This window comes from Ictidomys tridecemlineatus, chromosome 6 (assembly GCF_052094955.1).
Source record: "Ictidomys tridecemlineatus isolate mIctTri1 chromosome 6, mIctTri1.hap1, whole genome shotgun sequence".
In the NCBI taxonomy this organism is placed as follows: Eukaryota; Metazoa; Chordata; class Mammalia; order Rodentia; family Sciuridae; genus Ictidomys; species Ictidomys tridecemlineatus.
The window spans coordinates 16,234,571-16,295,518 of record NC_135482.1 but is presented as its reverse complement, the minus strand read 5'-3'; the positions used below and the strand labels follow the sequence as shown (position 1 = coordinate 16,295,518).

The window sequence follows — 60,948 nt, the reverse complement described above, 5'->3', positions numbered from 1 at the left end:
TTGTTTTCATATCCGTGCTACTGTGAAAAATGCTACAATGAACACAGGGGTGTAGGTATCTCTTTGAAGGCTGGAGATGTGACTCAGTGACAGAGTGTTTGCCTGACAAGCACAAGGCCCTGGGTTTGATCCCCAGCACCACAAACACAACAAAATGGGTATCTCTTTGAGATACTGATTTCATTTCCTTTGGATACACACTTAGAAGTAGGGTTGCTGGAGCATATGGTAGTTCTGATTTTAACAATTTGAAGAATCTTCATACTATTTTCCACAATAGTTATGTCAATTTTATTATTGTTATTGAATAACGAAGGCCCAAGATGTGAACTAAGGAAAATATTTGTTGTTATCATCAACTTTTAATTAAAAAGTCCAGGGGCTGGGGTTGTAGCTCAATGGCAGAGTGCTTGCCTCGCACATGTGAGGGACATGTTAAGTGGTGTAGAAACACTGCTGGTAGCCTACTTAATAATTTTTCTCTGTTTCTTCCCTTCTAATAGAAACTCTATTTGGGGCAGCAATATACATAGTTAAAAAGACCTCCTTAGTTGTCCGTCAGTTAGGGTGGCATGTCAGCAGAAGTATGCTGTCTGGGACTTCCTAAAAAAGAGCTGTTTGGCGTCTCTTGCCCTTTCTTCCTGTCTGGAAAGCAACCTGATGGTGGAGGTGAAATTACCACCTTGTTGCTTCGAAATCAAAGTCCACTTTGTGCTGCTGCACTGGCCACACCAGCTGTGGGCAGAGACTGCAGAGCTGAATCAGGCAGAGTCCTGGCAGGACACAGATGGCTCCCTCACCAGGGCCTGGTGGAGTCGTCTTAAAAAGACACAGTTTGAAATGGGTGCTTAGCATTACGAACACGTGGTTAAGAGATGTAGCAAACACCCTGAGGTTAGCAATAGCCAGGAGTCAATAACAACCACAGTTCTTTTTTTTTTTTTTTTATTTTTTAGTTGTAGGTGGACACAATACCTTTATTTCATTTATTTATATGAGGTTCTGAGGATCAAACCCAATGCCTCACACATGCCAGACAAGCACTCTACCTCTGAGCTACAATCTCAGCCTCAATAACCCCAGTTCTAAAGGCAGAGGAGAGAGTGCTTTCCAGGAATGAGGGCGAGACAGTAACAAGAGCAGCCCTCCTACGGGGATTCAGCCAACTTGTGATCTGTACAAAAGTGACCAGGAATAACTACCCTAACTTCACAGTCTCCTATAGGTGATGACTTCTCCTGGCCGAACACAGCAAAAGAAGGGCAAGGGAGCTGGAGTGATATAGTCAGCCTCTCAGGATATTGAACAGGTTGAAGAAGAATAGAGAGTAGATCTGTACAAGTAAACGGAGAATATCCTTGCACAATACCAAAAGGGTCCTGCATCCTATTGACATCCAGATTCAGCATCCTGTTAGAACAGAAAATTCCCTTAACCTAGTGATGTCGTAGTCATTGCAAGTTGTAGCATAATGCATTATTTGTGAGTTTATGGCGATGCTGGTATAAACAAACCTACTGTGCTGCCCGTCATATAAAAGTGCAGCACATATAATTTTGTACAGTACACAATATATGTAATAAATGACTATATGGTTAGTTTGTATGTTTACTATACTTTTTATTATTTGAAAGTTTAGTCCTTCCTTTTTACAAAAAAAAGAAAGAAAGAAAGGAAAGAAGGAAGGAAGGAAGAAAGAAAAGAAAAAAGGAAAAAGAAAGGAAAGGAAAAAGAAAAATGAACTCTAAAACAGCCCTAGGCCTTCAGGAACAATGCAGAAGATGGCACTGTCATCAAAAGAGAAGATAGCTCCAGGTGTGTCACTGCCCTGAAGACATTCCAACGAAGTGATAAGATATAGAGGTGGAAGCAAGCAATACTGATAATCCTGACCCTGTGCAAATTTAGGCTAATATGTGTGCTTGTGTCTTTGTTTTTATTCGCAAAAAAGTTAATAACTAAATAGACTATACCTTGCAGCCCAAGTGTGTAGCAGGCTGTACCCCTAGGTTTCTGCAAGTGTACTCCTTGATGTTTGCACCCTGACCAATTCACCTCACTGTGAACATTTCTTATTTCTTAGAACATAAGAACTCTTTGACACATGACTATGTGCACTTCACATGCATATCAAATCTGTGGCATCATTTGTCAACCAAATAGGCATCTGAGTCATTATTACATCATGTTTATTGTTTTTTAAATTTTTTCTTAGTTGTTGATAGATCTTTATTTATTTATACGTGATGCTGAGAATCTAACCAGTGCCACACACATGCCAGGCAAGTGTGATACCACTGAGCTACAGTCCCAGCCCTCATGTTTTTATCTTTTATTATCTGAAGATCAAACTTCACCATTTCTTCTTGCCAATTAGTCCTGCCTTGGCTGAGTGTATTACTTATCTTAGATAAAAATCTATTAAGGCCACTGAAGGTGGCTGGAAGGAAAGGAAGACACATTCTTTAGTGGTAGATGAATCACTACTCTGGGTCAGGCTGATAAGTCTTTCACTGCCTCTATCTCCCATGGCTGGGCTCCAAGATCACACACGATCACAAATACAAGGCACCCAGTGCAACAGCAGCCTTGAGTCCCTCTTTTGGTTGGTGGGGTTCAGCTGTGGGTCATCTTCTGGCTGGCTTTGTCTTCAGCACTCCGGGCTCTTCCCTGTTCCCTTCTGAGCTGCAGGCTCCTGCCCTGAGTCCTGGCACCTGGGTTCTCTCCCTCCCGCAAGCTACAACTGCTTTTCTTCCTTGGCTCTTGTGCCCAGGTCCTTGTTCTGGTGACTGGGATAGCTTCCGCCTGGCCTAGAGCCCTGTCTAGCTCTTTCCACTGCTCTCTCCATGCTCTGGCTCTCATTGTAGCCAAGACCTGTGGCTGAAGCCCTGCAATCTGTGAACAGGCCTCTCAGACACCATCTGCTTCCCTGGTCCCATGAACAGTACCTGCCCAGGCGCTCTCTCTTGAGTTCAGCCCACCTGCTAGCACTCCCTGAAACCTCTTCTCAGACCTCTGCCAAGAAGCTCTTGGCCTGAGTCCTCAACTGAGATTAAGGTATTCCTTGAATTTTTCAATTTTTACTTGGCTGAAAACAGCACTGTCTGCCACCTCTGGCCCCAGCCCTCTTTTGCTGATTCCTCAGTACCCTCCAACTCAGGAGGATTAGAAGCAGTTGTAATATAATGAAGATGATGATAAAGGTAAAACTAAATGCTGACTACATGAGTGCCAGGCGCTGCATGAGTACAGCAGCAGTCCTTGCTTTCATGAAAGCAGCACAAGAATATAGACCTTGCATGTTCTCAGCACTTCCTTACTTGTTACTCATTTTTGGACTCTCTGCCTTTTCCTCCTCCACCAAAACTGTTTTAATTTAGGTCAATAATAACCTCCTAATTTGCAAATCCAACAGACACTTCTTCCTCCTCTTATCTGAACTCTCTATGGCTTCTGGCTTTGAAAAGCCACTTCCGCCTCTATAAAACCCCCCTTCCCTGTGGTTCCTTTGACAGGCCAACCCTCACTCAGTTCCCTTTTGACCTCTCTGGCTACTCATTCCTTGTTCTCCATTTCTTTCACATGTACCTCCTCCAATCTTTACCTTTTACATGATGGCTTCTTCAGGACCCTATGTTCCCTCCCTCTTCTCTTCCCTATCTGTACTCTTCCTAGGTGATTATTTCCATTCCTGTAGTTTCAAAGATGGAAGGCGGCTTTCTGGATAATTGGGAACCCATTTAGGATCCTCACTTAAGGAAAGATGAATCAGTTGTTTTGGCAAAATATCTTTTCCTTTGGATTAAGTAGTTTGTCCCAGACTGAACTGTGTCACCCAAAAAGATATGCTATAGTCCGAGCCCCTAGTACCTGTGACTTTATTTGGATATGGTGTCTTTGCAGATATAATCAAATTAAGATGAAGTCACAGGGTAGGCGTTAATCCAATATAATTAGTGAATTTAGAAAAGAGATAAAGACACACGGGGAGAGTATCATGTGATGATGGACGAAGAGACTGGAGTGATGATTGGCAAGACAAGGATCACCAATGAATGATGGCCACCACCAGAGGCCAGAAAGAAGCAAGGAAGCATTCTCTCTTACAGGTTTTGGAGGCAATCATGGCCCATGCTGACATCTTGATCTTGGAGTCCTATTCTCTAGAACTCAGATAATACATTTCTACTGTTTTACTCCACTGGGTTTGTGGTCCTTTGATACAGTAGTCTCAGGACACCAACACACACACTCCATTGTCCTACAGCTCCTAATTTTTTAAATTGTAGATTAAGGACACAATACCTTTATTATATTTGTTTATTTTTATGTGGTACTGGGGATCCAACCCAGTGCCTCTCTCATGCTAGGCAAGAACTCTACCCCTGAGCCACAACCCAGACCCTACAGTTCCTGCTTTAAGCAACTAGCTATAATTTGCAATGTGTTTTGTGTTGAGAATATTTTGTCTTCATCTTTCCCCTAGTTCATTAGGTTCCCAGCTTTCAAATATCATACACTATTTTCTTAAAAATTTGAATATTAATATTAGGTATGCAATTTAAATTTTTTCTTAGTCTTCTGCTGTAGGGTTTTAGGAAAAAAATCAATTATTTAAGCACTGCAGTCCCAGAATAAAATATAGTTCTTTAAGGGAAATACTTTGGGTTTTATGAAACTCACTGCTTTATTCCAACTTTCCAGTTTTCAGACCCATAAAAACTTTACAACACAAACACTTTAGAATCTATATCATATATGCCACGAAGAAAAGATATTAATACATAAATATGGAAGACATCTTTTCTTTGTTCCTAGACATCTTCCCTTCCCTTCCAATTTTTTTTGGACATAATATGATATTGGACTAATAACTGGCAAGAGGGATAATTTAGGGATGGGGAGGTGTAGCTCAAGTGGTAGAGCATTTATTCACATATGCAAGGTACTGGTCCCTTAGCACCAGAGAGAGAGGGAGGGAGAGAGAAAGTGAGGGAAGGAGAGAAAAAAAATCTATTTATAAAGCAGCAGCTGGAAAGAACAGGAAAAAAGCTCTTGGGGGGCTACTGGAGATTTGACTCAGGGGACATTTTAGCACTGAGCCACATCTTCAGTCCTTTTTATTTATTTTTAAATATTTATTTTTTAGTTGTAGTTGGACGCAAAATGTTTATTATTTTTAGTGCTGAGGATGGAACCCAGGGCCTAGCATGCTATCCTGAGTCACAATCCCAGCCCCTAGCCCTTTTTATTTTTGAGACGGGGGCTCTGGAACTTGATCTTCCTGCCTCAGTCTCCGGAGGGCTGAGGTTATAGGGCACTGTGGGCATCAGGAAAAAAATGCCTATTTAAAGAGAGAATTCTCTCTCAAAGCAAATGAGAAGGTAGAGAGGCATGCTTAAGTTTGAGGGAACTGGGGGAGCCTGAGTTCAGCATAAGAAATTGAAAATAATGTGAGGAAAAATGAATTTCAGGAAATGTGCTGTATTGTGTGAATGGTCCCTTTAGTGTCTCTTAATTTGAGGTTTAATGAAGAGATTTAATGCCCCCCTCATCCCGGACTGGACTTTTATTGCTTTTCATATTTATTTATTTAGGTATCCGGGATTGAACCCAGGGGTGCTTTACCACTGAGCCACATCCTCAGCCCCTTTTTAAATAGTTTATTTAGAGACAGAATCTCACTGAAATTACTAAAACTGGCTTTGAACTGGGATCCTTCTGCCTCAGCCTTCCAATCTGCTGGGATTACAAGCGGGGCCACTGTGTTGGGCTTTATTGTGCGTGTTTAAGGTATCCAACGTGATGTTTTCGGATACATTTAGATAGTGAAAGGTTACCTTAGTGAAACAAATAAGTACAGCTATCATCTCACACTGTTACTCGCGCGTGTGTGTGTGTGTGTGTGTGTAGAATCCCATATACAATTTTTGAACTTAATGGACTTGTATTTCTCTGGGTTACGGTGTGGGATCAAATCATAAGGCAGCTGCACTGTTTAAGGGCTGCATGTGACGCCGTATGTATACGGTTCAGGCTGGGAGCTCTGAGACTGGAACCCCTGTAGTTGAATCCTAGCCCCTAGTCCTTTTCTGTCGGTACCTGAAAGAATTTCTTCCCTGTCCTGTGCCTCCTTTCTCCACCCACAAAAGGGAAATAGCAATACGCATCTCGCTGGACTGTTGGAAAGACAAATTAATAGAGAGAGGGCAACTAAGGACGCTGCCTGGCAGTGGACGTCCGTCGGTTGACTGGTGGCAAGAAGAAATAAATTTACACATAATTTGTCACCTGCTGAACCTAACAAACCCAAGTCACCTTCTGTGGTTCACCGTTTCTAAATTTCTGGCTTGGCGTCCCTCAAACCCGACCTCGATTCCCTGGGCAGGCTTTGCAGCGACCTTCCCTCGGGCGGGCAGAGATGCAACTCCCGGTTGTTGCAGGTCTCCCCGAGCCCGACTGCTCGGGCGTCCTCCTCTGCCCAGAGCTCCCAGCACTTCGGACCGCTACTCGAGCTTTTCCCGGGTTGTGAGCGGCGACCGTTCGCAGGGGCTGACCCGCCTGCATAGGGTAGATGTTCAGTTAAAGTGGACGCGAAGGACAACGTTGTACTTTCTCCCCCAAATACTCCAGTGGGGGCGCGGGGCGAGAGGGGTAGCCGCGGTCGGCGGGACAGTCCTAGCAACCCAGGACTCGTGGCCCGGGGCCGGACCAGCCACGTCGCGGCGGGCCGGGGCGGGGCTCCGCAGAGGACTGGCCTGGGGCGCCCGCCGTCACGTGACGCCCCTCCCGCGCGCACCGCTGGGGGCGGTCCCCGCCCTCCCCCGGAGCCGAGGCGCTGGAGCGGGCGCGGTGCACTGTGGGCAGAGGGGCGGGGGTTGGGAAGATGGCGGCTCCCAGCCTCCTCAACTGGAGGCGGGTTTCCTCTTTCACGGGGCCGGTACCCCGCGCCCGGCACGGACACCGAGCCGTGGCCATCCGGGAGCTGATGATCATCTTTGGCGGGGGCAATGAGGGCATCGCGGATGAGCTGCACGTCTACAACACCGGTAGGCGCGGCGGCGACTCTTCGGCCCCGCCTGCGGGAGCCGCGGAGGGGGAGGGGAGACGAGGCGGCGGCCGCGGCCCTGACAGCTGTCACCGCCCGGTCACCGCTTCCTCGGCTGGGCGGCCCGGGCCCGCAGCATCTTGGACCGCAGCTCCGCTTCCCCGGGGCCCCGCGGGGCGGGTCGGACCCGGAGCCGGGGCGCCGCTCCTCAGGTGGGCCGCCCCGACCCCCGCGCCCCCGCCCGGCCGGCAGACCTCGGAGAGACACGGCGTCCACCCGCCTGGGCCTTTGCTGCGGCCTCGCCCACTGCGGGGGCCGGGGTACCGCCGCTGTCAGGAAACAAAACCCCCTCCAAGCCAGAGCGCCTCCGGGCCGTGCCTTCTCGCCTTCCTTCCTCGGCTCCTCAGGAGGAAGGGCTTAGCGGGCGAGGAGGGAGAGGGTCCTTCTGGGACCCTGCGCTCAGTACGGCCCCAAATCCCGCAGAGCTTCGCGGTTTCCCCGGTCGGTCGCCCCTGACCCAGCGGGGAGGTGGCTGGGGGCGAGCCCGGCCTGGTCTCTGCGGCCCGGGTGCGTGCGGCGCCGTTCGCGACCGGTCTCCCGAGACGAGGGTGTCTCGACTTGACCCCCTGCAGATCGCAGGTGCCGCTGGTTAGCGAGGCCGCCCTGCCCTGGACTCTCCGTGGCATAGAAAGCTGGAATTTATTGTTTTCCCTCCACTTGCAAATACTCCAGTCATCTAAAGAAATCAGTGCCCTTGATGTAAGGCTAATTACTGAATTGGGGGTTGATTTCATGATCGACAACTTTTCTTTGACCAAACGACGTAACCCCAGTGGTCTCTTTAAAGTTTAACAGAACAGTAGAGTAGGGAACTTTTTCGTCCTCTCCTCGGAACAACCCAGAGTATAACGTTAAAAAGCTATGGATTTAGTATGGTGTGAAAACTCTGGCTTTCGAACAAACTTGACCTAACTTGAATCTTTTCTGCCAGTTATCCAGAATCAGCATTAAATTTACCAAGTCTTTCAAAATTTCAGATTTTTATTTGTAAAACGGCGAAGATACCCAGCAGAGGGTTTGTAAGAATTGGATGATATAGATCGGGTTTTTTCAACAATAGCACTGTTGACATTTAGGGCCAGATGATCCTTTGCTGTGGGGTATTATTGTGTACATTGTAAGATGTTTGACAGCATCCCTGGCCTCTGTCCATTACTTACCAGTAACATTTCCATTTCCAGTTGTGACAACTAAATTGTTTCCAAACGTTGCCAAAGGATGATTCCCTTGGGGCTGGGAATCATCCCCAGTTGAGAACCACTGACACAGATGATACCTATAAAATATATATTCATAGAGTGTGATAATCATTGTTATAATTGATTTTAATTTTATTTTGGCAATTAGTTACAAATCAGTGGTTCCTACCAGCTGTTAGAGGAGACATCCCTCCAGGCTGTGCTGCCCATGGATTTGTCTGTGATGGTACCAGAATATTAGTATTTGGGGGAATGGTTGAATATGGAAGATACAGCAATGAGTTATATGAGTTACAAGTAAGTGTATTTAAGATTTATTATTTCAGTCTAAAGTTTTAATACTGATACTGGTCATAATTCATCAAAAGATTGCAAAATATTTCATTAGCATATTTAAAATAGCATGAACTTCACACTTTATACCTTGAAAGAAAATGTTTCCACTTCATTTAAAAGCCAAAGTTTCTAGTCTAAGTTCTTTTCCATGCCCAGTGTGACATTTGTAACATTAAGTTAAATGTTTTACATTACTTGCATGTGTTATATGTTTAGGTTTTTGTATCTTAGTGTAATAGTTTTTCATTTTTAACCTGTAACAGAAGCACCTGAAGGATTTGTGAGAACAGATTGCTTGGCCCTGCCCGGAAGCTTTATTGTCTAGAGTGTGGCCTGAACATTTGCATTTCTGCCAAGTTCTCAACTGATGCTGCTGGTTCCAAGACTGTATACTTGGAAAACCACTGCTTTGATGTCATACAAATTGTTACCTCTCACACTAATCATTACTCCCTGTTTTTCCCTGATCCCCCACAATATGTGAAAAAGAGGGTTTCAGTACATATAATCATTTCTAAATTTGACTCCTTTATTAAACCAGATCCCTCCTTGACTTTTCTTGATTTATACATGTTTCCAGGGTCATTATTTTGAGGTTATCTGCCAATTGGCAGATGTAGATGAATTATGCTTATTTACCAGCAACCCATTTCAAAAAGTTTGAGACAAAGAAAGCTTTATAGCTAGAGTATAATTTTGGAGGTTTGGTTTGTGAAATGAGCTTTATGTTAATTTAAATGTTAAAATACTTAGCATATATGGGTTACCTAATATTTGAAAATAAGTAAATAAATAAAAAATTACATTTAATCTTAAAGGTATACATAATAAAAAATTTTTAAGTTGGAAAACATTAGTATTATTAATGTTATTATTATTTATAAGCTTAGTATACCATTGTGGAAATCCTTATATATCGAAAAATTAATTAGAATTTCTACATATATTTTAATTATAGAAATTATTTGTTATTTGTCGTTTGTTTCAAAAATTGCCTATTGAAGACTTCTGATGGCATTTGGTTGAAAATATATTGGTATGATGCACTGTTGACAGTGTAGGAATAGGAATGCTTTCCTTTTACCTCAGTGTGTTTGGTCTTTTTCAGGCAAGTCGATGGTTATGGAAAAAAGTGAAACCCCACCCCCCTTCTTCTGGTTTACCTCCTTGTCCTCGGCTTGGACATAGTTTTTCTTTATATGGTAACAAATGCTATTTGTTTGGTGGTCTGGCAAATGAAAGTGAAGATTCAAACAATAACGTTCCCAGGTATGCCGACTCTTGTTTTAGATCAAATGCTTATTTTATGATTTAGATGAGAATCATTTGATTTCCTCTATCTTTATTATAAGGGATAAAGCTTAACTTTTTTTTTTTAACTTTTAAACCTAACAATGAACAAATTTTTGTGTACTTGTATTTTCCTTAGTCTCTAGAGTGTATCTGTTTTCAATCAAATTATCTTACTAAATTTATATTAATATAACTTGTATTAATATATTTATGTGTCTTGATCTATAATAAATGTTTGCTAGTTCATTAATGATAACCAAAAGAAACAGATGGTTATTTAAAATTATATTTTTCTGGGAATTTAGTGATAAAAATATGACTTATAAAATCATTTCCACATTTCATAGGAGAAATTCTTAAAAGTGATTCACACTGGCAAACACTTTTCCTCCTTTTTCTAAACACAAGTAATCACTATCTCTTTTTTCTGTAGTTTTAGTGTAAAAGCTCTGGTTTTTCTTTTTTTTAGAGATTTTTTTTTTTTTAATATTTATTTTTTAGTATTCAGCGGACAGAGCATCTTTGTTTGTATGTGGTGCTGAGGATCGGACCCGGGCCGCATGCATGCCAGGCGCGTGCGCTACCGCTTGAGCCACATCCCCAGCCTCAAGCTCTGCTTTTTCTTATTTTGTTAAATTCCTAAATTAAGAAAATTTTTTTTGTTGATATTGTGAGTTTGATTTCTTAATTTTTTGTTTATTGCTAGTTTATGGAAATAAAATTGGCTTTGTATGTTGACTTTGTATCCTGTGACCTTGCTGAATTAATCTTTTCAATCATTTTCATGGATTTCAGTTTTTCTTTTTCTTATTGAGATTTAGGATACACACACACACACACACACACACACACACACACATATGAAAGTATTGGTTTGTTTCTTAATGTTCCAAATATTTTTCTAGGTTTCTCTTTGCCTATTTAAAACAAGCTTTTTCTTTTCTTTTTGTTTTTTTTTTTTTTGGTGGTGTTGGGGATTGAACCCAGAGCCTTGTGCATGCGAGGCAAGCACTCTACCAACTGAGCTATATCCCCAGCCCCTTTACAGCTTTCTTATTTTGTATCTTCTTTAAAAAGACTCTTCCTCTCCAAAATTATAAAAAAATAATTTTTCTCTGATTTCTTCTAATACATTCACAGTTTTGTTTTTTGTGTTTAGAACATTGACTGGTTATATAGCTCAGTGGTGGAACACTGGCTTAGCATATGTGAGGCCCTGGGTTCCATCCCCAGCACCACATTTAAAAAAAAAAAAATCAATACATTTGGAATATACTTTTGTTATTAGTGTAAGGCTTTTCCCTCTTTTTCCTAATTGATTTCTTTCCATTTCTTCCAATACTATTTACTACATAAGCCTTTTCTTTTTTTGGTACTGGAAATTGAATTCAGGGGCACTCAACCACTGAGCCACATCCCCACCCCTATTTTGTATTTTATTTAGAGACAGGGTCTCACTGAGTTGCTAAGCACCTTGCCATTGCTGAGGCTGGCTTTGAACTCGTGATTCTCCTGTCTCAGCCTTCTGAGCCACTAAGGTTACAGGCATGCATCGCGCCATCTTACATAAGCCATTTTAAAATGCCTTAATTTTTGTATAAATGGTTAATTTCTAGGCTTCCTACCAGGAGTTGCAGACTGTGCTTTGTGGGCAAAGTTTGCCTGCTGGCCTATTTTTATTTATGAAGTTTTATTGGATGGGCTGGGGTTGTGGCTCAGATGTAGAGCTCTTTCTTGCCTAGCACCTGTGAGGCCCTTGGTTCAATCCTCAGCACCACATAAAAATAAATAAAATAAAGGTATTGTGACCAACTCCAACTAAAAAGTAAACTTTTTTTTTTTTAAGTTTTATTGGAAGATAGCCATGTCCATTCATTTGCTTATTATGTTTGGTTGCTTTTGTGTTAAAATAGTAGAGTTGAGTAGTTGCAACAGACTTTGTGGTCCACCAAGTCTAAAATATTTATTATCTAGCCCTGTACAGAGGAAGATTGTTGACTCTTGCTTTAAACTTTATTCTGTGTCATTAATTTATTTACTTTTCTATCATTAATTGCATTGTTTTCTGGTATATGCCTTTAATGAGGATATTTTCTGCTTCTTTTGGTACTGTGGTTTGAACCTAGGGGTGCTTTACCACTGAGATACATCCCTAATCCTTTCTTAAATTTAAAAAAAATCTATTTTGGGGGAGTGGGGTACCAGAGATTGAACTCATGGGCACTCTACCACCGAGCTACATCCTCAGACCTTTTTTTTCATATTTTATTTAGAGACAGGATGCCACTGAGTTGCTTGGTGCCTGGCTGTTGCTGAGGCTGGCTTTGAACTCGCAGTCAGGAGCTCCTGCCTCAGCCTCCCAAACCACTGGCTGAGATTACATGTGTTCGCCAGCGGGCCTGGCTGAATTGTTATTAAATTCTGAAATATGAGCCACATTTTTATTCCTAGTTAAGACTCCTTTTATTATATTACAGAATTTGTTTCATACCTTGTCAAGTTCACATTGCTTATTTAAAAATATATATATACACACACACACACTCTCAATGATTTTGCCTATTTTATTTGGGGAGTGAGTGCTATATCTGTTATTGATTGGTCATTATCTTCATTTTTAGTATTTCTTTTTTTTAATATTTGTATATTTTTTTTTTAGGTCTAGATGGACACAATACAATGCCTTTTTTTTTATGTGGTGCTGAGGATTGAACCCGGGTCCTGCCCTTGCTAGGCAAGTGCTATACTGCTGAGCCACATTCCCAGCCCCAGTATTTCTTTATATTAAGAAAATTTGGTAGGGGCTGGGGTTGTAACTCAGCAGTGGAGCACTTGCCTAGCATGTGCGAGGTTTTGGGTTCCATCCTCAGCACTACGTAAAGATAAATAAATAAAATAAAGGTATTGTGTTCATCTGCAACTAAAAAAACTAAAAAAAGAAAATTTAGCCTTTTTCTGTGATGTCTAAAAAACAAAAAACAAAAAAACATTTTTCCAGTTTGATCTTTTTCTTTCTTTCGTTCTTTCTTTTTTTTTTTTTTTTTTGGTACTTGGTATTGAACCCAGGAATGCTTTACCACTGAGCTACATTCCTGATCTTTTTAGTTTTTTAAAATTTTGAGACAAGGTCTCACTAAATTGCTGACTGATTTCGAACTTGCAGCCCTCCTGCCTTAGCCTCCCCAGTCACTGAGATTACAGGCATGTACCACTATACCTGGCTTTGACCTTTTTCTTTTCATACAGTTTATGGTGGGTCTTTCTAAAAAAAAAAAAAAAAAAAAAAACTTATTAAATGTTTTCTGTGTGGTATGCTTTACTTGTTTACTTGTTTTACCATTTTTAATTTTTTTCTTAATTCTTTGCTTCCCTCAGTTGCTTAGAAATTAACACTCATTTTAAACTGAAAATATCTTATCACCTCTGGGAATAAATTGCTGTCTTACCATTAGCATTCTTTTGCCTATCATCTTTTGCTGTATGTTCAATATATTCTTGAATCTATTCTGGACTATAGTGATGTTAAGAAATTAGCTTTTTAGTAATTTTTTTTCCCAATACTTGGATTGAACCCAGGGGTACTTCATCACTGAGCTACATCCCCACCCCCCTACTTTTTTTTTTTTTTAAATCTCGAGACAGAGTCTTGCTAAGATGCTCAGATTGGCCTCAAATTTGAGATCCTCCTGCCTAGGTTGCTAGGATTACAGATTGTGCCACTATGCCATTTTTTAGTACATTTTTCTTAGTGACAATTAAGAATATCACTTTATCTGGGTGCAGTGGCATACGCCTGTAGTCCCAGCCAGAGACTGAGGCAGGAGGATCTTGAGTTTAAAGCCAGCTTCAGCAAAAGCGAGGCACTAAGCAACTCAGTGAGACCCTGTCTCCAAATAAAAAATAGAAAATAGGGCTGGGGATGTGGCTCAGTGGTCAAGTGTCCCAAAGTTCAATCCCTGGTACCACAAAAAAAAAAAAAAAAAAAAAGTAACGGGCTGGGGATGTGGCTCAGTGGTAGAGTGCTCACCTAGTACTTGTGAGGCCCTGGGTTTGATCTTCAGCACCACATATAAATAAATAAATAAATAGAATAAAGGTATTGTGTCCAACTATAACTAAAAATAAATATTAAAAAATATAACCATAATTTACTGGTGTTTTGCTCTACCATTTCTCTTATGCCTTTCTTGAATTTCTTTTTCCTAGTTAACATTTTGAATCTTTTTTTCCCAGAACAATTACATGGCTAAACTTTGAAGTTTTATATGTCCTAAAATGTTTTCTTTTGGTCTCTTTCTTTTTTTAAAAAATATTTTGAAAGTTATAGATGGACAGAATGTGTTTATTTATCTATCTACCTATGTATCTATTTATTTATTTATTTATTGTGCTAAGGATTGAACCCAGTGCCTCACATGTGCTAGGCAAGCACTCTGTCACTGAACTACAGCTCCAACCCTTGCCCTCATTCTTTTTTTTTTTTTTAATGTTTGTTTTCAGTCGTCGCTGAATACAGTACTTTGATGTTATTTATTTATTTTTATGTAGTGCTGAGGATTGATCCCAGGGCCTTGCTAGGCGAGTGCTCTATTGCTAAGCCATAATCCCAGCCCCTTGCCCTCATTTCTTGAGTAAAAATTTGGTAGGAAGTAGATTCCTACTAAAGTCATTTTGCTGAAAACTTTGAAAACATCCATAACACAAATAAGTTTAATGCCAGCGTCTAAAGTAAAGAAGCTACTTGGACATTGCTATGACATTGCAGTGGGGAGAAAAGTTGCAAAGCAGCATTTGTATATGCCTTGTTTATCATATGTTGACATCCAGAGAGAGATGTGTCTTATAGGTATTTGCCCAAATATTGTATGAAGTATATGTTGTGTGATAAACTGCCCAACATTTAGTGCTGCAGAATTACAACTATTTATTATGCTCATGAACTCTGTGGGTCAGAAATTCATACAGGACACAAAAGAGAAGGCTGGACTCTGAAGTGGGAAAGTTTGAATGGTTACTCCCATATCTGATACCTCAACTGAGATGGCTGAAGGACATACTGAAAGTACTGTCACCCCGTGTACCCATGGTGGCCTCTTCAGATGGTGGGGTTTTTTGGTAGCTAGACTTTTTTACATGTTCAAGAACAATGATTTTGTGAAGCTATATGGATCTGTGCAGAATCAAAGGGAGGAGTCATAGACCCCACCCCCTGATGGGAAGAGTGTCAGAAAATTTTGATTTGTGTTTTAAAGCTACCACCATTGTCACTGATACTTTCACTGTTGGCTAAATGATGGCAGGGATTTTTTTGCTCTCTTCTGTTCTCTGCTAAGCTCTGGAAGAGCACCTGGTACATAGTCGTATTTGGTAAATGTTGAATGAATGGTCTGGGGTTTCTTGTGGCTTTATGAATTTAACACTAATGCTAAAAACCATCATCTGAAGAGGTCACACAGAGTGGATAGTACCTTTGGCATGTCCTTCAGCAATCCCACTTAAGACATCAAACAGGGGAATAACCATTTAAATCTTCCTATTTGAGAGTCCAACCATTCTTTCTGTCCTCTCTCTTTATTATTATTATTATTTTTTTTTTATTTTTGGGTAGATAAAATACCTTTATTTTATTTGCTTATTTTTTTGAATTTTTTAATACTTATTTTTTTAGTTCTCGGCGGACATAACATCTTTGTTTGTTTGTGGTGCTGAGGATCGCACCCGGGCCGCACGCATGCCAGGCGAGCGTGCTACCACTTGAGCCACATCCCCAGCCCCTTACTCGCTTATTTTTATGTGGTGTTAAGGATCAAACCCAGTGCCTCACACATGCTAGGCAAGTGCTCCACTACTGAGCCACAACCTCAGCCCCTCTGTGCTTTGTTTCTAATATGAATTTTTTACATACTTTATGAATAGAAGCAAAAAACAGATAAAAGACATGTATTATCTGAATGTTTTCTTTTTTTTCATGATATGCAGATATTTAAATGATTTCTATGAGTTGGAGCTGCAGCATGGTTCTGGTGTTGTGGGATGGAGCATTCCAGTCACTAAAGGGATTGTGCCTTCTCCAAGAGAATCCCACACAGCTGTTATATATTGCAAAAAAGATTCTGGAAGTCCTAAAATGTATGTTTTTGGTGGAATGTGTGGTGCTCGCCTGGATGACCTGTGGCAGCTTGACTTAGGTAAACTTAACTTGACTCAGGCTAGATTGGTATGATTGTAAGGGCAAATTTCAAATACCTTGAAAATGTTTTTTTAAAATATTTATTTATTTTTTAGTTGGACACAATATCCTTATTTATTTATTTTTATGTGGTGCTGAGGATCGAACCCAGGGCCTCGCATGTGCTAGGCGAGTGCTCTACCGCTGAGCCACAACCCCAGCCCTTGAAAATATTTTTGATTGTAGTATTTATTGAGTTGCATTAATTATAGCCTGTACTTGTAGTCTCAGACACAGATGTGATGCAATCAGTTAGGCTAAACAAATGAATTTGATATATGATAGTAACTCTTCTGTGTTCCCTGTAAGTAGTTTCACCAGAGGTTCTGGTTTACCAGATATGGTCCTGCTTTACCTGGTATGGTCCAGCTTTATGCTTACTGTTCTGTGTAATTATCAGTAGTACTCCATTTCACACTGAAAAGTGTCCAGTTGAAAGTTATATAAGGCTACTTTATCAATAGGAAATGTAGCATTAGCAATTAGTCATTAAAAAACCCTTAGGTAGCTTTTTCTGAAGGGACTCTAGGAATGAGTGACTAAAGGGCAAATGTGTCTCTTCACCTTTAACTATAAAGTACACTATAGTAAATGTTTGTTGAATGAATGGTCTGGGATTTCTGTTTACTATATGAATTTAATACTAATGCTAAAATCCACTGTCTGGAGCTGAGGGTTGTGGCTCAGAGGTAGATGCTTGCCTAGCATGCATGAGGCTCTGGGTTTGATCCTCAGCACCACATAAAGTAAAATAAAGACATTGTGTCCATCTATAACTAAAAAAATAAATATTTAAAAAACCAAAAAACATGTCTGAAGAAGCCATACAGGTACGCAGGGTGACACTACCTTCAACATGTATAAAGTACACACAATGTACTTTTACTTGAAACATTAAAAACACTAATATTGTTCTTATTTCAGAATTGGGTGATACTCTAAGTACACCTTCTCCATAACAAATGCTAACATTCAAGTGTAAATAGATTTCTGTCAATTTATGTCAACTGAAAATGTTCATTTTAAGATGAAATTCATATAACTGCTGTGAAACATTTTTACTTCATTTTGACAAGTACTTACTTTGTTCTATTTTTTAAAAAATTACACAAGTTGAGGTAATTTGCTATATTAGATCAAGTTGCCAATATCCTTTTTTTTTTTTACTTTTAGAAACTATGTCATGGTCAAAACCAGAAACTAAAGGGACAGTTCCACTTCCACGAAGCCTTCACACGGCCAGTGTTATAGGAAATAAGTAAGGATTTTTTTGTGTTGTTTTGCTTTAAAAAAAAAATAGATGTATGTAAAAGTGATACTCCTAGTTTCTTGGAAATAGATTACTGAACTTAATGATGTTTGTGCTTTCTAAAGCTAAAAATATTTGCAGAAGCTAAAATACTTTATCATTTTCTTATCATACTGCTTCTTATATGTCTTTGTCATTTTCTTTCATATTGCCTCATACATCTTTATCTTTCTCACAACTCCTTGTCCAGAGTAGGCACTACCTGAGTGTAAGGCAGGATGTTGTCAACTGATAGATTTTTTGTGGATGGTTTGGTATACCTATCTCACTGTTTCTTTTGACATATTTTTAGCACTGCTTGATTTGTATTCAGGCACATACAATAGTTGTGTTTGGAAGGACATATGGAGTTATGGTTAGAATACAGGCTTTGTAACTATATTGCCTAAATTCAAGCCTCAGGTTTCATACTTGTCTTTGTGACCTGGGGCAAGGAAATTTAATTCATCTGTACCTCAGTTTCCTCAAGAATATAATGCAGATTAAAGTAAAACTTCACAAAGTTTTAGTGAGAATTAAATGTATTAATACATAAAAATGCTTAGAACAGTGCCCTATACATTCAGAGCACTTGAAAAATATTAACTGTACAAGTATCCCTATTTATGTAACACTGGCCATGGTTAGGAGTACTATTTAAGTAGAACTTAATGAAGTATTTACTAGTACAGGGTTTTAACCTTAAATGTAATGTTTTAGGACAGTACTAGTTGTAATTTAGAATCTCACTAATTCACAGAATTGACAACTCGGGACTTAATAGATTAATTGAAAAAAATGGTAAGAGCTGAGTAGTCTGAAGTTCAGTATATAACAAGTGTTTTTTTTTTTTTTTTAAAAGCCAGTATGCACATGCCTGCAATCCTAGAGACCCAGGAGGCTGAGGTAGGAGAATCGCAAGTTTGAGGCCAATATAGACAACTTAGTTAAACCCTGTCTCAAAATAAAAATAATGATTAAAAAAAAGATGGGGGATGTGACTCAGTAGTACAGCTCTCGGGCTCAATCCCCAATATCACAAAAATAAATAAATAAATAAAAGCTTCAGAGCCAAACAGAATCATTTTCACAGTTAAACATAATCTTGAACAATGCAGTTTTCCATTGGAATATTATATATTCCAGCATATAAAATTCAAAAAATGTGGAGTTTCCCTGATTGGCGTAAGGACTCATGATCCATAAACTCTACCTGATGAACTTATCTTCTTTAGCAGCCATGAGGCTTTTCTCAAGAACCTCTAGGACTCTGAGGACATAGTTTTAAATTTATTTTTTGTTTTTTTCTGGTATTAGGGATTGAACTCAGAGTCACTTTACCTCTGAGCCACACATCTGGTCCTTTTATTCTTTTTTATTTTTATTTTTTTAGTGTTGATGGACCTTTATTTTATTCATTTATTTATATGTGGTTCTGAGAATTGAACCCAGTGCCTCACGTGTCTGAGGCAGACGTTCTACCACTGAGCCACAACCCCAGCCCCTTATTCTTTTTTTCAATTTTTAGAGAGGGTCTTGCTAATTTGCTGAGGATCTATCAAGTTAGTGAGGCTGGCCTCAAACTTGTAATCTTTCTGCCTGAGCCTCTAAGTAGGTGAGATTATAGGCATGTACATATTGTGCCTAGCAGTCCTGAAACTGAGTCAACAAATAAATCTTATGTTCATTTTTAACATTCTAATCCAACAAGTGAAATTAAATCACCTACTTTCTGTTCTTGGTTTTCTGGTTTTTGTTTTTGTTTTTTTTTTGATTGTTGTTCAGAATGTACATTTTTGGTGGATGGGTTCCACATAAGGGGGAAAATATTGAGACTTCACCTCATGATTGTGAATGGAGATGTACCAGTTCATTTTCTTACCTAAATCTAGGTGAGTCTTTTAAGATTTACTCATTGAAATAAGATTTATTAATAAAAGAATTTGTGAAATTTTGATGTTTAAGAATAATAAATCAATCATGGATATTCCTATGGTTTTAGATACAGCAGAGTGGACCACTCTAGTATCAGATTCTCAGGAAGATAAAAAAAATTCAAGACCAAGACCAAGAGCTGGACACTGTGCCGTAGCAATTGGCACTCGATTATATTTTTGGAGTGGAAGAGATGGCTACAAAAAAGCACTGAATAGTCAAGTTTGCTGCAAGGATCTTTGGTATCTTGATACTGGTGGGTAAGAGTATTTATTTAGCAAATAAAATCTATCCTTTAGGTAAATACTCAAATAATTTTTGTCTTTTAAGACTTAATCTAAATGACACTGCCTCTTATAATTAAAAAAAATGAGAGAAATAATTTGTGTAGATATTTCCCACATCAGAGGAATATATATTAATTCCTCTTTTCTTGAGTGTAGCTTGAACTTAGAGATTTCTTTCCAAAGAATAGAGTATGGAAAGGGAAAAAACAGTAGTCTCATGGGGAAACCTGTAAGCACCACCTTACTGAAGTGATCAAGGTTAATGTCACTATTGATAAGTCATACTGATATATTTACCCTCCTGGAAATCATGATAAGAAAGTACTTCATCATTGTGGTACTCTTCCCAAAAATCTATTACTTGAATCTAACTTTGAAAAATGTCAGGTAAACTCAAATGGAGGAACGTTCTAGACTTTCTACAGAATATTTGTACAGTAATCTTCAAAAGATTCAAAACGATTAAAACATGACTAAGAAATAGTCTCAAATGGAGGAGTGTAAAATGATAAGATGACCAAAGGCAGCATGGTGTCCTGGATTGGATCCAAGAAGCCAAAAGACATTAAACCATTTTGTCCTATTGTCCCAGATTTGTGGAGTGTGTATAAAAGCTTAGACATAGTTTATAAGATGCAACATAATTATATAAAAGGATCTAATTATAATTAACATTAATATTAATAAAATAATATATATAAATTATAGATTATGATTTCCAACCTATTTCATAAGGCACCTATGTCAATTTTGTTGAAATAGTCACAGAATTGAAAACTTGGAACTTAATGGCTTAATTGAAAAACGAGGAAATCTGAGTAGTGTGAATTTTAGTAAATAGTATTAATTAGTGGCAATTTCTTAGTTTTAGCAAATGTTGGGGAGAAGGTAGATGGCAACACTGTACTATCTTCATATCTTTTCTGTAGATCTGAAATTACCACATATTAAAGTGGGTTTTTCTTAAAGTGTTAGTGCACCAAGAATTTTTTAAATGTGAAACTCACATCCATTTTCAATAAATATCTACTGACAGCTGTGATGCAAAAAGTGCTGAGAATACAACAGTGAACAAGACTGGTAATGTCCCTACTTGCACAGATTTACATTATGAAAGAGTGTGAGGGCGGGGGATAACAAATAGTACGACAAGCAAATGAACAAAATAAGTACCATTTCTGGTAAGCATGTGGAGACATGAGATAGTGCTTGGAGGTACTGGGAATTGAGGCTGGTAGCTGCTTCAGAGTGAATAGTCAGAAAAGGCCTCTGAAGAAATGATATATGGGATATGTTCCAAATGGTGAGGAGGAGCTACCCACCTAAAAATGTGGGGAAATTATTGCAGGAAGAATGAAGAGCAAATTCAAGAGCCCATCCATAGATGGGAAGATTTGGCGTATTTGGGAATAGATTTGAGCCAGTTAAACAAAGAAAAGATTGTAATAATGGAAGTTAGAGATCACCATGGGACAGATCATGAAGGTCCTTGAATGCCATAGAAGATTTTAAATTGTTTATTTATTCATTGACTGATTTATTTATTTATTTTTGTGATAACTAATATTGAACCCATGGCCTCTTGTGTACTTGTAAATTGTTTTAAAAATACAATGGTAAGATATGTTTAAGTTTGAAGGAGATGTGATACGATTGGTTGTACCCTGGGAATGGACACTGGCAATTGTGTGAAAAATAAATTGTGGGGGCAAAAGTGTATACAGGGAGACAAGTTAGGGGGCTCTTGGAGGAATCACCACTGTCTTAGGCTATAGTGGAGACAGTGCAGAAGGGGAAGAATGGGTAAGCTCAGGATATGTTTTGGATTCTGTTGACAGAACTGGCTGATAAATTGGGTGTGGCAGGTAACAGAAAGAAAAATTGAGGGTGAAGTTTTTAGCCTGAATAATTTGCTGAGATTGTGTTGAATGGAGAAAACTGTGTTGAATTTAGACCAGGCTAAGTTTAAAATGATATCAAACAAACAATTGATTGAATAAGCAGATCTACAGATTAGTGTAGACATTAGATCTAGAATTTTTGTAATTTGTGGTATTATAGGAAAAGAAAATTATAAAACATACCTGCGTCTCCAGTTTTTTTTTTTTTGGTGGACATAGTATCTTTATTTTACATTTATGTGGTGCTGAGGATCGAACCCAGTGCCTCATGTATGCTAGGCGAGCATTCTACCACTGAGCCACAACCCCAGCCCCAGTTGTTTTTTTTTTTTTAATTTTTTTTAGTTGTAGTTGGACACAATAACTTTATTTTGTTTATTTATTTTTATGTGGTGCTGAGGATTGAACCCAGCACCTTGCAAGTACTAGGCAAGCACTTTACTGCTGAGCCACAGCCCCAACCTGGACTCCAGTTTTTTTAAGTGTGTAAATAAAAAATTAGCAAGTTGACACACTTAAGTATTATTTGAGAGGTGAGATTTGAGTTCAGTTTTCTGACTTATCACTCTTTTCTACGGTAGCATGTACTACTTTTGTAATATAAAACAGTTTAATGTTAAAATTAAGATAGTTGAAAAAATAATAAGTGGAACAGCAAAGCTAGAGACTAAATAATTTCTACAGAAGAAGCCCATCCTAACAAGCAGGAGAGAAATATGAAAACTCCAACATACCTAGTGGTCTCTGAAACTGGAAATTAGTAACCAAAATCCAAGGATAAAAATATGTGTACATGGGGCTGGGGTTGTGGCTCAGTGGCAAAGTGCTTGCTTTGCACATGTGAAGCACTGAGTTCGATCCTAAGCACCACATAAAAATAAACAAAATAAAGATACTGAGTCTCTCTATAACTAAAAATAAAAATAATAAAAAAAATATGTGTACATGATGAATTTCACTCTGTAGGAAATATATATCACTTTAAACATATTCTCTAAGGGATCTGTGACTTTAAAAGTATATAAACCATTGGATCTGAGTGGCTAGTTTTTTAATCAAAGATGTTAGACACCAATATTTCCTCTAAAAGTAATCATGGCCACTGCCATAATGGCAGAATTTGGGTGTGGCAGGTAGCAGAAAGAGAAGAATTAAGGGTGAAGTTTTTAGCCTGAATAATTTGCTGAGAAAATTATCATCACTTTTTGGGGGAGGTAGGGGATATTTATCTTGCCTTTTTCACTTTTAAACTTTATACATTGGATCATATTTAAATGAGTACTAGAACTCCGTAATATGACTTTTCATGAAAAATAAGTCCTGTTTTTTCTTGTTTTTATAAGCATCTGTTTTCAACTCTGTTTAATGAGATCCTTTACTTCCAGATCTCTACTGTTGCATGCATATATTGTTACTTTGTTTGTTTGTTTTCCAGTTTTGGTGTAATATACCCACTTTCTACTATGAAAATTAACGGATCTTTTCCCACAATACGTCACCTCTCTTCTGTACTTTTTCCACCTCCTGTCTTTCACTATGACTACCCCAGAGTTTCATTAGATGAGTATTCAGTATTTACATTATGACTGTATAAACACTATTTATAGTTGAATCTTCCTTGTATGGTTTTCTGTTTGCCATGGAGCAAATTGTCTGTTTTGTTCATGTTAGATCTGTATGCATGTACCACTAGTTCAGTCTGTACTGTTATTTGTTAAATCTTCTCTCATTACGGTTAGATGCATCAGATATTCTACCAGATTCATCATTTTAACTTATTTATTTATCTTTTTAGTTGTGGTTGGACACAATACCTTTATTTTATTTATTTATTTTTATGTGGTTCTGAGGATTGAATCCAGCGCCTCACACATGCTTGGTGAGTGCTCTACTACTGAGCCACAACCCCAGCCCCTCAAATTCAATATTTGAAGAGAGTTCTCCTGCCTTACTCTGGGATGGTTGCCCTCTACAAATCCAGCACAGCTATCAACCTAGAGTCTTTATCATTTTACTGGAGTTATATTTTACCTCACACCTGTGCTGGATTCCCTGTTTCCTGGATCCCACATTTTCCCTTTTCTTAGTTTACTTCCTCATTACTCTACCACTAAGTCACAACCCTAGCCCTGTAGATTTATTTGTATAAGAAATTAAACAAATAGGGCTGGGGTTGTAGCTCAGTGATGGAGTACTTACCTCGAATGTATGAGGCACTGGGTTCAATCTTCATCACCACATAAAAATAAGTAAATAAAATAAAAGTGTTGTGTCCATCTACAACTAAAAATATTTTTAAAAAAGAAATTAAACTTGGGACTGGGATCGTAGCTCAGAGATAGAGCACTCACCTAGCATGCGTGAGGCCCTGGGTTCGATCCTCAGCACCACATAAATAAAATAAAGATATGTGTCACCCTATAAGTAAAAAATAAATATTAAAAAAAGAAATTAAACAAACAGAATCTGAACCTCAGACTACTTTCATCTGATCTACTATAGCTATGTATATATGAGTAAATTTTCTCTCTCTTGCTAAAAAATATGGTATGTTCCTTGTTTTTGTTTTCCAAGCTACAGTCCACATAAACTTTGAAGACAAACTATTGATACTAAATTTGAAACTAAAATGTGTAATATTAATATTATTCTTTAGAGAAACCACCAGCACCATCACAAGTACAGTTGATCAAAGCTACTACCAACTCTTTCCATGTCAAGTGGGATGAAGTACCTACCGTTGAAGGCTATCTTTTGCAGCTGAATACAGACTTGCCTTACCAAGCTGCACCATCAGATTCTTCAGCAGCATTAAATATGTCAGGTAAAATGAAAGTCATGCTTATAGAAACCATGTATACTTTAAAAAATATACTGCAGCTGGGCTCAGTGGTGCACCTTATAATCCTGGTGACTAGGAGACTGAAGCAGGAGGATCACAACTTAGAGCAATATAGTGAGACCCTGTCTCAAAATTTTAAAAAGACTAGGGATGTAGCTCAGTGGTAAAGTGCCTCAGGGTTCACTCCCCAGCACTACACATACAAAAAAGTCTACTGCAAGAGTATTAATTGCTTGGTTTAAGAAATTTTATGATCCAGGGCTGGGGCTATAGTTCAGTGGTAGAGCGCCCGCCTCGCACGAGTGAGGCACTGTGTTTGCTTCTCAGCACAACATAAAAATAAATAAAGATATTAAAAATTTTTTTTATGATCCAATGGTAAGTTTATATATTGAGTTTCAGGTCTGAAACTTAGCTGTGTACCATTATGTGCAACAGAATGGATAGACGTGCAGAATAGATTTTTTTTCCTGCAGTTAATTTTAATGCACTTTAAAAATTGATGTTTCTTGAGTTCAGGAGATGTTTTTGATTAGCTTTCAAAAATATTTCTTTCTTTTTTTTTTTTTTTTTTTAAATCTGGGGATTGAATCACTAAGCCAGATCTGCAGCCCTTTTTACTTTGAATCAGGGTCTTACCAAGTTGCTTATGGCCTCGCTAAGTTCTGAGGCTGGCCTTGAACTCATGAACCTCCTGTCTCAGCCTCCCAAGTCATTGGGATTACAGGTATGCGCCACCGTGCCTGGCTGTTTCACCTTTTTCAAATGTATTTTTAATTAGGCACTTGGAAAGTAAAAGCAAATTTTATTTTACACAGTCTTCCAGAAAGAGTTTCAGTTAGCTGTTAAACTATTAAGAAAACAGATAAATTTTGAGAGAGTGCTGTTTAAAAAATCTTTAATATATAACTTTAAAGAATATTTTAATAATATGTTTTACTGATATTCATCAAGAGCATATCAGTCTGAACTTTGTCATTCCCACAGGAGGCAGAGTGGACCCTCAGAGACAAGGCAGTAATAGCATCCTTCCGAACAGTGTAAGTTAACACATTTATAATGGCAGTTGAATGTTTATTAAGATTTTTAGTGCATTACTTTAGAACAGGGATCCTCAACCCTGGTACACATCAGAATCATCTCTGAGATGCCTGGACAGCTCTGTTTTTAAAGAAAGCTTCAGAGCTTGGAGGTGTAGCTCCTTGATAGAGTGCCTGCCTAGCATGTGAATCCCCTTGCTTGTACCTCCTAAAACTGCAAAAAAAGGAAAGAAAGAAAGCTTTACAGACCGTTGTGATATTAAGGATTAAGAATCCCTGTCTAAGAGAAGGTCACCCTCATTATATATCAGAGACTATTCATATTTACAGATCTGTTTTGGAACTTTCCTATATATAATAAATACATGTATTCTACATTTCTAGAGGTATCCTTTAAATATGTACATAAACATATTCTTTATTGTATATTTTTCCCCACAGTATATCAATTGCTAAATTGAGTACCTCTGATGTGATTTTGAGTATGAATTAATGATAGGCAAGAAGAAAAGTAAACAAATATGTCTATATCTTCATCATTTTCTATGAAGAGAGTCTCCTGGTATAGATAACAATTTGCAAAATACTAATGAATTTTGGTAAGCTATTCATTAGCTTCCATGAATCACTTCATAATTAGTAAATAAAGAAATAAAATAAATAAAGTGAGGCAGTTAATACCAGGAAAAATAATTGAATAAGAAAGGAACAATACTCAAAGCACTTTTATAACTTACCTGTGAATGTCACCATCATAATTATCAGTATCATAGTGTCTTTTTCCTATGCTAGGATCCATGCTTCCTGATCTTGTTCCTATTTTCTGGTGTTTTCTCTTGTTTTGTTGCAGTATTCTCTCCAGTAGTTTCTTGAGTAATGACTTATGAAAGGTATACATTGTGAGATCTTGTGCATCTAGAAATTTCTTTATTCTCTTCACATTTTACTGATAGTTGAGTTGGGCTATAGAATTCTATACTGGAGGGGCTGGCATTGTGGCTCAGTGGTAGAGCACTTGCCTAGCGTGTGTGAGGTGCTGGGTTTCAATTCTCAGCACCATATTTAAAAAAATAAAATAAACATCGATTGACAACTAAAAAATACTAAAAAAAAAAAAAAAAGAAAAGAAAAAAGAAAAAGAATTCTATACTGGAAACGTCTCTCAGAAAATTAAAGACATACCCCCTGCCCCCTTCCCGTTTTTAGCATTCACTGTTGCTGTTATCACCTGGCTTCCTAATCTTTAATATATGACCTAATTTTATCCTGTTTTCAGAAATTTTACCTATGATGCTTTAGGGTATGAGTCTTCATTTGTGATATGCTGTGCACTTTAGTGGGCCCCACTGTTATGGAAACTCAAGGCTTTCATTGCTGATTATTTCTTTCCTCTAATGCTTTGTTAATTTTTTAAAATTTGTTAAAATTCCTGTTGAACAATGGGCTTCCTGAACTGGTCCTCTAATTTTACTGTTACTCTCTTTTTCTACTTTCTGAAAACTTTCATTTTATATTTTAAATTTTCTATCCAATTTTTAAATATATTCAACTTCATTTTTAATTTCTAAAAGCCTTGTCTTTATTTCTTTTATAAGCACTTTATTCTTGCTTTATAAATGTAATGCCTTCCCTAATCTCTTCAAGAATTATGCCTTTTTAAAAGATTTGGAGTTTTATTCTGCTCTGCAATATTTCTTTTTGTTCAAGAGTCTTTTTTTTTTTTTTTTTTTTTGATGTAGGGGAATAAACCCAGGGCCTTGTATATTCGAGGCAAGCACTCTAACCAACTGAGCTATAGCCCCAGCCCTCAGTTTCCTTATATTTTTAAAATTTGGGCTTTCATTAGAGGTTGTCATTAAATGGTCTGTGAGTTTGGCTGTCCTCTTATGTTCCAAGTGAGGGCTGAAAGAATAGATTGGAGACTCTATGCATGCTTATTGATTATTAGACCTTAATAAAGTCTGCTACTAAGGGTAATTGGGTGGGAATTCACAAATATTCTCTAGCTTCTTGCCTGGGGGTTCTAAGTCTGGTCATCAGTATTTTAGGAGCGAAGTAAAGGAATGGGGCAGTAAGTCTCTCTGTTCTACAGGTGAACTTACACTTAATTCCCATTTTTAGCATGACTGCTTAAAGGGTCACCACCACCCTTATTTGAGGGACACTAGAGCCTCACATATCAACCTGCCTGCTTACTTCCCCTCTTCAGTTAGAATGGGAGAGAGGAATTCTTCTGGCTTAGTATGCCGAGACAGCCTAGCTGGTCTTCAGCACTATGCACACAGGCTGCCTTGTGACAGGTCTCCAGGGTTCCTTCCCTGGCTTGCTTCTAACTTCTGCCTTTTTAGACCTGATACCTTCCTGGGTCCTGCAGCACAGGTTTGCATCTTAATGACTTTTTCCCTTTAGGCTCTTAGTGTCTAGCTTTTTCTACTTTATATCTTACCTACAATCGTCTCCCTTACCATACTCTTATTCCTTATGTATTTATACTTTTATATTTCATTTCTAAGTATTTGAATTGAGTTTTTGGAGGAATATACTGAAATAAATGTATTTAATCTATCAGATTTAACCAAAACTCTTATGATATTTTATTTTACATAATTGTAGTTAGACTGTTTGAATTTTAAGAGCGTATTAGAGACACCATAACAGAGACTTTGGAATTAAATAAATTCTAGCTTTGCTACTTCTTGGTTTCCTGACTGTAGGTCTCAGATTACATAAAGTCTGTGAGTTTCAGTTTTCTTTCTTTCTTTTTTTTTTAGAGAGAGAGAGAGACAGACAGAGAGAGAGAATTTTAATATTTATTTTTTAGTTTTTGGTGGACACAACATGTTTGTTGGTATGTGGTGCTGAGGATCGAACCCGGGCCGCACATATGCCAGGCGAGCGTGCTACCACTTGAGCCACATCCCCAGCCCTCAGTTTTCTTTATACAACAGAGTACATTATTCAATTTACAAAATTCTTGTGACAATTAAGTGAAATACAGAGTTTATAAATAAGAAACACAATGCCTGGTACAATTATTGTTGTTACCCTCATCATTTATTAAGAATGCACCATCACCACCAGTTAAGGGCAATTCTAGGGATCTTAAGAATCTTTTATTATTTTTTAATATATTTTTTTCTGGTTGCCAATGGACCTTTATTTTATTTATTTATATGTAGTGCTGAGACTCAAACCCAGTGCCTCACACATGCTAGGCAAGTGCTCTACCACTGAGGTATAGCCCTAGACTGGGATCTTAGAATCTTAAGAAATTATAAGCGTTGATAATAAAGGTATAACAAAAACCATTACTGAAATAGAGCAGCAATACTGGTGTATTTGAACAAAGCCAGGTCTCTTTTATGGTTTAGGAGACCAATAGGTATTGTTATGTAATTACTGAAAAAGTTTAAATGTGTTCATTATAGTGTATTTAAGAAGGCAAAGACAGTTTCATTAGGAAGATTCCTATCTAAAATGCTTAATGGTAAAAATGCTGATATGTGTTAATTTTTTATATGGAAAACTCAATCATTAAGAATAATTCATTTGCTTGAAGTTTCCATAGAACAGATTTTACTTTCAGGAGTCATCAAATCTTTAATCTACATGCTGACCTTTGTTTAAAAAATTTGAACAGACTATTAAACCCAGTAGTTTTCATTTTCTTTCCCTTGTTACAGAAGTATTTATTTGTAATACTAACTACCAGAATAAAACTCCAAATCTTTTAAAAAGGCATAACTCTTGAAAAGAGATTAGGGATGGCATTACATTTTTGAAGCAAGAATAAAGGCTTATAAAAGAAATGAAGAATAAGATAAGACTTTTAGAAATTAAAAAGGTGGTTGAATATATTTAAAAATTGGATAGAGAATTTAAAATGTTGATTTTAAGCTGGGTATGGTGGCACATGCCCAAAGCCCCACCTTCACTGTAGGTTAAGGCAGGAGGATTGCTTGAATCTAGGAACTCATGGCCAGCCTTACATAGTGAAACCCTGTCTCAGTAAATAAATAAATAAAAATTTTCCCTTAAAATATATCCTTCCTTGCCAGGCTCAATGGCACATGTATGTAATGTGGCTCAGGAGGCTGAGTTAGGAGGATTGTGAGTTCAAAACTAGCCTCAGCAATGGCAAGGCGCTTAGCAACTCAGTGAGAACCTGTCTCTAAATAAAATACAAAAAAATAGGACTGGAGGTTTGGCTCAGTGATTGAGTGCCCCTGACAAGCAAGCAACCAAGCAATCAATCAATCAAATCTCCCTTCATTTCCCCTTCAAAAATGGTCTGTTGCTGGGCACAGTGGTGCACGCCTGCAATCCCAGCTACTCTGAGGCAGGTGGATTGCAAGTTCAAGGTTAACCTCAGCAACTTTAGAAGACTCTGTCTTAAAGAAGAAAAAGGGCTGGAGATGTGAAGCTCAGTATTGAGAGTGCCCTGAATTCAGTCCCCATTGCCACGAAAACAAAATCAAAAACTAATCTTTTGAGATGGAGATTAAGTGAAAATAAATTATTTTCTTAAAAATTTAGGGCATAAGTCTATATAGAAATTAATAATATAGTTTTAAAATGTTTTATATTTTGATAAACATCTTTCAAAATCATTTTCTTGTAAATTAATTTGCTTATTTTTTTACATGTATTTCTGTTCATTGAACATTGCTTGCTACAGTAAACTATTTTATTTCTTGTAGATCAGTGACACAGTAAACAGTACAAAAGTGGAGCATTCAGCCATGAGAGGAACTGCAATGAAAAACAAACAAGATTTCAAAGCAACAGATTCTAATGCCATTTTATATTCTTCTTTGGCATCTAATGCTTCTAATCATAATAGTTGTATGGTGGATATGCTAAGGAAAAATGAAGGTATAAAGATGACATTTTGAATAAAACTAAACCTTTTTATAATAGGGAGTTTTAGAGTCATTGAAAAAGTAAATGTTATGTGGTTTAAACAATTTTCCTCAAAATATTTACCATATTGCACCTAGTTAGAGTAAGGTCAGAATACCAACTAGGCCCTTACCTGAATAGTAATGACTTGTTATGGGTATATGAAAGTTCTTGGATAACATTTGATATTAGTGTTCAGTGTCATTATTCCTTTACTTATTTTATTTTCTTAGCCCTGAAATTATTTATTTTAGGCACGGATTTTGTCCATTTTGTTCACTTGTATTTCCCCAGCACCTAGATCTGTGCTTGGTAAATATAGTAGTCACTTAGTAAATATTTGTTTGGCAAATAACTGGATTATCCTCAGAAAGTTAGCTCAGTTATAAGAACTATTGATTAGCCCATTGCATTCATGAGAGCTTATAACTTGGTGATAATTTTATTTGCATATGCTGATGCCATTTACATTAAGCATTTCTTCTGATTTCAGTTCCTGAAATTATTTTATAAATCTCATTCTGATATATCTCTCACATAGAAATGTGATTATTTTTTAATTTGTAAAAAAAAAACTTGAAAGCTGATATAAATCTAATTATTCTTCACTTACTCAAATTTAACAAGATGAATATTCCTTTTATCTCTGTTTATCTTTATAGGTCTATGTTAGATAAAAATATTCAAGGAAGATAATTTCCTATAATTTGGATAAGTTTAAATAGTTTAATTTTTGGCAAATGGTGAAACCAGATTTGTTATGCGACAGTGCCTGGCACATTGTTTATACTTATATGTGTCATAGACTCCCCAGTTGACTTCTCCTCTGCAGTTTAGAGTAGCTGCTGAAGAGTGTTTCAGAAAGTGAAGGAGGAATATATTTCATTTTTTAATAAGCTTTCTAATCTTACCATCAGGAAGAAATAGGTAAGAAATGGTTAGGAGACTCGGCAGGGTTCTGTCAGAACTGGGAGGTACATAGAGACTAAAGCAGTACATGGGATGGAGTAGGGAAAATATATCATTGAAGAGACTTTTAGAAAGTTGTGTTTATTAAAATTGACAAGTGAGTGAATATGACAAATAAAAGTGAGTTGAATATAAAGTCGAACATCAGAATGGATAATGCTTCTCTTTGTCAAGGTAGAAAGTATCAGAGCAAGAACAGATTTGGGGAAAGTTTCAACTGTCTTTGAGGAACACGAGAAATATATTGGTGAAGATTTTTAATGGGAAATTGTATACTTAGATCTGGAGTCTAAGAGAGAGTCCTCAGCTGGAAATATACATTTAGAAGTTTAAAAAGTATCTAAAATATAAGTTCCACAAGAGCAAGGACCTTGTTAACTTGTTCACTATTAGATTCCCAGCCACTGGTACAGTGCCTGGAACATACATATTTGGGAAGTGAATGATTCATGATGGTTTTTAAAGCACAGGGAAAATATGCAAAGGGAGGGGGAAAAGGCAGCTAAGCAACATGAGAATATAAGGCATCATTTGAAGAAGAAAAACTAACTAAAGAGGTTGAGAAGCTGGGGGGCTTAGAGGGGTAGGAAAAGACAAAATACTGGTATGTGCCTTTTCTTTTCATCACAGTTTGTGCCTTTTTGTGTATGAATGTCTCTATCATATGAGAGAGCTCATGGGGCATGAATCCTGCCTGCTTTGCAAATAAGCACAATGTCTGATAGATTACAGACCTTTAGTATTGTAGAATGAATGAATGAGCCATAGAAATATGTTTTCAAACGAATATATGTTCAGCATTGTTAACACTGCAGAAAGATCAAGTAAATGAATACTGAAAAGTATTCCATAGCAATCATTGACATTTGCCAAAACCGTTTCATTAGAGTAGTATGCTAGAAACTAAAATTTGGGAAGATCAAGGATATGGAAATTGCTCTGAAGAAAATTAGTGAGGGGAAATAAAAACAGGAGGGGACTCTGGGTGAAGGGAGATGTGGGTTTGCTTGCTTGAGAGACTTAATGATGTTTATGTAATGAGAACTAAAATCTAAAGAAGAATCTAAAAGTCCTGAAAAGACAGGAATGATTGATGAACAAAGGTCCCAAGATATGAGGGAAGACAGAGAAGACAGGGAGGATGGGCACCATTTCTAGTTTGATCAGGAGAAGACAATAAATTGATGGAATCCATGCCTGATGACTTGAATTTTTTTATAACACAAGAGGCAAAACCATTTGATCTATGGTTTAATAGGGAGTTCAAGAACAGTGGTTTAGTGTTTAGATTGGAAGAGGAAGCTATGAAGTTGAACATCCACTATAGATAGAATGCATTTTTCTTCTGAACATTTTATGCCTTATGGTCAAACCATACTGATGCCATTTGCAGGCTCATGTTTAGGATTTTAAAATTGAAAGTACCAGAAAACATGATAAAAACAGTATGACATAGTTATTTCCAGGTACTGTACTAATAATAGATCTTTTCTCTTTAAACTTAGGTCCTCACACTTCAGCAAATGTAGGTGTACTAAGTAGTTGCCTGGACTTAAGAACAGTAACCCCTGAAACTTCGGTGTCCAGTACTGTTTCCAGCGCACAAACTATGGTAACCCAGCAGACCATTAAAACTGAATCATCCAGTACAAATGGGGCAGTTGTTAAAGATGAAACTTCACTAACAACATTCAGTACCAAATCTGAAGGTTTGAAATGTGTTTCACATACTGTATTTTGAACCATTTATGTATATAAATTCATCAGATTTCTTTGTCTTAAATGAGAATTGCATTTCATCTCGAATTGAATCATGTAAGCAGATAAAGCATTTCAGTTAAGTATGTTATATAAAATAATCTTTGCTGCCTTACATAAAATATTTAGATTAACACACACTGAGATATAATCAGAATATATTTTCCCTACTGTGATTAAATCCAGCAAGCCTTTTTCCATATAAAAAATTAGTTGTAGAACATGGATTAACAGTTCTTCCAGCTTGATTAATTTCTAATTTTATAAATTCTTATTTATCTTTGGTATACATTCTATGGAGTTCCAACTAGTTATCAAACTCATAAGAATGAACTATATGAATTAATTTGAATGCAAGTTCATATTTCTGGGCTGGGGTTGTAGCTTAATGGTAGAGCACTTGCCTCACATGTATGAGGCACTGCGTTTGCTCCTCAGCACCACATAAAATAAATAAATAAAATAAAAGTATTGTGTCCATCTACAACTAAAATTTTACAAAAATAAATAAAAAAGAGTTCATATTTCTTTTTTTTTTAAGAGAGAGTGAGAGAGGAGAGAGAGAGAGAGAATTTTTTTTTAAATATTTATTTTTTAGTTCTCGGCGGACACAATATCTTTGTTGGTATGTGGTGCTGAGGATCGAACCCGGGCCGCACACATGCCAGGCGAGCGCACTACCGCTTGAGCCACATCCCCAGCCCCATATTTCTAATTACCATGATTTTCTCCCTCTCCTTTTTTTCCCAGTTTTTTAAATTGAAAAATACACATAACATAAAATTTACCATCTTTACCATTTTTAACTGTACAGTCCTATGGTATTAAATGCCTGCCTACTTATAAGTTATATTTTCATGTGTCCAAGTAATTATATAAATCTTAATTGATTAATTGTTTAATTTTTAGTTGATGAAACATGTGCTCTGCCTGCAACTAAGATTAGCCGAGTAGAGATGCATGCTGTACCCATGCCATTTGCTGTAAGTAAATTACTTGGTGACAATGCATGTTTTCAAAAGATTATTGTTGCTTTTTAAATGCTGAGCAACTTCTAAGTAAATTCATGAAAAGGTCCTTATGTCTTAGTTAGTAATGAACTGATAATAAATTTAGAAATAAGTTGTTGAATAGGATAATGTTCCTAATGTGTAATGGAAAAAGCTTGCTAAAATGATAATACATATGCTGTGGTCCCAATTTTAATAAAAAACACACATAATACATAAGTTCACACTCTCACATGTACCTACACACATGCACACTAAAATGCTACATGATTCTATTTGTGGGGCCACCACGGATTATTTTTACTTTTTTCTCTTTATGCTTTCTATATTTTTCTGTAAAGAAACATTACTTTTTAAATCAGAAATACGTGTGTGTTTACACACATATGTATATGTTGTGTGATATGTAAATTACATTAATGGTTTAACGATAGTTATGTTATGGAACAAAAAGTACTTGGCTATATTTCTAGGAGCACAATAGAATACTGCACTGTTGGACTGACATACACGTAGGACAACCCAGTAATCTCTGGCAAAGGCCAAAGTTAATCTGCATGGCACCAAACTTAAAATTCTAGGAAAGTGCCTCACAAATACACCAAGGTTGTCTTAATTAGATATGTATATAAGGATAATACATATATGCATATATATTTTTTAGTTTTTTTATGATGAGTCATTTCAGCTTTATTATTGTCAGCAAGAGTTTTTTTTTTGTTGTTGTTGTTTTAAATAAGATTTGCCTTTTGGAATCTTCTAAGAATTGTGTGTAGTTTTCATTTGCTTTCAAATTTTTGGATTGCGACCATATATTTACTTTAATCAGCTTTCATATTTCCAGAATGTTAAGTCCTAGTGTTCTTAGATTCTTTTCAAGAAAGGATTGTTAAAATGAACTTTCTTCTTTTGAATCTGCTTTGCAATGCATCAGCCAGAATTGTACTGGTTATTTCAGCTGGAGCCAGTTGTTTTATAAAGTTGTTGAAGAGAATTTTTACAACTTTAAAAAAGAAGACAAGTTTAAAGCTATTCCTTTTTTCTCTAACCTTAAAGATTCTTCTAGTTAGTTCACTTTGTCATGTGTGATAGCCTAAATAACAAAAAATGTGAATGATAAGCATGTACCTCTGCTGTTATATATTTAAGACAGAAATAAATAACTGAAGTGCACATTTGTTTTGAGCTTCTGGAAACAGTGTCTCATTTATAAGAAGATGGCTTAAAAAGGTTAGTTCCAGGGATAAGTATAATTCACTTACCACTAAAAGTAGCTTAAGGTAGAGGAAATTTATTTGCTTTTAAAGCAGGGTAAAACATTTAAAACTGTTAAATCTCCTTCTCTGTAGTATATACTAAAATGTATTCAAATCGCATTTTAGTTTTGAACATTTTTTCTCCTTTTAGGTTTGGAGAATCACAGGTATTTCAAGTGCAAAGATCACTGAATTTTTGCTAGTTGTTTTGAATCTAGTAAAAAGCCAGCTTGGAATGAATTTTTCTTTATTTGCTCCCCTTGGAGCAAGTGTAATGTTTCACTAGCGGGATTACATTTTTCGGAGAGGGTCTCTGAAATGACAATGTTGTATAAAACAGCTGGAATTTTAACATATCACTGATTGTGAAGCATGCTAACTCTAGCCAGGTTGATAGTACAGAGCTACTGAGTTTGAGAATGCCTGTCACTCCTGTGTTTTAATTGGTGTCCCCTTTTCACTGTCAGTTAATCTAATCTGTTAAGACTTTATTTACTTATAAGCTATTAATGTTGTGGTGTTTACCCGTATACCTACTTGTATTTGTAGATCACTGCATGGATTTATTAAATCTTGAACTTTCTTATATGCTCAGTAAGAATCTTCATAAATCTTTCTTTCTCTAACATTAGAAAGAGTCTCCTTCAAATCCAGTGGCCACAGTGAAAGCAGGAGAACGACAGTGGTGTGATGTGGGAATTTTTAAAAATAATACAGCTTTGGTGAACCAGTTTTATTTGCTGCCAAAAGGGAAGCAAAACATCTCCAAGGTAACTTAATATATTTTCTTATAAACCTTGAGAGTGAGATTATTTTTATGAATCTTATTCATGTCACTATAATTTAGTGTTGTGTATACTTAGTCATCTTGTATTCTTTGTTAAGGCTCTTTTTTTTTCTTTTCTTTTCTTTCTTTTTTTTTTTTTTTTTTGGTACTTGGGATTGAACTCAGGGGCACTCAACTACTAAGCCATATCCCCAGCTCAATTTTGTATTTTATTTAGAGTCAGGGTCTCACTGAGTTGCTTAGTGCCTCACTTTTGCTGAGGCTGGCTTTGAACTCACGATCCTCCTGTCTCAGCCTCCTGAGCTGCTGGGATTACAGGCATGTGCCACCATGCCCAGTTTATTAAGGCTCTTTTAATAGAATATATAGCAAACATGTCATTTAAAAACTCTTTATCACTAAGCTGGACTTCACATCATAAAAAATCTATTCTGGCCAGCTAAAAAATGAGGATTATTTTGAAATGTCTCCCATTTTGTTACTCTCTCTGTTTAGAGAATTGAATGTTGTCTCATTGATTCAGGAGGCTGAGGCAGAAGGTTTGCAAGTTTGAGGTGAGCCTAAACAATTTAGTGAGATGCTGTCTCAAAAGAAAAAATAAAAAGGACAGGGGTTATTGCTCAGTTGTAAAGCACTCCTGGGTTCAGTCTTTAAAAAAAAAAAAAAAAGAGAGGCTGAGGATATAGCTCAGTTGGTAGAGTGCTTGCTTCACGTGAACAAGGCCCTGGGTCCAGTCCCCAGTACCACATGCACACACACACACACACACAAAAAAAAAAAAAAAAAAAAGAATGAAACATTCTTTCTTATTGAGAGATTTTTTTTTGTTCCTGATTTTACATTTTAAAAAGTGTAAAAGCCCCAATATGCTATTGAATGCTTTTCCATTGAGTCTGACCCCCTTATAGATACATTAATTGAAACATTATTAACCTTCTAAGAATTAATTAAATAGATAACAGTTCTAAAGAGTGTTGGACTAATTTTTTTTTAGATGGAGAATTTCTGAGAGGGGATTGTCAAGGAAATAGACATTTACTTTAAATTTTTAGATCTTCCCAAAAGGAGATAGTAAGTTTAAAAATCTGAAATTCTAAATGCTTAAAAGCCAGAACTTGAGTGTCAACATGTTGCCATAAGTGGAATAATCCATATCTTTCCTCATGTGACAAGCCACAATAAAAATGAAAGCATACTAACTTATCTTTAGGTGATTTGTATAAGGTATATGAAAGAAGGAACAAAGCTTGTCGACGAACAGAGCAAATGCCCATTTATTGGGGAACAGCTCTGCATATTTATAGAGCCAGGGGTGGTTTGACAGTTGGCATGGGGTGCTTTTTGATTGGAGGGTAAGGATCAGGTGAGCCAGCAGGGCTAGTCTGATTGGTGGATAGGATCAGGTAAGCCAGCAGGGCTCTGACTGGTGGGTAGGGATCATGTGAGCCAGCAGGGCTCACCATTGGACGGCTCTTCTTGGGGGATGGGGAAGTTAGTCTTTGGAGCCAGGGCAACTCCCTACAGTATACATGAAACATAAATAAATTTTGTGTTTAGCTTAGGTCTTATCCCTAAGAAATCTCATGTGTATGCTGATATTCCAGAACCTAAAAAAACCCCTGAGATCTGAAATGCTTCCTTTTTTTTTTTTAAGATGGATACAATATCTTTATTTTATTTTATTTATTTTTATGTGGTGCTGAGGATTGAACAAGTGCCTCACATGCGTGAAACAAGCACTCTACCGCTGAGCTATAACCCTAGCCCCCCCCCCAAATGCTTCTTGTACCAAGAATTTTGGATGAGGGATACCCATCCAAAATCCAAGTATATGATCACTTGTATCACATACAAGTGATACCCAACTTGTATATCATTTACTATATATATTACTTATATTTGAATTTCTCTAATATTACTCTTGATGTCCCTCTTTTTCACAATGAATTTTTCCAATATTGACAAGAATAAATTCTGGTTAATAATTTGTTAGTATTATGCTTAATGAAATTTCTGGCTGCAGTTGACTGTTATATATAAGGACATACCCATATAAGGGCCGATTAGCTGCCTGATTTTTCCTAAAAGAAGTAAAGAGCATAGTGAGGCATGGTGACACACATCTGTAATCCTGGCAGCTCAGGAGACTGAGGCAGGAAGATCACAAGTTCAAAGCCAGCCTCAGCAACTTACTGAGGCCCTGTCTCAAAAAATAAAAAAAGGGCTGGGGAAGTAGTTCAGTGATTGAGTGCCCCTAAGTTCAATCACTGGTACAAAAAAAGAAAGAAAATAAGTGAAATAACATAAAATTTAGAGCCAGGAACTTGGTTTTGACTCACTAGCTCCAGCACTCAGCAATACGAACTAGGGCAGGTCACTTATTTAACCTCTTTTGAGACTCAGCTTCCTCATCTATGATACATTGGCAGCCCTGGCCCACAGGGAGATTGTGAGGGTTTAAGGATAATGTATAAAAGTTGAAAGTAATAAATGTTAAGATTTAACTTCTTAGAATATGTAATCTAATTATTTAGCATTTATTCAGTGTCCTGGATATAATTTTTTAAAATTCACTATACTATGTGTTGATCTCTCCTTTTCTATCAGACTTGCTTGCCTGTCTCTAAGAGTGTTGTTCTTTATTTTTGGTACTGGGGATTGAACTCAGGGGCATTCAACCACTGAGCCACATGCCCAACCCTGTTTTTTTTTTTCTTAATATTTTTTAGTTGTGGATGGACACAATAACTTTGTTTATTTTTATGTGGTGCTGGGTATTGAACCCAGTGCCTCACGCATGCTAGGCAAGTGCTCTAACACTGAGCCACAACCCCAGCCTCCCAGCCCTATTTTGTATTTTATTTAGAGACAGGTTCTCACCCAGTTGCTTTTAGTGCCTCGCTTTTTGCTGAGGCTGGCTTTGAACTTGTGATCCTCCTGCCTCTAACATCTGGAGCCACTGGGATTACAGGAGTGTGCCTGGCTCTAAGGGTATTGTTCTTGGGAAGACTATTATTAAACAGTAAACCTGAGATTCTGCTCCAAATTAAGTTTGCATGGAGGTAGGATAATTGTTACTTTGTTTTTATAAAATGGTTGGTAATTTTTTTTCTACATACATTTTATGTGCAGAATACCCTTACTGGAAAAATACTTATTCTCTGAATAATAATGGGCTTATTAGTTTCTTCTGTATTAGAAGGTTTATTGCTTAGAGTGAGAGAAATAAATGTGAATTGAAACTTTAAGAGTTTTTTTGTTCAGTGAAGATTAAATAATTTAAAAATTTAAATAATAAATTAATTGTTGCTTGTTTTTTTTTTTTCTTTTGTATATATTACATTTTAGGTAGGAAATGCAGATGTACCTGACTACAGTTTACTTAAGAAACAAGATCTTGTTCCAGGCACTGGATACAGGTTTAGGGTTGCTGCAATCAATGGTTGTGGAATAGGCCCTTTCAGCAAAATCAGTGAATTTAAAACTTGTATTCCTGGTTTTCCTGGAGCCCCTTCAGCAGTCAGAATTTCAAAGGTAAGATGTCAAGTCAAGACTTGGTTGGTGATATTATTTGAAACTTCTTATATTAAGTAAACTCTTTAGAAATTTTTGCTAGGATCTAATGAAATCAGAGATATCTAAAAGAGGTGGATTAAAAGTTTAAAAAATATTCTTTGCTAATCACTCATGGTATTTTAATTACCAAAATCTCAAGCAGAATTATAAACATCCAAATCATAGAGAAGCAGGGAAATCTGCTTTGTTCATATTGTTATGTATCCCAAAGTTCATGCTGGAGAATTTTAATAGAACATATGAAATTGGATTGTATTTATTGTAAGTCATTCTCTTCCTTAGGGAAGAAAAGATCTGCATTAGAGAAAAATCCTCTTTTTAGGGTGTAACAGGCAGATATTTAAAGCTTGTTAAAGCTTGTTATGTTTGTTAAAAGTGGGCATGAATTAAACATTGTAGATCCCACTAAGGTAGCTTTTCAAAAGTCAGCAATATGAGATCTAACATCTAATGCAATTACTTTAGCAAAAAGAAGCATTTTGTGTTCTAAAGATAGACTTAACATAATAAATACTAAAAGAGAAAACTTGAGAACCTTTATCTGCTCCCCCCACTCTTTTTTAGAATGTTGAAGGTATCCACCTTTCCTGGGAGCCTCCAACTTCACCTTCTGGAAATATTTTGGAATATTCAGCCTACTTGGCTATCCGCACAGCACAGATACAAGATAATCCAAGCCAGCTTGTGTTCATGAGGATTTATTGTGGTCTTAAAACATCATGTATAGTAACTGCTGGGCAACTTGCAAATGCACATATTGATTATACATCCAGGCCTGCCATTGTGTTCAGGATATCAGCAAAGAATGAAAAGGGATATGGACCAGCTACACAAGTTCGATGGCTTCAAGGTAACAATAAAAAAGCATCTTTAAATTGAATTTTTTTCTTTTTTTTTTAACTGAAGCTGTTGTGATGATAATTATTTATTAGTAACTGGTTATGAAGATTTGTCATTTAAAAGACTGTATTTCTAGCAGTTATGAATTTGAGTTTGTAAGTTGTTCTTAAAATGTATTTGCTCAATTCTAGATCCAAATAAAAATAGAAAAGAAGCAAAGACTCTCTGAAAATTAGTATATGGATTCTTCCTTACACATATAGCTCTTTTACAAAGAAAAATAATAAAATTAAGATAAAAGTTAGAAGGCTTTAATACCCCAATACCTTTTTTAAAGGCTATGTAACTCAGTCATCCTAGAATTATTGAGATAATTCTAGTAACTGACTGGTGTACACTTCACTGTCTTACTAAGTGTTCGCTGCATTGTTAAATGACCTATCACTGAATACTTCCTCTAACTTTATTATCTATGAGCGGTGATCCTCCAACAGCTATCTTCTATGGATAATATTTGTGATACTAATGTTAGTAGTCATTTGATTCTTTTAATCATAGTTAGCACAGAGCTTAAAAAATTTTAAAGAGAGAGAAAGGGAAGTTCAGAAACTGCTTTTGAATTTCTATTTTTCAAAATCATGGTAAGATTAAAAAAAAATAATGGGTATTCTTGATTCATACCAGGCCAATGTATTAAATGTACATTTGGTTAAAGCACTTAATTTACCTGGCCCTTAATTTCCTCACTTACAGATGAGAGAATTAAAAGAGTTTGCCTTCAAGGCCCCTTTCAGCACTAAAATTTTGTATTTTCATCAGATGTAGAGTATGTCCCTGAACATTGAACATGTTCATGTGTCTTAATGGTTTTACCTTTGCTTTTTCTGAAATTAAAAGCTTCATAATTTAAAATTCAAAAATAAAGTGTATGTCCTCCTACTGCAGAAGAAAGAAGCACCTTAATGGGACACAAGTTTTGAAATAGTGTTTTAAACATTTGTAAGATTTTTGTAAATGCTCTAGATGTTTTATTTTTGCATCATTTTTACCTCAAAATTGTATAAACTTTTTTACAATGAAAATATAAGCATTAGACAGCTAACTCAGGTTCTTTACAACCTTAAAGATGCAGATGAACATTATGAACACTCTGCTACAGGTAACTTGTTTTAAATATTTTAGGAATTTCATGGTTCCACTGCCTATTCAAATCTGGAATGAATATATACAGAGCAATAATTGCAGAAAAGATATTTCTCACTAAGAGCTACAATAACTGTAAGGGCACTGGTCTATCTTTTTAATACCACATAACCTTATGCCAGTTTAGGTTGACTGAGTAGCAATGTCCTCACACTTTGTGTATAATATCCCCAGCAAAGATGGATTTAATTGTGCAGAATTGATATATATGCGTGTTCCAGTTACTAATTTAAAGTGTATAGAATATTTTAATATATAATTTTTGTAAAGAACTGGGATTTTTATACTACAGTATTTGTAATTAATGTGTCTCACTAAGTTTCTTTTGAAGAAAATATGCAAATTGTTAGACACATAATGAGTGGTTTCTGAACTCTAAAGATAAAATAAATGCACTACTATAGTGTTGTTAGAATACCTTTATTTTGTGGCTATATGAATCCTGATTCTTTAAATGTGTACTTTATAATGTTTACAAGGAGCTTCTCTGGTTTGTTGTCCCAGCAGTTTCCTTGGCGAGAGCTTCATTCTGCATTTGTTTAATTCATATGCTTTGCTTTTGGCATATATTTGCTTTTTGCACTAGTAGAATTTTAACTTACCTCATTATTATGTTTGTAATCATTGTATAGCTTCCATAACATGTCTGATATAGGCTAAAGAAATACTTAACCAAAGTTAAAATGAAAATAAATGGTAAGCAATTTTGCACATACTAAGTGCTAGGATTTGTTGTGTATGTGTGTGTGCTTAGTTATAAAAATAATAAGAATGGAAAGTTTAATAGTAAGTATATGTCTTAAACCTAATTATTTTAATTATCTATTTGCTTTATTAGAAAAACTTTGGCTTTTAACCCATTATTATTTGCATTAACAATTTCCATCTTGAACTGCTTCTCTCAATGACAAGGAATAAGTTGATTTAAAGCAAATAGTAGAATATTTGCTTTAAGTGTACATGTTAATATCAACTTGGTATTTAATTTTCTTTACTTTGCTGAAATGCCTCTATTGTGTTAGACCAGGAGGTGAATACGAACCTGTGGTTCTAACATATGACTTACTTCTTAGAAGGAAAGGCAGCCTTTTCATACCAAGGGATTTGTTAAAATAATGAATCTTTTTATTTTGAGAATTAGCCCAGTTTTGTTTGTTTTTTTAATTTGACATTAGTATACTGAGCACCAATCAAGTTTATCTTTCTGATAAGGGATTGGTGACTGAAAGATGCCATTAGAAAATCTCTAATGGCTTTTAATATTAACAGTTAATAAGAGATAGCTGTATGTTCATGAAAAGAATAAATTGGGCAAATAATGAGAGGAGTACATTTAGCTTCTTGTGATTTGCACATTTTTCTAAGTGAAGATCCCTTTGTATAACAGTGGCTGTATCATGCAGATATTTTTCTTTCTTTGCTTTTTTTTTTTTTTAAACCTTCAGTGCTGGGGATGGAACCTAGGGCCTCACACATGCCAGGCAAGCACTCTGTCACTGAGCCACATCCCCATCCCTGGCAGATATGTTTTCATAAGATGAAATTACTTTCTTTACGCTTCCCAGTTGGGTAAACAACTCAGATGTAATGAGCTTTTGTGTCATAGACCTCTTTCTGTACTCTGCAACTTTGGTTCCCATAAGTATCAATATTTTTGATGTTGCATGCTCTTACAATTATATTTTCTAAAATATTGTATTGACTTTAGTTTAGTAAACTATTTTGGCAATTTAACCAGAAATAGGGTATATATAAACTCAATTTTATCTGCATTAAAAAATTGAAATAATCTAATTGCATGTATTATGTACCTTGCCCCATAACTCAGTTGCACAAATATAATTATCTATGGGAGAGTGAAATTGTTGATTCATTATTTCAAAGTCTTATAGATTAGAAAAGATTCGTTCTGATTAGAGATATGGTCTATAGCTAAAGATACTTTTATTTTAAAAAATAACAGCACTTATGAATACCATTTGTATCATTGGATATGAAGAGATTATTAGTATTTAATAACAATATTAGTATTGAAGTCTTCAGATCACAAATGAAGTAGTTGCAAAGTAGACCTGGTCTTTGACCACTTAAGGTGTAACTGTTGTATTTAAAACTGATTTAGGCAGTTTTATGTATCATGTACCAATGGTATGTAAAATAAAGCACCTTTTCTACTATAAACACTTACAAATGTTATTTATTTTTAAATACATGAAAGAAAAACGAGTGTTGGCAGAGTAGATCTATAGAAATGTTTATGTCATGCATTTGACTTAATATAGTAGGCAGTCTCTAAATTAAGATGGACTGTGTCTAAACGTTTGTTTTCAAGTTAGTGAATTGTGGTTGGGAGTCATTTTTTAATAGAAACAAAATCTATTTGATCCTAATTGTAGCTTAACTAATAGGCTTGGAAGTTAAAAAAAAGTTAATTGTTGCAAAAAATAGCCTAACCTTGTTTTACCTGTTTACTCTTTTTTTTTTTTTTTTTGCTTTTCACACTTTTTAGTTCACAGCAGCAGGCTTCTGACCTGCTACCCTCCTGAGATGGTTCTGGCAAAGGTCGGGAATAATCTCCCATTTCCAAATCTAGTGATCTCTTTCTTCCTACTTAATCTTGTCATCTGAGCACTCCTTGGCACTTCCATTTTCCACAGCTATGACACCACATTCTGTCTTTTATGCACCTCCTCCTGTCTTCGTCCACGTTTCCTTGGCCATCTGTCTGCATGCCTTGCCAGCCTGAGGAAGCCTTCAACACACTCTACCTCCTGGTAGATTTAACTGCTTTTTTTTGTGCTTCGCTGTCCTTTGTCGTAGCAGTTTAAAAACTGTGCCTTTATTATCATTGTCTCCCTCCCTCTGCTAGATGGTAGGTCTTTGTTTTTTTCATACATTTACTTATACATGGACACAATATCTTTATTTTATTTATTTTTAATGTGATGCTGAGGATCAGACTCAGTGCCTCACACGTGCTAGGCAAACACTCTGCCACTGAGGTACAACCCCAGCCCTAGATGATAGGTTTTTAAGGCAGGGACTAGGTGTTTCTATCTCTTTCCTTTGGCCACTTAGCTGGTACTAAATATTTTAATGAATGAGTAAAGAAAATTGTTACCTTTATGCCTCTCCATATTCTCACTTCCCACTCTCAAGTCAGGGTCAAAATGGGAAAGAAACTTTGAAAGGAAAGAAATTTAGCAGGTAAGTCTCTAAAGGAAATTCAGACTTTTCAGCCTTGTCTTACCTATCCTACTCTTAGATTCCCAAGAGAAATTCTGGGATAAATAAAGAATTTAATAGAGATCTTAAGAGGAGGTCTTCCATCTGAAGAGACCTTAACATTTAATGAGACTATAGACATTGGTGGATTTTTATTTTTCATACTGTATGATCAAAATGAGTTTAAAAAATCTGTCAAAAGTCAAAAGTTAGTGTCTTTTCTGGCACTAGACAAAACTACCTATTTAAGCCCAGGGACCTGGCGGAGGATACATACACACAAGGTCTGCTTCAGATTTTGTTATCTCAAGTCAGGTCCCTGTTGTCATCTTAAGCTTATAGGTCAAAAGGATGTTATTCTCAGGAAAACAAGATTACATTGGCTTTCCTCCCTTCCAAGCCTCCCAGTTACCATTGAGAGCATCTATGCCTATATACATATATATTTTAAATTAATTAATTTATTTTAATTAGGTATATATGGCAGCAGAATGCATTTTGATTCATTTTACACAATTACAGCACAACTTTTCATTTCTCTGGTTGTACATGATGTAGCATTGCACCATATGTGTACACATGTCAGATAGGGCACTAATCTCCAGGATATATAAAGAACTCAGAAAACTTAACACCAAAAAAACAACAACCCAATCAATAAATGGGCTAAGGAGCTGAACAGACACTTCTCAGAAGAAGATATAGTTTCGATGAACAAATATGGGAAAAAATGTTCAGCATCTCTAGTAATTAGAGAAATGCAAATCATATCACGCCAGTCAGAATAGCAGTTATCAAGAATATAGACAACAATAAATATTGGCAAGGATGTGGGGGAAAGGCACACACATACATTATTGGTGGGACTGCAAATTGGTGCAACCAATCTGGAAAGTAGTATGGAGATTCCTTGGAAAACTTGGAATGGAATCACCATTTGACCCAGTTATCCCTCTCCTTGGTCTATACCCAAAGGACTTAAAATCAGCATACTGTAGTAATGCAGCCACATCAATGCTTATAGCAGCTCAGTTCACAATATGCCTATATATTTTTGTACTCCAGAGCAAGCCTTATTTTAATCATGCCTGGAAAAACATAAACTATAACATTCTGGGAGTGAAACAATAAATTCTATAGACTGAACAAAGAAAAGGCTATAGAAAGCTTAGGATGCAACTTTCTTGTTCAAATAGATTCCCATTTCTTCTCAGTGTCAATTTTCTTCTATCCTGCCCTCTATAGAACTAAATTAAGACAATGTCCTCTTATGGGCCTATTAATCTCAGCAAGGATCATCTGAAACTGAGCATGAGATTATTTTATTTTATATAAGATAAATTGAGTAAGGGGCTGCTACTTAAAGGTTGTCAAATTCAAAATCTGCTACTTCTGCTAGTGCCTCAAATCAAATATAGGAATGTGAAGCCCATGTTCTTGGATAGAGAGAAGGCTAGGGAGTCATAGGTATGAGGCTAGAAGGGCTTAACAGGAGTATTCCTTATATGCTGAGTTTACTTTGCTGATTCAATAGTCCTTTAAAAAGTTTCTGGAGGACTGGGGATATAACTCAGTTGGTAGAGTACTTGCCTTGCATGCATAAGGCCCTGGGTTCAATCCCCAACACCACCAAAACAAAACAAAAGTGTTTCTGGAGATGTTAGGTGTTTACATATAACCTCCTAAGATAAAAGTACAGAATGTAGGAATTGGTAGCATACTGATATGGAAGCTAAAACAGAAGTGGACCCACTCTCTTATGTTCTTACCAACTAGAGACAAGAAGTGAAAGGCTGTATTATTCCTAAGCATGAGGAAGTCAAGGATTGGGGTTGTGGCTCAGTGGTAGAGTGCTTGCCTAGCACATGTGAGGCCCTGGGTTCTATTCTCAGCACCACATAAAAAGATAAATAAATAAAATATTGTGTCCCTTTATAGCTTATATATATACATACACACACATATATATATAAAATTGAGGAAGGCACAAGAAGAGTCTTTGTATTTGAGTACATACAGGTTCAAAATAAAAGGTAGCAGCAACTACCTTTCATTTCGGAGCAGCAACTCTGTCCATTAGGAAATTGTGGTCCAACAAATGTCCATCTCCAACCAAGAGAATTACCCATTCGTCCTTTATTTGAGGAAACAGAGTAGAATCTAAGAATTTAAGCATTTTCTCTTAGTTTCTCTTTTATAGTAGGAAGAGGACAAGAAGCTGCAGGTATAATACTATCCAGTAAAACAAAGACATCAGGTTAGAGTGTCTGAGCAGTTCTGAAGATCTAGCTGCTTCAGCCAAATCCATTCTACTACCACTTGTAGTTTGGCACCCCCCGATGGCATTATCCATTCCAGCTTCAATATGATTCTAGGTCTTTTGGCTGCAGAGGAGGTTTTTTTTTTTTTTTTCTTTTAAAGTAGCTATATCTATGCCTGAAACTTTCTGGTGATTGGCAGCCCTGTGTTCGACCCAGCTAGGGAGGGTAGGCCTGGAGAATGCACTTTCTACTTCCCTACTTAGGCTGGCCACTTTCTGCGGGACTTAGTCTCTCCCTCATACCAACTCCTTAAACCAAGATTATGTTTGCTTGCCCTACTTGGGTATGGGGGATGGATTAAATGTTTCAAGATCTATTTACTTTTTTAGAATTTCTGAATTAAATACCAGTTTGTAGCTAAATAAGGAGAAATTTTCTCCCTTAAATAAGGAGAAATCATATCTTAACTATCTTATAGGTCTGCAAAATGGCACCAACAGTGATGATCTTGGCACAGAAACAATTGCAAAACTATTGGCTTTTTTTTTTTTTTTTTTTTGTGGTGGTGCTGGGGATTGAACCCAGGGCCTTATGCATGCGAGGCAAGCACTCTACCAGCTGAACTATGTCCCCAGCCCATTTATGTGACCAGCATTTATGTGACCAGCAAGGAATCTGTTTTTAATGCTTCTGGAGGAACAGTCAATAGCTGCCATATGCATTCCATATTGTTGTAATACTTACCACATGCATGCATTATTATGAGAATGTGCCAGAGGAAATTTGTGCTTTTGAGAGTCCAGAGAAGGCAATTTATTTTGGCATTTGCATCACCTATCATTTCATTATCTGCTTTATTTTACATAATGATATAATAAATATGATTAATTATACCAAGTGAACAAAGGTCAGTTAGCCAGAGACACGCCAGTGATTGAGGCAACTTGGAACAGCAACACTGCAGTACTGTGATCTCATTGGATTTTGAACTTGTGGGAATCTAGTTAAGTTCTGTAAATAAAAATCTATCCTGTTTCTTTTTTCATATTATCAATTACTTTTCTATAATTGTTATTGGTTGGTTGCATAGCAAAGCAAGGACTGAAGTATCAGATATTTCATCTTTGCTGATGAAAGTATGTATTGAATGATCTTGTAACTTTTTTCCTTAAAAAATATTGTGAAATAACACTAAAGTATTCAACTGTGTATGTATGGTTTAAAGATAAAAATGATCACACATGTATCAACTTCCAGCTTAAGAACGTACACATTCTCAGCTACCTACTCATTTGTCCTCCCTCCATTCGCACCACATGAGGTAAATGTTCTTCTGTTATTTTTGGTTGATAATTCTCATGTTTTTATTTGTGGCTCTATCATCTATGTATGTATTCCTAATAAAATGTTGTTTAGATTTACCTGTTTTTGAACTTGTATGTAAATGGATTCATGCTGTATGTATTCTTCTGTGACTTTTCTAGCATTTTTTGAGACTTCCATCCATGTTTATTGCATGTAACTATTTCATGTTTTCACTGCTGTATAGCCACAATGACTATTTCACAATTTATCTGCTCTTCTATTTCTGGAGATTTGGACTTTTTACTATTGTAGACAATGCTGCTGTGAACATTCTGCCCGATTACAATGTAAGTTCTGTGTCGCCTGGGGTCATGTCTGTTTTGTTCTGTACTGTTTTCTCAGTGTCTGGAACAATGCCTGGTACAGGCACATGCTTAATAAATATTTGAAGAATGAATAACTTCTTGTACCTGTCTCCTGTGCACATGTGCAAGAATTGCTTTCGGATGGTTTTTTCAAAGGGTGGTCCAGGGACCCCTAGGGTCCCTGAGACCCTTTCAGAGGGCCTCTGAGGACAAAGCTACTTTCATGTAATATTAATAATTAATAATTAATAATAATAATTAATAATTAATTTGTCCTTTTCATTTTCATTTCTCACCAAGTTATCAAAAATTTTCCAGATGTTTGATAAAATCACTGCTTTGATAGCTGATCAAGTATATATTTGTTTATTTTGTGTTTTAAAAGGTCTTCATTTAAACTTCTTATGTGGCAAATATTAATAGATAGAACCCATATGAACAACAGCTTTTTGAGTTCCTTGATAATTTTTTTGTTTTTGTTTTTTTGGGTCGGGGGATTCAACTCAAGGGCACTCGACCACTGAGCCACATCCCCAACCCTATTTTGTATTTTATGTAGAACTGGGGTCTCACTAAGTTGTGTAGTGCCTCACTTTGTGCTGAGGCTGGCTTTGAACTTGAGATCCTCCTGCCTCAGCCACCCAACCTTCTGGGATTATAGGCAAGTGCCACTGCACCTGGCTCCTTGATGATTTTTTTAAAGATGCTTAAGACCAAACATTGGAGAACTGCTGCTCTAACAGAGTCAGCTTTACTTGGTCATGCTGAGTGGCTTTCTAAAGTATTTGTACTAGTTTTCACTCCCATGGCAATGGTTCAGGTTTCCCAGGGCTTCACAGCTCAGCAAACACATGGTCTTGATTGTCTTTAGTGTTTGCTAATTGGATGGCTACATGGTATCCTACTGTGGGTTTACTTTGCATTTCCCTAATCACTAATGAAATTGACTTTTCATATTTAGGTCCTCTTCTGTGAAACACTTATTCCTGTTTTTTGCCCCTTTTTCTGTTAGGTTGTGGCTCTCCCCCACCCCACATAGATTCATGATTTTATATATTTTGGATCCCAGTTTCTTGTCAGTTAAATGTGTTACACATATTTTCTCCCAATTCACATGTTTTCTTTCATGGTTGCATTGAATATATTGATCAACTTGGAGAAAATTTACATTTTTTCAATGTGTCTTCCCAGTCAGAAACAGTTGTGTATCTCTCCATTTATTAGGTCTTCTTTAATGTCTCTCAATAAACAACAATGTTCTCCATAAAGGCCTTTATGTCTTGTCTTAGATTTCTTTATAGGAGTTTATTTTTTATGTACTATGGTATATTGGATTTTAAAATTATACTTCCTATTCTGATTGTTGCAGAGTATAGAAATGTTGCTATGTATTGATTTTAGATTCAGCAATTTTGCTAAATTTATGTTCTAATAAAATACCTAGATATTTTGAGTTGTTTATATGTTCTGCACATAATGGCAGTTTTCTTCCTGATATTTATACTTTTAAAGGATTTCTTTTATTTCTGCATCGGCTAGGATCTGCAGCATAATGTTGAAAAGAACTGAAAGTGAACATTGTCTTAATGTTTTTGACATTGCACTATTTAATATTTTTTCCATAAGTGGCCTTTATCAAATTAAGGAGTTTTCTTCTCTTTCTGTTTGCTAATAGTTTTAATTATGAATGGATATTGAATTTTTAAAAAACTTTATAAAGTTGTCGATGGACCTTTATTTTATTTATATGTGGTGCTGAGAATCGAACCCAGTGCCTCACATATGCTAGGCAAGTACTCTACCACTGAGTTATAACCCCATCCTGGATGTTGAATTTTAATGTTTTTTCCCTAAATCTAATTTTTAGTGGTTTTCTTCTTTAAAGTTATGATAGTTGACTTAATATAAACCCAAACAGGTCATATATGTATGTGTACTTTAATACATTGCTGGACACAATTTGCCAATATTTTATTTTAGACTTTTAATTTTAATTTGTGTTTATCATTGTGCCAGAGAATATGACCTGTGAGATTTTTTTCTGACTAGCTTTCTGTTCTACATTGTGGTCATTTTCTTATATATTCCACATGAACTGGAAAAAGAATGTATGTTCCCCAGTAGTTGCACATAATGTCCTTTAAATATCAATTAGACTAAACTTGTTAAGCTGTACAGGTCTTCTCTACACTGATTTATCTTGTACCAGATTTCTTTACTGAAGCTTTAAATTTTCCTCATGATGGTGAATTTTTCAAGTTTTCTTGAAGTTTCATAGTGTTTGCTTGCTTTTTCTCTTGGCTTTATTGTTGAATGTATATTAACAGGATTGTTCTGCCTTCTTTATGGTGAAACTATAATTATGTAGTGACTGCCATTATTAATGTTTACTGCCTTTGCCTATTTTGTTGCTCATTATATGGCAATATTTTAGTTAGTCTTTAATATATCTTAGGTCTTTCTTTGGCCTTATATTTTGAGTTTGCGAGAGATATGCCTAAAAGATAAAGCCAAAGAATGTCTTTTTAACTGGATAATTGAGTCCATTCATGTCTATTATGATTACACATTTGGATTTATTTCTAGGTCTTCATCATAAATTTTTTTGGTTTGGTCCTCTCCCTCCCTTCTTTTTTCATTTTATTTGCCCTCTGCTTTTTATTTTCAATTACTATTAATTTTTTGTTTTTTTCAACATCATTGTTTGCTGTTAATACCAATATTGAGTCTTTGTGGATGATTCTGTTGTATTTTGTCGTTTACTCATGGTGCCACTTTCCCTTGAGTATGTGATCTCTTAAAATTTATTTTCCTTGGCAAATGATTTGAAAGCTTGATGTAGTTCAGTGGTAGAGCATCTGCCTTACATTTATGAGGTTCTGGGTTCAGTCCTCAGAAGTATAAAAGGGAAAAAAAAAAAAGATTTGAAGCATGGACTGAAATTGAGATCCTTAAGAGATTTATTTTCTCTTAATAAATTTTTCATTTATTAAGAGAAAAATTTATTTTCTCTTAAATTTATTTATTTATTTTTCTCTTAAATTTATTTAAGATAAATAAATGAGACCAAATGAAATGATCAGCTTGATAATTTCAGGTAACAAACTTTAGAGGACCTGTGATTTAGATCAAAATTTAGATAGGAACATTTCTTGCTGCCAACTTCTCTGTGCTGGCCCAATTAACCATCTAGCCTAGGCAGGCATGGTGGCACACACCTATAAACCCAGCAGATCACAAGGCTAATTTGGGAGTATCTAAAATTTGAGGCCCCAAGTAATTTAGTGAGGCTCTGTCTCAAAATTAAAAACAAATAAAAAGGCTGGGAATGTGGTAAAGCATCCCTGGGTTCAGTCCCCAAAAACAAAACAAGAAACAAACCCCACCCCCAAAACCTACTACTAATACTAGGTAAGCCTATGGCCAGATCCCACTACAGCTACCAGTTCAGTGTCTGCAGAGTTCAAGAGAACTCTAGGGAAAAAGCAAGCTGTGGTACTGGCTTACTTCACAGCAGTCCTATTTTCACTTCACTTTTATAGAGTTCTGTATCTGTATTTCTTGTTTTCATATCAACTTAAAGGTATGTTTAAAAATATTTTATACAATTAAACTATGTTATTCAGCATTTGGGGTTTTTTAAATGAGGAGTTGTGATACCTAGGCTGTTTTACCATTAGAAATGAAGTCTAGATATGCATAATTATAATACACCAATAAAAATAAAAAGGGAAAAATGAAGTGTAGATTAAAACTTTAGTTTGCTCTTCATATCAGCAGGAAATGTGGTCCTTTATAGTATGTTCAGAATAACAGGATTGTAGTTCTCTCCTGCAAGAGTAGCACTTTTATGGTGGGAGACTAATACTTGCAAAAGTCTCCCCCCCCCCCCATTTAACCCAGGGGCACTTAACCACTGAATCACATCCCAATCTTTTTCATTTTGAGACTGGGTCTTGCTAAATTACTGAGGCTGGCTCTGAACTTGCAAGTCTCCCAAGTTGCTAGGATTATGGGTGTGTGCCACCACACCTGCTCAAGGAAACTAATTTTTAAAGATGTATTCTTCCTCCAAAGTAAGGAATGGCTCTGTCATTTGGAGAAAAAAAATTTTGAGATGGAGCCTTGCTCTGTTGCTCAGGCTGTCCCCATACTTCTGAGCTCAAATGATCCTCTTGCCTCAGCCTTCCAAGTAGTTGGGACTACAGGCTTGTGTACCTACCACACCTGGCTGGATCTGGTTTCTTATCTAACAATGGAGGTCATATATGCAAGAATGAGTCTCCTTGGTGTACAGAACTGGGCTGGGAGGCATTTTCTGTTATGCTTGTCTTTGCCTAGCGGGTTCAGTAATGTCTTTCATACAGATGTACTCTGAAATTAAGCCATGTAGAACAGGTGTGAAACAGACATAAACATGATTCTGCTTGCTCTTAGAAGACAAGTCGTAAGTTGTACTTGAAGAGGCAAAATTCATGGAATAGTGTCAGAATATATAACTTGGGGCGTTTTTGTGGAAGATGGAGGAATTACCTGTTAAGATGTAATGTGCCCTCCTAATCTAGTACATGGCCATCAAGTTGCTGTAGATTGTTGGCACACTGACTTTACTCACCGTACTCTGATTTGGCACACTTGTTGACGTTAATTTTGGCAAAGGAGTTCTTAACAATGATTGTCTTGCACAGGTATCTATTTACTAAGAAGTGCAAAAGGAAGCAGTCTCTGGAGTAAGGTCAAGGAAAGCTGTAACTACTATTAGGCAAGTTTTATTGTTAAAGGCAATGGCCAGAAGCCAAAGAAATTAATTCATTCCTGTATCACCTGTGGCCCTTGACTGTGAAGGGATTCTGCCTCATGGTCTCACAAATCCTAAACTCTGGTACAAAAAGAAATATTATTACAAGAACTATCTAAAGGGGCTAAAACAACTTGTGCACAACTGTTACACACCTACTAGGTTTTGAGTGGTGCAATTTTCTGTATTTGGTGACCAGTACAAATGTTAGCAAAGCTTTCCTGGTGAAGTTTAAACCGAGACCTAAAGGATGAAAGGGATTTGGCCAGGTAGAGGGAAGGGGATACATGTTCAAGGCCATGGCAGGAGGATGGTGGGAGGCGAAAATTCAGCACAAAATATCAGAGTTGATGGGGCACAGCAAGCAAGTAGTGAAGCTTGATGAAGTGAACAAAGGTAACATTTCCAGATCTAAAAAAAACACCAATGATATTTTTCTGATGGTATGGTACAATTCCTAGAAAAACAAAGTTAGGGTTGTTCCTTTTTTTTTTTTTTTTTTTTTTTTTACTGATAAGCATACTACATAACTTAATATGAATTTAAGGTCAATACAGATTATTAACTCACATAAATTAAAACACAAACATATAAAATAACAAGTATTATTTTGCTGCCAAGGTAACTTTGCCTAATACACACATCTATATATGTGTATTTTTTAAAATCTTGCACTGTCAAATGGTAGAAACTTTTTTTTTCATTTTTCACACCTAATTGTGCTATCATGGAAATCCTCTTAGTTGGGCCCTCATAACTTTGTTCAATTCAACTGTAATTGTTATTAAAGGTAATTGATATTCCTTTAGTTCACCAAGGCAACCTGGAAACTGGCAATACGGCATGTTTTCAAGGAAAAGGACACTGCACAGACATAACACCATAGGAGAAAAGAACACAAGATAGTTCATCACCGTTATTCCAAAGTATATTAGGAAGGCAGCATTTAAAAAAATAATCCTTTCTGGATCAAAATATCTCCATTATAATGTGGGTAGTGAGGGACAGACAGAGGCTTCCTAAGTTCCCTTTTCTACCTATGACTTACTTGCTGAAACCCATTGCTTAGATACTCAAAAAACCAGTATTTACAAAATTACAAAAAATTTAGGGTAGCAGAGATTATGTACTTAAGTTCCAAGGATGGTACATGACATTCTGTTAAATGCAACACAGACCAAGTAAGAAGCCAACACTGACCCTCATAGGCAGAGATAGTGTCATGAACCTGACACATGCAAATGCCAGTTTTCTCTCCTGCATGAACAGGAAAGTCATGTAACCCAATTGATCTGATTTTACCTAGTTTTTAGTATTACTAGAGAATTATTGTTTGTTTTGGTACAAACTGATTTAAGATTATCAGATTCCTTTTTTTTTTTTTAAACCAAACACCCAATCTTTTTTTTTTTTTTTTTTGAGGTCCTAGGGATTAAATCCAGGGCCTTGCTCATGCTAGGCTAGAGCTCACAATTTAGTTACATCCCCAGCCAAAATACATCCAATCTTAAAAATTTTAGAGTATAAATGTGATAATTAAAAAATGCTTTTGTCAATTATATAGTGGCTCAATATTTGGGCCAAATGGAAGATATTTCAAAAATATATCTATATGTAAGTATCAGATGCCTTAGCATCTGCTACTTCTACTCCTAAGCAATTCTACTTCTAAGAATGTATTTCAAGAAAAGTCATGAATGTACACAAGGTTCATTGAAGTGTTTATAACTGTAAAAAGTTGTCAGTAGTCAAAATGTCCAATGGACGATTAAATAAATTATGATTCAGTCATACAACAGAGTAACAAACCAATAAAAATGATGCAGAAGACTATGCATAACCTGGGAAACATGTTTACAATATATTGTTAAGTGAAAAAAGCAGGTTACAAAACAGTATGCACAATATGAGCCCATTTTTATAAAAATATACATATTTAGCAAAGTAAGAGGACAAATGATATTTATCAAAATATTAACATTGGTTATTTCAACACAGTAGGATGATTGTGGATTCTGCTTAACCACCCTCTCCCTTTTTTCCTTTTTGAATTTTTTATAATAAAGATTATTTTTCGAATGGGGGTAGGAGGCGAGGGAGTCACCGACTTCGGAGATGCTGCTCCCAAAGGTTCTTCCCAGCAAAGTGAACGTGTCTGCTCAGCCTGTATCTAGGAAACTGCTCTACCTCAGACACCTGGATGTCCCTCACATACAGTGTACATCCAAGCTTCCTTCTTGCAAGCTATCCAATAGTCACTTTTGAAATTACAATTTAAAGACCCCTCCTATTAGTTAATATCACCAAAAAGAATAATGAGAAAATACAAATCCTCACTTTAAAAAAGCAACAACTCAAGTACATACTGCTAAATTATACAAAGTTACATTATCTAAGTTTAGTTTATTGCAAAGATCAAGACAGCACACTGCTTCTATTTCATACCTTCACAGCACTCACTCCATTTTGTTCACTCACTCGTGCAAAAGGTCTGTATACAGAATGATGCCCAATATTTCTTGGTTCCCATGATAAAACAGGAAACCTGATATTCCAATTAAAAAGGTAAAATGAAGACATTTATCAACAGACTGTAAAATACTCTTCTGGAAGAGGACACTGTTAATACCTGAAGATACACTTTGAAAAAAAATCAAATACCAAACAAAAGGGGCACCATTTCAGGAGTGCCAGGACCACATTAAACTGAAATGAATTCCAACATTCATAATAACATAAATCAAAAACAAACCTAGTGTTAAACAAAAGCTCCAGTAACTAAAACTACATTAACAGGCACAATGAACAGTGTAAACACTGTTAATGGGCACCAAGTTTAATAGGGCAGACAATATTTGCTTCTGCATTCACAATTATTCAATTACATTTAAAAAAAAATGGTGCTGCTTAAGCTATGAATGCTTTTTACCAAAAAAAAAAAAAAAGAAAAAATTAATTTCAATAAATACAACAAGTGCTAAAAATCTGGCTAGGTTATCATGCAAGATATTACATAGCTAAGACAAACTCAAATTTATAATAAAGGCAACTTGCATTCAAAATGAACTCTACCCTTATATTTTATTAAAAGGGCAAACATCATGAATTAACCCAGCTGCTTACTTGAATTACAAAAGTAACATGATTCAATATGAAAATAAGAAACTGTCTACAAATCTCTGACAGTAATAAATTGCAATATACAATGCATACAGGCGTCATACAGAGCAACAAACTCTTGTACAAAACAAAAATATTTTAATACCTTTAAAATCCAAATTTGTCTTTAAAATCATTCATGAAAAAGATTCTCATCAAGTCAGAATTAACACCTCAATTAGTCAAGCATCAGGAAGCTACATTACAGCTACTTAATATACAAAGAGACAGCGCTTCACCAGTTATTTCCTCTCATGTCTCTGTTCCCGAATCGTACACGCTCACTTCTCTCCACTCCCCATTCCGTCATTTCTTCAGATCATGAAAACTGAATTTGTTGAACACCAGAAATCTAAGATTAGAAAATTTAAACAGTGAAATTTTTAAAAGTTTAAAAGTAACATACATTATAAGAATTCACTGAATGAAAACAATGGACAATGTAAAATAAATCCACTTGTCCCAGATCTCCAATCTCCACTCCCTCTTCCCAAAGAAACTTCTTTAATAGTTTTTTTTGTGTATCTTCTTTGAAATCTTCTATGTGAATATAAACACATGTACATTTTTTTTTAACCATTAAGGGACTACTATATGTTGTTTTATTTATTTTGGGAAAACAATTTTAATAACCTTTATCTTCTCATATCCTTAATAATAGTAACAATGTGTTGAATTACCTGTGATAAAAAAAAAAAAAAAACCAAAGGATATAACTGAATTTTACACAGTTTAGGGCCAGGGTGTAGCTCAGTAGTAGAGTTCTTGTCTAGCTTGTCCAACGTCCTGGTTTTGGTCCCCACCACCACAAAAATAATAAAATAGTTTAAAATGCAAAGAAGTCACTGTACCTGTTGATAGGACGTTGTGTAAACCATAACATTTTGTTGTTGACCATCTGCAGTTATTAAGCCAGCTGGTAACTGGTTTGCTAAAACACACACACCACGTACACACACACACACACAAAGAAAATTTAAAAACATGTTAATGAGGGAAATTAGTTGTACCTCTTTTCTTAGTCTGACCTAAAGGTGATATCATTAATGTCTCATTGTCATTCTGTCACTTTTCTATGATGTAATCTTAGGTAAAATCATAGACCTTAAATTTTATGTTTTAAAAAAATTCCCTAAAAAGTACATTTTTCCTATTGCATTTTTTTGTTTTCTTCACCTTCATATCTTTAAAGTGTACACTAGCTAATACATAGAAATCACAGAAAGGCTGGGTTTCTGAATCAGGTTAGATTTGAGTCTTGCTGGGAGCAACAGACAACTAAGTAATATATATTTTACAGGTGAGAAATTTATAAAATACAAACATATAGATATTAGATATTTCATGTGACAAATATACTCACCATACACCTTTATTTCACAGTGAAATAAAATGAAATATGGCAATATTATTCTTGATTTTAAAAAAAGGAATCTTTGGGCTGGGATTGTAGATCGGTGGAAGAGCACTTGCCTAGCATGTGTGAGGCAGTGGTATGGATTCTCAGAACCACAAACAAATAAATAAAATAAAGGTCCATCAACAACTAAAAGATACTTTTAAAATATTTTTTTAAAAAAGTAATCCTTGAGCTCAAATTCGTTTATTTATCTTTAATATTTATTTTTTAGTTGTAGTTGGACACAATATCTTTATTTTATTTTATTTTTATGTAGTGCTGAGGATAGAATCCAGGGCCTCGAACATGCTAGGCGAGTATTCTACTGCTGAGCCACATTCCCAGCCCTCAAATTTCTTTAAATCACCAGATTTTATATTTTGAAGTATAACTGTGAATATTCCTATCTCAAGTGAATCTTTATCAAAAATTAGGGGCTATGGAAATCAGTTCTTTTTTTTAAGTTTGCAAAAAAAGATTTATTTAATGAATCTGTGTTTCTTGGAAGGAATTCAATCAGAAATTTAATCAACACAGATCATTTAAAATTCAACCTCAGATCATTTAAAATTCAACCTATCATTAGGCCCAAGGAGTAGCCTTGTGAGGTTATTAGGTGAGGCCTGAACTACCTCCAGCTGTATGTGGAGTCACTTTAGCTTAAATCAAATGTTAGAGCTGCTTTACCAATTGCATACATATTACAGACTAGAAGACAGGGGCCAGGGTTGTGGCTCAGTGGTAAAGCGCTTGCCTAGCATGCATGAGGCACTGGGTTCAATCTCTGGCACCACAGAAAAATAAACAAAGGCATTGTGCCCATCTACAATAAAAAAAATATATATATTTTTAAAAAGACTAGAAGACAGAAGGCTTCTGAACATGTAGTGACTCTGTCACCAGGGGAATCCAAATAGACTCCCTGGATAAGTCTCAAGTCAATACTGGGTTCTCAGAACTGTTCACTCACTCAGTGATGATGAGAATTTGTCTGTTCAATATAGCTACAGATCTGAGATTTCATGGTCTCTTGTGATATCTGGGCACAAGCCTGGGTCAGAGCTCTATGACTTGTGTTATCTGAGATACTGCATTTCAAAGGGCAAGATGCAATCCTAAGAAATGTAAGTGAGCTTTAGAGAATTTATATATTTGGAGGAGTCAGTCCCTTTGAGGCTCTGAGGAGACTATGAGCTCTGCTGTCTGTGCCTAAGGCCAGGCATTCATACCTAGGGACAGGTTCTTAATAAACTGGTAATAGAGTAGTTATCAGTAAATCAGAACTTTCAATGAAAGGTTATAATGTCTTTCAGGTTAAAATTTTCTGCACTTACCATTCACTGGCTTTAAATAAAAGGGCATGAATTAATAAGAACCATTCAGGATAGTGCTATGTCAAAATACTCAGTGCTGATATCCCCCAAATACCAACCCAGACATTTAGCATGAATCACTAACAACTACATGTCTTGTAACATAACACTGCTTACTAAATGCCTCCTCTGTAAGTTCTTCACTTAGTCCATCTGTAGCTGTGACTGCCCCACCAATTCCCTTCTCTCCTTTCATAGCCTAGGGAAAGGGGGAAAAAAAAAAAGCAGTTACTGGTATGCAAATAAAACTTGCCCAAATGAGAATGCTTACTTATTGCCTAAAATTAGGAGCTTCTAAATTTAAAAATGTATTTACTAACACTTCCAGTTTAACAGCATTATAAGTCAGCATTATTAGTAAATACCCAGAAAACCTAAAGTATATATGGTAAAAATAAATTATTCTGATTCCATTCCATTCCATTCCATGAAGGGATCATAGAACTTTACTTACAGATAAAGTCTGCAAAATATCTATAAATAGGGCTGGGTTGTGGCTCAGTGGTAGAGTGCTTGCCTAGCATGTGTGAGGCATTGGGTTCGATCCCCAGCTCCACATAAACAAATTAAACAAAATATCTATAAATAATCAGCCTATAAATCTGTAAACAATCTAGGTTATCTCTCACACACAGAGTTCTCAGCCAACTGACAAGTATAAAGAAGCAGCAAATTTAAAATTCCTAAATAAAAGTTACCATTTGGACCAAATATCTCTGAAGTTCCATTTACTCTAAGGTTCTAATACTGAAGATTTGGAAAAATATTGTGAAGAGTTTATATATTCCCTTCCTACTTTAATCATTCCATGTAGATATTACTAATTTAATGAGATTCTAACATGAAAGATATTAGTGTATTTTGAAATCAAAGTTGGAAATAAATTAGCTAAAAAAATGTCAACTCATTTATATAAACTTCATACTCAGAGGCAAAGATAGCCTGATAGGAAGTGTGGAAGAGGGCAATCAATAACAAAAGGAGATAGTTGTAACTTTCTCTTTTTATTATCTAATAAACCCCAAGCTTAGCAATGTTACCTCTTTTAAATGAACAGTAACAGCAAGAAGTAACATGGAGTCCTGACCATTATTCACTTAGTTCCCTCTCAATAATTCTATGATGAAGGCACTATTCTTAAGCCTCACTTTATAGATGAGGAAACCAAGGTCTAAAGTATTAAAATAATCTGCCCAAGGTCACGGAGTTCACACGTAGGGCAGGTGGGACACAGACTCCAGGTTGTCTGAATCTAGAATCCTTTTATACAAGTTATGCTTTAGTTCTAATAAATAAAGGAAAAA

The 60,948-nt window shown here is 36.2% G+C and overlaps 2 protein-coding genes across 5 annotated transcripts in view; one reads left to right on the top strand and one right to left on the bottom strand.

Annotated features, from left to right (window-relative positions):
• Positions 1–6,841: 6,841 nt before the first annotated feature.
• Hcfc2 (host cell factor C2) lies at positions 6,842–49,010 on the top strand. The gene is made up of 16 exons (XM_078052920.1): positions 6,842–7,049; positions 8,456–8,604; positions 9,752–9,912; positions 15,916–16,124; positions 17,339–17,423; positions 19,239–19,345; positions 19,456–19,644; positions 24,233–24,400; positions 25,406–25,458; positions 30,159–30,333; positions 32,835–33,038; positions 33,997–34,070; positions 35,986–36,123; positions 39,489–39,674; positions 40,281–40,566; positions 47,724–49,010. Exons 1-16 carry the CDS (start codon positions 6,887–6,889, stop codon positions 47,822–47,824), a joined length of 2,448 nt encoding a protein of 815 aa, XP_077909046.1. The 5' UTR covers positions 6,842–6,886; the 3' UTR covers positions 47,825–49,010.
• A 5,613-nt stretch (positions 49,011–54,623) lies between these two features.
• Positions 54,624–60,948, bottom strand: part of Nfyb (nuclear transcription factor Y subunit beta) — a 19,949-nt gene continuing 13,624 nt past the window's right edge. For all 4 annotated transcript variants that reach the window (XM_078052916.1, XM_078052918.1, XM_078052917.1 and 1 more), the window contains 3 exons: positions 59,762–59,843; positions 57,724–57,803; positions 54,624–57,224 (listed from right to left, as the gene is read on the bottom strand). In XM_078052916.1, the coding sequence (XP_077909042.1) occupies positions 57,192–57,224; positions 57,724–57,803; positions 59,762–59,843 (195 nt within the window). In that variant the 3' untranslated portion in view covers positions 54,624–57,191. The remainder of the gene's footprint in view (positions 57,225–57,723; positions 57,804–59,761; positions 59,844–60,948) is intronic.

Coding starts and splice junctions, on each gene's coding strand:
- Hcfc2 (XM_078052920.1), top strand. CDS start 6,887: ATGGCGGCTCCCAGCCTCCTCAACTGGAGGCGGGTTTCCTCTTTCACG. Junction 17,424..19,238: donor GCCAGTGTTATAGGAAATAA/GTAAGGATTTTT, acceptor ATTGTTGTTCAG/AATGTACATTTTTGGTGGAT. Junction 40,567..47,723: donor ACAAGTTCGATGGCTTCAAG/GTAACAATAAAA, acceptor ACTATCTTATAG/GTCTGCAAAATGGCACCAAC.